Source organism: Manis pentadactyla, chromosome 17 (assembly GCF_030020395.1).
Source record: "Manis pentadactyla isolate mManPen7 chromosome 17, mManPen7.hap1, whole genome shotgun sequence".
Classification (NCBI taxonomy): domain Eukaryota; kingdom Metazoa; phylum Chordata; class Mammalia; order Pholidota; family Manidae; genus Manis; species Manis pentadactyla.
In genome coordinates this window covers 45,311,623-45,383,711 of record NC_080035.1, presented here as the reverse complement: position 1 = coordinate 45,383,711, position 72,089 = coordinate 45,311,623, and the positions used below count along the sequence as shown (strand labels likewise).

Genomic DNA, 72,089 nt, shown 5'->3' with positions numbered 1-72,089 from the left:
CTTTCTGCTCTATATTTAAGTATTTCTTCCTCCAAAAGGTCTTTCATGACATCCCTCCCCAATATACTTTTTTCTAAGTTAAACACCAAAACATGATCTCTTAAAACATGATTTTTATTTTGACAGTTAAGTCAATTAGATGCATATCATCTATTTTGATTATTTGTTCAAAGTTGGACTCAACTATTACAGTTTAAACTGTATATAGAGACCACTAGAAAACTAAATATTATTCTAGTATAATGCCTGATAAATAGTAGGCAAAAATAAAATATTTTTAAATGAATAAATTAGCTTCTTCCTGTATGCAAATGTTGACAACTTTGATCCCCTACTTCTGTCCCTATGATGTCCCTTAGAGTCCTTGGTTACCTAGTCTAATGTAGCCCTGTGCCTCTTTTATAAATGTTTTCTTCCTTTATTCATTTCCTTTACTTGGCTATGGAAGCGAAGGGCTATGTATTAATGTAATCTTCAGATCCTTGCCAAGAGTCTGGCACATAGCAGGTTCTTATTAAACCTTCACTGAATGATTAAATCTATTTTAACTTCCCTGCCTACTCTCTTCAACTCTAAGAAGTGCATTTTATACATCCTGTCCTCCTTTGAGCCAACACAATGCTACAATTTTAAGTAGATGCTCAGTAAGTCCTTGTCAGCTGTGAACAGATTGTTGTTACTTGTTTTTCTTTTATCTAAAATTAAGTAATTTCCATGGTTTCTCATTAGCAAAGGTCTTGTCCTTCCATAGTATAATGATTTAGTATTGAAAACTTCAACTCTTTTAGCTGTCCATGCAATACTCTCCTCTTTTTAATTGACTCACTCAATTCAAGACTACCAAATCTTATAAAATCTTTATGTCTCCATAATGATTTTGGAACTCAATATGTCATGGTTGCGTTATAAACAACTCCTCCTAACCAGTTTTGCTGTTTTCAATAATTTTTGCACAAATCAATCAATGTAAAAGGAAAATACAGAAATAGTCCAACCAAAATTATACTAAATTTCTATTGTCAAAAAATTACTTAAGGAATTCAAAATTACCCACAAGTTGACCTTAGATGTTGATCTATAGCTTGATATAATTATACTTCAACCTCCTGACATAATAAACCCATTACTTAACCCACAAATATCACTATGGTCTTATTACACTCATATTTTCTCAATCTCTACTCTTTTGGTCATTTCCAAATACAAAATTAAAATATTTCATTCTTTTTAACAAGCTTTCTAGATCCTTCAGATATAGCACATTTATTTGCAGGCATTTTAATAAAATTTTAGCCCAGAAATGACGTTACCTCTCCTAATGCACTTTATTTATTTATTTATTTATTTATGTGCTTACTTATAAATAAGATATCATTGATGTACAATCTTATGAAAGTTTCACATGAGCAACATGTTGTTTCAACATTCATCCGTATCATCAAGTCCCTCCCCAACCCATATTATGAGTACTGAGTATAATGCCCCTAGTCCCCTTGTCCCACCCACCACTACCCTTCAAAGCCCTTTCCCTTTGGTAACCGCTAGTCCCTTCTTAGAGTCGGAATCTGCAGCTGCTTTGTTCCTTCAGTTTTGCTTTGCTGATATACTCCACAAATGAGTGAAACTATTTGGTACTTGTCTTTTTCCACCTGGCTTATTTCACTGAGCATAATACCCTCTTGCTCCATTCATGTTGCTGCAAATGGTAGGATTTGTTTTCCTCTTATGGCTGAGTAGTATTTCACTGTATATATGTAGTGCCTCTTCTTTATCCATTCATCTGCTGATGGACATTTAGGTTGCTTCCATATCTTGGCTATTGTAAATAATGCTATAATAAACATAAGGGTGCTATATCTTTTTGAATCTGTGGTCATGTTTTCTTTGGGTAAATTCCTAGAATTCCCAAGTCAAATGGTATTTCTATTTTTGGTTTTTTGAGGAACCTCCATATTGCTTTCCACAATGGTTGAACTAATTTATATTCCTATCAACAGTGTAGGAGGATTCCCCTTTCTCTGCATGCTTGCCAGCATTTGTTGTTCCTAGTCTTTTCAATGTTGGTGATCCTAACTGATGTGAGATGATATCTCATTGTGGTTTTAATTTGCATTTCCCTGATAATTAGTGATATGAAGCATCTTTTCATGTACCTGTTGGCCATCTGAATTTCTTCTTTGGAAAAGTGTCTGTTCATATCCTCCACCCATTTTTTAATTGGGTTATTTGCTTTTTGGATGTTGAGGCATATGAGTTCTCAATATATTTTGGATGTTAACCCCTTGTTGGGTATGTTGTTTCTGAATATATTCTCCCATACTGTAGGATGCCTTTTTGTTCTAGTTTGCTGTACAGAAGCTTTTTAGTTTGATGTAGTCCCATTAGTTCATTTTTCCTTTAGTTTACTTTGCCTGAGATGTGTTCAGTAAAAAGTTGCTCATGTTTATATTCAGGAGATATTTACCTATGTTTTATGGTTTCATGACTTACACTCAGGTCTTTGATCCATTTCAAATTTACTTTTGTATATGGAGTTAGACAATAATCCAGTTCCATTCTGTTACATGCAGCTGCCCAGTTTTGCCAACACCACTTGTTGAAGAGGTTGTCATTTCTGCTTTGTACATCTATGGCTCCTTTATCTTATATTAATTGACCATATGTGCTTCAGTTTATTTCCTGGGCTCTCTATTCTATTCCATTGGTCTATGGGTCTGTTCTTGTGCTAGTATCAAACTGTCTTAGTTACTGTGGCTTTGTAATAGAGCTTGAAGTTAGGGAGTGTAATCCACCCAGCTTTATTCTTCCTTCTCGGGATTGCTTTGGCTATTTGGGGTCTTTTGTGGTTCCTTATGAATTTTAGAACTACTTGTCCTAATTTGTTGAAGAATGCTGTTGGTATTTTGATGGGGATTGCATTGAATCTGTAGATTGCTTTAGGCAAGATGGCCATTTTTACAATATTAATTCTTCCTATTCATGAGCACTGGGTGTATTTCCATTTATTGCTGTCTTCTTTAATTTCTCTCATGAGTGTCTTGTTGTTTTCAGGGTATAGGTCTTTCACCTTCTTGGATAGATTTATTCCTAGGTATTTTATTCATTTTGATACAATTTTAAATGGAATTGATTTCCTGATTTTTCTTTCTGTTAGTTAATCTTTAGTGCATAGGAATGCAACAGATTTCTGTGTATTAATTTTGTATCCTGCAACTTTGCTGAATTCATATATTAGATCTAGTAGTTTTGGAGTGGATTCTTTTGGGTTTTTTATGTACAATATCATGTCATCTGCAAATAGTGACAGTTTAACTTCTTCCTTGCCAGTCTGGATTCCTTTTATTTTTTTGTGTTGTTTGATTGCTGTGGCTTGGACCTCCAGAATTATGTTGAGTAAAAGTGGGGAGAGTGGGCAACCTTGTCTTGTTTGTGATCTTAGTGGAAAAGCTTTCAGCTTTTCACTGTTAAATATGATGTTGGCTGTGGGTTTGTCATATATGGCCTTTATTATGTTGAAGTGCTTGCCCTCTATGCCCATTTTGTTGAGAGTTTTTATCATGAATGGATGTTGAATTTTGTCAAATGCTTTTAGCATCTATTGAGATGATCTTCTGATTTTTGTCTTTCTTTTCGTTGATGTGGTGGATGATGTTGATAGATTTTTTAATATTGTGCCATCCTTGCATCTCTGGAATAAATCCCACTTGGTCAAGATTGATGATCTTGATGATGATCTTTTGAATTAAGTTTGCTAATATTTTTTGGGAATTTTTGCACCTATGTTCATCCGGGATATTGGTCTATAATTTTCTTTCTTTTTTTGCAGTGTCTATGCCTGGTTTTGGTATCAGAGTGATGCTGGCCTCATAGCATGAGTTTGGAAGTATTCCTTTCTGTTCTACTGTCTGGAAAACTTTAAGGAGGATGGGTATTAGGTCTTCTCTAAATCTTTGATAAAATGCAACAGTGAAGCCATCTGGACCGGGAGCTTTGTTCTTAGGTAGTTTTTGATTACCAGTTCAATTTCATTGCTGGTAATTATTCTGTTCATGTTTTCTGTTTCTACCTGGGTCAGTTTTGTAGGTTCTATTTTTCTAGAAAGTTGTACATTTCTTCTAAGTTATCCAATTTGTTAGCATATAATTTTTCATACTGTTCTCTAATAATTCTTTGGATTTCTGTGGTATCCATAGTGATTTTTCCTTCCTCATTTCTGATTCTTTTTATGTGTGTAGGTTCTCTTTTTTTCTTGATAAGTCTGTCTGGGGTGTTATCTATTCTGTTTATTTTCTCGAAGAAACATCTCCTTCTTTCATTAATTCTTTCTATTGTTTTATTCTTCTCAATTTTATTCATTTCTGCTCTGATCTTTATTATGTCCCTCCTTCTACTGATTTTGATCCTCACTTATTCTTCTTTTTTCTAGCTTCATTAATTGTGAGTTTAGACTGTTCATTTGGGATTGTTCTTCTTTCTCAAGGTAAGCCTGTATTGCAATATACTTTCTTCTTAAACTGGTTTTGCTACACCTCACAGGTTTAGAGATGTTGAGTTATTTTTTTCATTTGTCTCCATATATTTCTTGATCTCTGTTTTTATTTAGTCATTGATCCAATGATTATTTTGGAACATGTTGTTAAGCCTCCATGTGTTTGTGGGCCTTTTTATTTTCTTTGCATTATTTATTTCTAGTTTCATATCTTTGTGATCTGAGAAGCTGGTTGGCACAATTTCAATCTTTTTGACCTAACTGAGTCTCTTTTTGTGGCCTAGAATGTGATCTATTCTGGAAAACGTTCCATGTGCCCTTGGGAAGAATGTGTATCCTGTTGCTTTTGGGTAGAATGTTCTGTAGATATCTGTTAGGTCTATGTGTGTTCTAATGTGTTGTTCAGTGCTTCTGTCTCCTTACTTATTTTCTGTCTGGTTGATCTTTGGAGTGAGTGGTATGTTGAAGTGTCCTAAACTGAATGCTGCATTGTTTTTCCCCCATTAATTCTGTTAGTATTTGTTTCACATATTTGGGTGCTCTTATATTGGGTGCATAGGCATTTATAATGGTTATATCCTCTCGTTAGACTGACCCTTTTATCATTATTTTTTGCCATTTTTTGTCTCTTCTTCCTTTCTTTTTTTTTCAAACCTATTTTTTCTGCTATAAGTACTGCTGTTCCTGCTTTTATCTCTCTATTATTTGCATGGAGTATCTTTTTCCATCCTTTCCCTTTTAGTCTGTCTGTGTCTTTGGGTTTGAATTGTGTCTCTTGTAGGCAGCATATAGATGCGTCTTGTTTCTTTTTTTTCCCATTCTGTAACTCTGTATCTTTTGATTGGTGTATTCAGTCCATTTACATTTAGGATGATTATTCACAGATATGTGCTTATTGCCATTGTAGGCTTTAGATTTGTGTTTACCATATATTCATGGGCAGCTTCTTTACTATCTAACATTTCACCTTAACTCACTTATTATGCTGTTTCAAACACAATCTAGGAATTCTCTTTTTTCCCTCTCTTCTTCTTCTTCCTCTTCCACTCTTTATATATCAGTTGTCATATTCTGTACTCTTTGTTTATAGTCTTTGTGGGTAGTTGATTTAATTTTGTATGTATTTAGTAAATAATTGGTCTACTTCCTGTACTGTAGTTTAATTTTCTCTGGTGATGGCTATTTAGCCTTAGGAGCACTTTCTTCTAAAACAGTTCCTTTAAAATACATTGTAGAGATGGTTTGTGGGAGGTTAATTCCCTCGATGTTTGCTTATCTGGAAATTGTTTAATTCCTGCCTCAAATTTCAATGATAATCTTGCCAGATAAAGTAATCTTGGTTCCAGGCCCTTCTGCTTCATGGCATTAAGTATATCATGCCACTCCCTTCTGTCCTGTAAGTTTTCTGCTGAGAAGTCTGATGATAGCCTGATGGTGTTTCCTTTGTAGCTGATCTTTTTTCTCTCTCTGACTGCTTTTAATACTCTGTCCTTGTCCTTGATCTTTGCCATTTTAATTATTATACATCTTTACGTTGTCTTCCTATGGTCCCTTGTGTTGGGACATCTCTACACTACTATGACCTGAGAGACTATTTTCTTCCCCACATTTGGGAAATTTTCAGCAGTTATTTCCTCAATGAGACTTTCTATCCCTTTTTGCCTCTCTTCTTTTTCTGATACCCCTATAATGCAAATATTGTTCCATTTGGATTGGTTGCACAGTTCTCTTATTATTCTTTCATTCCTAGAGATCCTTTTTTCTCTTTTTGCCTCAGCTTCTTTGTTTTCCTGTTCTCTAATTTCTATTTAATTTACCATCTCCTCTACCTCATCTAGTCTACCTTTACATCCCTCTATTACACATATCATTTCAGATACTGTATTTTTTAGTTTGTATCTCTTTCTTGAAGTCCTCCCTGAGATATTGAATATTTTTCTATAGCTCCATGAGCATGTTTATGATTTTTATTTTGAAATCTTTATCAAAATATTTGTGATTTAAGTTTCACTTAGGCTTTCTGGCATCTGCTGTATTTTGTTTAGACAAAGTTTTTTTGCCACTTCATTTTTATAGTGATTCCTATGGAATAATAAATTCATATAGTCAGCACCCTCTAGTGCTCAGGAGCTCTACTCTGGAGCTGCTGAGCACCTGGAGCAATGGCAGGGATCACAGGTGAGTGGCACTGACACCTGCCAAAAGGAAAGAGTCGTCTTCTGTTTCCTGGCTATGGGGCCTGCCTCCTCTGCCAGGCCCAGTGTGCCAAGCGCTCATTGAGGAGCCTCTGTTATAAGGCCCTGTAGCTGCCATAGGTTGCCCCCCCATCTCCATGTGGCCTGGTATAATGGGGCAGCAGGTGTGTGAGACTGGTGCCTGTGGGGAGGAAGGATCAGCAGGCTGTGTATTGCAGTGGAAGGCCTGGGGCTGCATTTCAGTGAGAGTGATGGAGCTTCTGAAGCTCTTAAAGTTCCCAGCCTGCTGGGCTAAGTGTTCCTGGTTTGTTTTGTCCATCTGTTCTTTCTCCTGAGCATCAAGCTCTGTGTAATATTTTCCCCTTTAGTATCCCTCTTGCTGTTGGGACATCTTTCAAAGCACCCACCTTTTGTCCCAGTGGGGCTGGTTGTGCATACCTCTTCTCCACACATGGCTGAAATTTCAGTCCCTCTGAGTATTCTGCTTGTCTTTGCTTTCCAACCTCACTAATTTCCAGAGCACCATGTAATGTGCGTTCATTCTCCCAGCGCAGATCTCCAGAGCTGGGTGTTCAGCAGTCCTGGGCTTCTGCCACCTCCCTGCTCTGTTCTCTTCCACCTGCCTTTGTGTTGGGTGGGCTAAGGACTTGGGCTGGATTCCCACTTTGCTACCTTACCCTTTTCTATGAGGTCTTCTCTGTTCCCCAGATGTAGGCAGTCTGTTCTTCATTCTTCCGGTCACTCTTTCAGGATTAGTTGTATTTGCTGTATTTTCATGTTACATGTGGTTTTTGGGAGGAGGTTTCTGCCTCACTTCTCACACCACCATCTGTGTGGGCTCCCCTCCTAAATGCACCCTCCTTTACTCAAACTTTTCCTATCTGAATCCATCTGAAGTCCGTGTGATTAGAGCTTATGACAGGAAAGGCAAAGCTTCACCAATTACCAAACAGTCAATGTAGATGATGAGTGATGAGTAGTAAGATTTTAGGATTTAAAAAGTCAGTGCTAACATTTGCTGAAATGTATGTTTCAGCCTTTGGCATTCACAGAGATTACATTTATTTTAGAGTTTCAATGACATGCTACAAGTTAAACAATTATGTGACCCAATATAAAGCTGTTATTTTTTTCATTATCATATTAATTAAAAAATAAAATATTTATTTTATCTATTTATCATGTATAAATTTCTTTTTACAGTGGAGAGTAACTGGCAAAATTTATCTCCAAAATACTTATAGAAGCTTACTCAGCAGCAAATATCAATAATACAAATATTAGAAAAAAAATATTTTAAACAGAATTGAGCTGTGACAGAAACCAATGTAGCAAAGTCCTTTCCTTAGACAGCTACCTAGTTTCCTATCACATTTTAATTTTATGAGATAAATTGAGCAATCATTAGTTAAGTTTAGTAAATCCAAAATGATTCATATAACAGAAAAATAAATAAGATATATTTTATCATGAATCAAGAACTTTGATATATTCGGAGAACCAAATAGAAAAGACATATTTGACTTTTAAAACAAAATTATTATTCAGAAGAATACTCAAGAAATACATCTTTTTATTTTGAGTGAACAAAATGAATGTTATATAAAATTTCAAACTTACATAAAAATGAATCTCATATTTTTATACTGTTGTCTGTATCAGTGTTAGCCATTTCTAAAATATTGTGTCAGATCTTTTGAAAGCCTGAAACCTCAGAGGAATCTGTCTGACAGAAGAGACAAAAGTCGACAAGAAAATGTCCACATGTTTTCTGGGTGGCGAACATCTGTCTTTTTCTTGACCTCGCCTTTGTCTGCAGCACATCCTTTCATCACACTTGCTCTTGGGAACGGAAATAAAGCCAATTTAATAAAAGATATTGGATATAGCTTGTTAAAATATATATCCATTTCAGCATTATATTCATGTAAGTGGATGAAAATATTTTAAAGAAAGCCTTCATTCTTTAATTACTCACACAGACTTGAATATACTCTTTACAAACAAATGATATATATTGAAATGTAATCTAAAACATTATTAACCAATCTAGTTCATTAGTCTTAAATTTATGTTCATACTTCTTAGTAATTTATGAATATATTTCTTATAGTATTAGTTATTATATATACACTACAAACAACATATTTGCTAATCCTTCTCACACTACACTTTAGTCTTTGCCTATAATATTCCCTTCTTTTAAAATGTCAAATACTGTCACTTCTGATAAAGTATGTGCTTCCTATCGTTTAGTATTCAGTTCCATCAAAAAGTCCTCATAAATCAAATTACAATATATCATGATGTGAACATTCAAAGTGACAACTCTAATTTAAACATATCAAGGTTAACAGTGGTAATGAAAAGACCAAACAAAATCATCCCTCCATCCAAGTTTCCTTTTAGTAATTTCTATGTCATCTCTCTCCCAGCAAGAGTAATGTCTACATATATTAAATCTAATGTTTTACACTCTAATAATTTATAAAGTCAAGTTGGCCTCAATTTTGTCCCAAATAATTTATAAAAGGCTATCTTTTCCATAATGACAAATGGCCATCGTATTATAATTCATCTAATTCATTCCGTGTCTACTGTAGGTTGTAGCAGCATTTAATGCAGTTGATTATTCCTTCACTTTTGGGAAACCTCCTTTCTATTGCTTCTGAAGCACAACAGCCTCCAGACTACCTTCTTGCTTTGGTGGCTGTTCTGTCCTCCTTTACCAGATGTAAATATCAGCTTGTGTCAAAGCTAAATGCTTACCCTGTGCTCTCTGAATGACTACTCATGTGATCTCATCTGTTCCTAAAACTTTAACTATCACCTCTAACTAATAATTCTAAATGTGTGACTTTTGCCAAGAATTTGTCACTGTAATTCAGACCCATGTAATCAAGAGCCTCTTGAATACCCTCAAATGAATAGCTCACAGGCACCTCAACTTAAATGTCTGGAACTATCCTCACAATCTTTTCCCTTCATTTAAAATGTCAAAACCTATGACTTCTGACAACTATGTACTAACAACCCATTAAGTTCAGTTCCTTCAAGAAACCCTTTTAAATCAAATTATAGATAACTTTATATGAACATTCAAAATGACAATTTTAATTTAAACACATCTTAAGGTTACCAGTGTAAATAATGAAAAGAGAAAACAAAATATTCCTTATTTCTAATGTTCTCCAGTGTTCTTTTGTGGTCAGAATCTACCTAGTCCAACAAAGTTTAAATGTGGTATTTGTCTTTCATACTTGTCTTTTCTTTTCCCATCCTGACCTTTTGCCAAATAAATGCAAAATCATTTTGCAGTTCCTTTTCAACTATATCTTGAATCCATTTTTTCTTTTAACATTGCCATCACTCGATCCAAGTCTATACATCTCATACCTATGCTAACATAGTAACTTCCCTTACAGTCTGCTTATTTCATAGCTAAAGTGAAATTTTAAATCAGTATCTGTTTTTTCCATCCTCCTAGCAATCAGTTTCTTTTGTCTCTAGAAACAAGTACAAGAACAAAAATGAAACTAAAACAAAATTGAACATACAAAACAAACTAATACTAACAAAAACAAATATTTTGGATATGCCATCACCCTGTGTATAACACAAACCTCTTCTCATGCAGTTTTCCCCTGCAATAGTAATACTGTTCTTCTTTAAATACAATATGCTTTTAATGTACTGTTCTTTTTGAACTCCTCCTTTTTCCCATCTTACTCCTGTATTGTCCATATGTCAGCACAAATTAGCCTCAGAAACTCTTAGTATCAATATAGAAAAACGTCTTAATATTTGTACAACTGTATACTGTAAGAAAAGGAGTTCAAAGTGGGAAAAATTAATTGTGGTACATTGCCTTAAAAGATGTACTTTCTTGTTCTGTCAGTGTTAAGGTAAACAAATAGCAACTGGAAAAACATTTTGCCTCCATCAAACTGAGAAACACCATTAGTTTTCAGATTTTGATCCCTAAAATTATTAGTTATTAAGGAAACCAGGAATCCTCGAACAGTAGTTTATCTTATGACTTGGGGCAAGAAAAAAATCAAGATGGGTCTGAAGCATACTGTTGTCACCCGAACCAGAATGCTTTGAAGGAAAGCACAAGGAAATGACAAGATCAAGTGGGCTGCTAAAGGGATTACTTTCAGTAAGCTGTAATGCTTAGAACATCAAATAATAATAAGGATAATGAAGTCAATCAGTATAAGGAAAGTAACTTGGCAAAACCTCATGAATTCATGATACTTTATAGACATCTGTTGATGTACAGTATAGACATAAGGAAGATAAAATGAAGAAAGTTGATTATAATTATATATATTTATTCATTGATGTTATTAAGTAGTGAGATGTTAGAATAGACGTTTGTCTGCCTTTGTCACATGTATGGCAATTTATAAGTTTCAATATTTTTTTATTGTTTAAGTAGAAAATAGTTAAATAAAACTTGTGAGGAAGCCAATTAATTTTAAGGTCACATACTATAAATATGCAGAAAGTGATATGGCCAGAAACAAAATGAAATTAAAAGGATTATGCCAATAGTATGTTCACTAAAGATGAATTAACAAAATATCCTGAAAGAAAAGCAACTACACCAACTGAACCCTTTATTGCATAAGAGATGAAAATTCCTGGTGGCTCTACTAATTACTAAAATATTAATGGGGAATATGTACATTTTAAAATGAAGTTTTTTTATGATTGGTATGATAGTAATGATAGGATGAAAGTGTCTCCTTATGTAACAAGTAATTCTGTGACAAAAGAGATACAGCCCTCAATGTCCGTGAACTGAGGAGCAAGATCTCAAGGAATCAGTGAGATTCTGAATAGATCAGATTCTGAATTGTTGACTATTTTTGTTTTGTTCTGTTTCACTTTGTTTACTTTTGATTTGTAGGAATCGTAAACTAAGTATATAAAATAAGTATGTAACGGAGTACACTTAACTCCATATAAAAACAAGACAAAAATTAGTATATTTACTGAATTAAAATTCATAATAGTTACATTCCATAAGTGATATTATTACAATTTTGTAAAAATCTTGTATTTGTTTAACATTGTATGTATGTTTTCTGTTTAATGGGAGCAAAACATTTAATGAATCAAAAATCAGACATGATTTAATGAACATTTTAGAATTTTTTAAGTTTTCAAACATTTAAATATTGGAGAAATATGTTTCTTTGCTGTGTATGTAGTATACAAATATTTAGAGAAGAAGATACTCAAAGGAGCTTATTCTTTCATTTGACAAATTAATATTTTTCTTTCCACCTTAATCTGTTCCCCCTCTTTTCCTCTGTGCTAAGTACTTCTCATCCTTTAGAACCTAGTTCAACAATATCAAATCCTCCTGGAATCCTCCAAGAAGCAGAATTAACCCCACTTTCCTCAATGATTTGATGGCACATTATTTATGCCACTGGTTTATATCACAATTATTACATACAGCTCTTGTCAACTTTCAACCTTCTAATAGTCAGGCAACATTTTGAAAGCAAGAGAAAACATTATATTCTTATTATAATTACAGAGCATTAGAAAATGCTTAACTCATAATAGGTGTTCCATAAATATTTATCAAAAGCATGTTTAAAAATTCTAATATATTAATAATTTTACTGAATTCTTCCCAGTTACATTGCCCAACAGAAAACCATTTCAGTTTAAAAATTCAGGAATTCAATATATTTATTAATGAACATTGTTAGATCAAACAAATAAAACAGGCTTAATTATGTCAAATAGTTGTATTGTGACATTTAAGTCATTTATTAAATTTCTTTGTTATAAAATTATCACCTAGGTAATCTAGAGTCAGGGTAATTTCAACTTTTCTTCCTTCAGATCTTTTTAATATATTGTATTTGATAGATGACCTACATTCTATATTAATCAGAACTACAAAATGGGGTTTAAACTATCATATCATGACTATTCATAGATGATAATTTCTCCACAATAATATAAACACTGGATATAATATAATGTCACGCATGGCCTTTTTGTGTAAAAAGGTTACCACTGGTATTTGCACTAACAACATGTATTCTCAGAAAATTATTTGAGAGCTGCTTTGTAAATATACATTTGATGTTGACAGTAAATTTTATGTTCTGTACCTTTATCCATCAATGAATCCTAACCATTACCATACCATGCATGTTAAATAGAGCACAGAGGGGTTCATATTTCTGTTACTATAACAGTTTAATGGCAAATTCACCCAAGTGAATATTTCAGTATACAGCCAATTAATTTAATCTTATGAAAAAATTATTTTAATCATAAAGTATGATATAAAGACTTTCAATTAAAATAATCATAAATTCTGAATCACAATGTGTATTGTTCAGATATTATATTATCACTTAAGGAAATATTTCAAATTTTGTATTATGCCTTTTGCTTTCTAAATATTTCTTTCTAGTGGCTTTATTATACATAATGTGTGTATGTATGTATATATACTTGTGAAATGCAGATTTGATATATATATTTTACTAAGAAGATAAAAATTTGAGTAGTGAAATGAAAATCTGTTTACCATAGTTGGTGAATTTTGCTATCATTTTTGTAACTACATTGCAAATCTCTCTTTACAAAAGTAAATATCTGTAGTATCTGTTACTATAGTGCAGATAGAATTTTTTCTTATTCAAGATAAACTTTTCATGATATATGCAATGACACCACAGATACTTCTTCTCTAAATATCAGTCAGAAATACAACCTGTGTTTTTTTATGTCAGAAAAGAGTCAATTTAGTTTAATGTAATATTATTTTAAAGATCATTAGAAGGTTCATAACGTGGAAATTACTAGCAGTGTGAGAATACATCTGAAGTATTTCCGAGATCCTCTTGAAGGCAAATGATAGTTTAATACTGGAAAACAAGTAACAGCTTCTCAATCGAGTGTGTGATAAGAAAATTAAATGCCTTGTCAAATGTAGTGGACAAATGGAAAACACTCTCTGGAGACATAATGGGTATTAACATTTTAATATGTAAGACCATTGAAAGATAAGTAGAAGTGCTTGTAAGCCTGTCATACAGAGAAAAATTCCCAAACAATGTTATACAGACAAGCATACATTATGGGAAAATGGAAGGATATTTGATATAGAAAACACATTTAATTATTCAAAAATTAATACAAATCTAGAAAAATTCATCTTGAAATATGTAACTAAATCATATTGACCTGCATGTATGCATGCATATGCATAAATGGTCACTCATGATACAAGAATATGATACGTTTTCTAAATAGCACTGCTTATTTACTAGATCTCTCTCTTTTTTCTTTAATAAAATGTACAGTTTCAACAGAAAATTTTCAAGGAACGATGTCCTGTCTTAAGGATTCAAAGACGAATCAGCCCAAGTTGTTACACAGAGATGATTACTATGATGTGGGGGCCTTCTGTAATATATTTTTTAATTATTACAGTTCAATATAAAAAAAGAAGATACAACTGAGATGTGACAAAAATGTTGTAGGTATAGTCTCATTATGTAGAAAATTGGGAGAAATTTCATGAACAAGTGATATTTGAGATATATTTTCACAGCTAAATAGGTTGCTTATTTGGCAGCTGATGAGAAACAAGGGGGTAGAAAGTGGGAATGACGTTTATAAATGGGACCTTAAAGAATCAGTCAATTGAAATGTTTGGATGACGTAGAGCACATGAAGCAATGGCAGAGTTGAAGTTGAAATTCAGAGACCAGATCAAGAAAGGTTTCATGCTTCATATGCCACACCAGGTAATATTATCATGTAGTCAAAGAGATGTCTTAGAATATTTTAAATAGAAGAATCATATGAGCAGATTTGCATATTGGATATTTTAGCACAGTAGAAGAATAATTTATAGAGACTTGTCAGAAGATACTAGAATTATTTGGCAAAATCATGAGACCCTTAATTAATGTGTGGAGCAGAGCATGGAAGGAAAGAATTGATGTGAAAGATAATAAAGAAGGATGGTCAGCTTGGTACCCCAACTGAACATGGTAAATGAAAGAGAAGAAGAATTTAAGGATAACAGTGATTACAGATTAAATCTTTCAAGACAACCTAGAGAAATAGATCATCAAACATGTTTTTGTCTAAGACTTAACCCAATGAATGGGCACCCCAGGAAGATAATTTGAGTATATTATTGTATTTTCCATATTACCCATTGATTTAAAATATTTTAAAGCAGCAGAAAAACTTGTTCAAAATAAGTTGTACATCACTTGAGGATATGTATAATTGTGGAACTCCATTATTTGAAGTAGAATATGTGTAAACTGGCTTTGTACCATCTATGTCCTTCTTGTCCACAATGTAAGTCCCTTCAGACACTTCAAATAATGTTGTATCAAAGTTTAGAATAAGTGGAAAACTGTTCATTGCATCACACTTATATCCCTTGTACACAGCATCACATATATAACTATCATATAAGCATATACATATATATATACACACATATATACATATGTGTGTATGCTTCTCTTATACACATACACACTACTGTGAATCAATCTTCTATAAAATAAGGCATGTATATGCATTTACATATGTGCATATATGTGTATGTATGTGATGGATATAGATATATAGATCCCTGAAGATTTAAAGTAAGTTAATAGTCTATTGAGTTAAACTACTTCTAAGTACGCAAAATACCAAATGTAGATCATATTTTTACAGTTATACTAAAATCATATCTCAGTTCAGACCTTATTAGTATGGTTCAGTTACTCTAGTATACACTAATGCCTGGCATCATCCCATTTCAATGTTTAATATCTGGAGTTAGGTATATTTACTCAGCTCTGTTAAGACATATTCATATTCCATCATTATTTATATCCCATCCATACTTTGATATTGACTATGCAAAATTTCTAGTAAAGACAATACTGTTTCATTGTTATCTATTCTATCTATTGCTAACTATGATATAAATATTATAACAAACTAATTCAGTTTGGCAGGATTTTATAGGGTCAGAAGAGTGAAAGTTGTATTCTACTATCAGATCAATCAGCCATCAAGTGATCTAGATTCTACACAGAATTAATCAGAGCAAGAATCTTTTTACTGGACTTTATACCCATATACCAGCCAAATCAGTTACAATAGATTATTTCTTATCTTTATACCTATGCCAACACTTTTTAATTATGCTCACAAATTCATTTTTCTGAAATTAAGTTCAACTTGAATTTTCAAAGAGTATTTGAAAAAATTCTAAAAAATAGTTGGAAGCCATTAACCAGAAAAACTTTTAAGAAGCAAACATCTTAGTCATTATTACCAGCCATTAAATGAGAAATGTGACTGAAAATTTCAAAGAATTTATTTTGTATTAAGTGATTACTCATATTAAATTCACAGGATATATCATACTTGTCTATTCTAAATATAAGCACAGTAATCCTAGGTAAATTTAGTGAGTAAAATGTGTTGTCTATTTTGAAAGGAGAAACCACTTGATTAATTTGATGAGCACCATCATTATACCTATTTGATTTTTATGTTGTAATCATGCTTTAAAAATCATTATTACACAATGTGGTTCATTTATGTTAAATAGGGTGATGCAGCAATTGAGAGCAGAAAAATCATGAAAGTAAAAGAAATCTGTTCAAATGTCAGAAGGAAGCTACTGCTTTTTATTGATGACAAAAAGTTATAATTTAGCAAAGGTGTAAAAGAAAAGGTTAAATGTCTTTCATATCTTATAATGACACCTTTATGAGATATATTCATTTTATAATTCAATTACCTTTTATATAAAATATTTTAGCTATCCACTAATAATTGGTAGTTGCTATTTTGTAAATGGGTTTAAATTACAGATTATTTCTACTTACTGTCCTATCTGAATTGCTCATAGTTTTGCTGCTTATTGAAAGTTTAATAACCAATTTCATGTTTAGTTTTCAAATAGACATCACTACTTTATTTTATTAAGTAATTACAAGTTTAAATTTGCATGAAATTCACCTTTTAATAATTAGGTATGATTTGCATAGTGTTTAAAGTGAAAACTGCTGTTAAAATAATATTTAGGAAACTTGTAGGTTTATTCCATTAGTCAACTACATATCTGATAAACATAAAAAATGTTGACTTTATATTCCAAATTTTAAGATGACATTAACACCAGAGACAAATAATAGAAGACAAAGATTAGCCAGTATCATTGCCTGGAGGCACATTCATCCTCAAAATAGTATCATCCTCAATAATAGTACCACATTTTAGGAACGTATAATTCTATGGTGAAAATTTATATAAATGTTATAATTAAAGTAAGAATCAAATTAAAATTAGTCATAGAATTATCTAAATCTTTTTGTTGTAGCTAAATGTAAAGATTATATTTTTGACTTTATGTACTACTTTAATGACTTAGTGATTTGCTATGAGTACCCCAAACTGTCAAATTTAATCTAAGATAAAATAAATGTGTACTTTACATAGAGACAATTGATACAGAAATGTGAAATACTTTTGACGTGTATCATTGCCATTCCTTAAAAAAACATTATTTTTACGACTTTTTAAGTGTTGTAGGACATTTAACAAAGACAGTCATTTTTGCTTAAAATACCCATAACTATTCAGTTCTCAGCAGGCATAGAAACTACATTCAATACTATTTAGTTCAGCATATAAAACATATTTATGCATGTGTGATTTAGATAAAATATGGAAGATTTCAGAAGAAAATTAATCAATAACATATTCCAATATGCCACAGTGTGAGAAACATGCTTTGAAATTTTTTAGTCAAAAATTATCCACTTATTCATTCTCAATATGTGTGTGTGTTTGTGTTTATATGAGCTAAACTAATTTCAGATTTTTTTGTTGTAAACTTTAAATGCTAAATAAAAGAATGTGCTTATACACCCATGATTTGGATCTGAAAATATAATATATGGTATATATTAGCCATTATCTATTTAAATAAATATTTTAATATGAGAGAAAATGGTGGCATACACTAGCTGCATCTAAGATTATCTGAATATTTAGGCCTATAAACAACTACTTAGGCTTGTTTAACAATTGCAGCATTAAATAACTAAAAACAATTTCCTGGCATTTTCTCTTGTTCTAGTACTTTACTTGTAGAAACCCTTTTTCATCAGCTATTTTGATTGAGGAGCCAGTAGTACTTCAGAGTCTCTGGCAGACATTGCTGTTTCTCCCAGAATCTAGAATACTCTTCCTCCCCTGTAATGTAATGACCAGCATTTAGCTGAATGCAGCCCAACCTAGAATTAGGACAACATTTTGCAGTCTCTTACTCCAAGTCATTGTTACATAAATAAATGATGTTAGCTGTGATGTAGTTCAAATTTCAGGATGTGTATTTAAGAAAAGTAACACTTTCTTCTAGAAGCATGGAAGGCTTTTGTGGCTAAGTGAATTTGGTTCATGCGATGAGCTTCTCAGTCTCCTGTTGATGGAGCATAAAGTTAGATCCAGGGTTTCTGGATTCCTGCGATGTGGTGTACCATAAGTGTACAGATCTGTCTCGACCTACAATGGCCTTACATCCTGATAAACTCATTGTAAGTTGAAAACAACCTAATCCAAAAATGCATTTAGTACACCTAACCTATCAAACATCATAGCTTAGCCAAACCTACCTTAAACATTCTCAGAACACTTAAGGTAGCCTAAAGTTGGGCAAACTCACTTAATATAAAGCCTATTTTATAATAAAGAGCTGACTATCTCATGTAGTTTATTGAATACTGTACTGAAAGTAAAAAGCAGAGTGGTTCTATGGGTACAGAATGGTTTTAAGTGTATCGGTTTTAACCCTTGAGACCATGTGGCTGACTAGGAGCTGTGGCTCCAAACTCAAAACCTCAGTAAGGTGCGCCCCCGCCTGGCTTTGGTACCTAAGGAGCTCCGTGGGCAACTCCAGTGCTGAGGACAATCCCATCTCTTGAGAAAGGGGCACTGCTCCAGAGGTGTTGGTGTGCACGAGCACGGCACCATGAGACTGGTTCTGTGAGTGCCGGAAGGTTCTGTAGGATGGGAAGAGTTGCTGCTGCCAGTTTGAGGGACATTGCAGAGGCAAAACTTTCAGAGAAAGAAATAAACCATGAAAAAATGGTTTATTATGCTCACAATTTCATTTTGATTGTGACAAAAATGTTGTCCTCTCTCCCAGGCCTTTAGTGCCCCCAACTGGTAACATAATATGTCAGAGAAGGCCACCTCACAAAGTCAACTAGTTTGTCACCTCATTATCAAAAAAACCCATTAAAGGAGAATTTGTTTCTGAACTTAATAAACATCAAAAAGCCATGTTGTGATGATGGTGATGTAACCTGGCTGTACAAATCCAAAGTTTCAAACATTTCTTATAAATTAGCTATATTTTCTATATTTTAAATGTTTCCTATAAATTAGCTATATTCTTGGCAAATTTAGAGGAAAAGTTGCAACATCATCATATTACAATATATGATTTATATGTTTTTGACCCAGAGTTACTAGGTCTCAAATCTGTCCTTTAAAAAAACCAAGCCTTTGCCAGATTACAAGGCTTTAAATCAATTGGGTTTGTGCTTGGTAAGTATAAACTAAGATTTGCTGTTATTTTAAAGTTGTAATAAATTATTTTTACTAGAAAGCAAAAAAATTATATAGATAAAAATGACACATGAACACCATATACTTTTCTTATTTACTTACTATTATGTATATCCATTGTATTCTATTACAATAAGCAGATTTTTTTACAGATAAGATTTTAGATATTTTACTTTTTGAACTATTAAAAACCTCTATTTTTATCTAATTTCATTTTATTGATTTTTAATTTTTTTCTCTAATTTACTTCTATACCAGCTACATTATTCATTGGATAATCATCCCTCCCTACTTTGTGAAAGCATATTTCCTCAAAGTATCTTTCTCTCCCTCTCTCTAATTCTTTCTCCAAATATATACATAATATATACATATATATATGATCTATATGTTTTTTATGTATATACACACACACATATATATGATATGTATTATATGTAGATGATATATGTAAATATATGATAAATGATTATTATGTATGATTTAAATATGTATACATCTAGGTATATCTATGATCTGATATCTTTTGTGTCCCCCAAAAGTCATATATTGAAAAACTAATTATCAAGATGATATTAGTGGGTGGGGCCTCCAGGAGGCAATTAGACTATGAGGGGAGAGCCCTAATGACTGGAAGTAATGTCCTTATAGAAGAGGCCCCAGAGAGCTCCATGCCCCCTTCCACCATGTGAGCACATAGCAAGAAGTTGTCCACCTACAAGCCAGGAAAAGAGCCCTCACCACACTGGAGATGCTGGCACCCTTATCTTGGAATTCCAGCCTCTAGGCTGTGAAAAAAGTTCCTCCTGTTTTTGTCACCCAGTTCGTGTTATTTTGTTACAGTAGCCTGAACTAACTAATGTGTATATGCAGATGAGATGTGATATGAGTTATATCCTCTTTCTCCTTCAAAATTAATTTTTAAATTCAATATAAACTTTATTCCACTTATAAGTTATAGTGGCCATACATCTCAGATTTCCAAGTACAATCCTGCTTTATTCTCATTGGTACAGAATAATTCTTAAAGGCATACACATCTACTTCAAAAAGAGGGAAAGCTTTTAGGAGCTGTGATGGAGGCACCGAAGTCTATATGTGTTTGCTAATTGGTGCTACCCAAAGAAAAATTAAACTGTCTCATATCTTCATGGCAGGAAGTAATTTCAAAACTTGGAGCAAGCCACTCCTTGAAGTTATGCTCCTCCTGTCTCATAGAGATGAGGTTGGAAGTGGGGGGCATAGAGGAATCTTCCTTGTTAATTACACTTCAGGGGGATAGCTCCCAGTTCCTTGAGAAAGATAGTCCTGGATATATAAAATATATATTGGTATATTATTTAGCCTTAGGTAAAGAAGGAGACCTGCCTCTTCTGCAACGGATGAACCTGTAAGGCATGATGCTAAGCGAAACAAACCAGACAGAGAAAAACAAAGAATTGCATGAGCTCACTTATATATGGAATCTAAAAATGTTGCCTACACAGAAGCAGAGAGTTGAGTATTGGCTACTAAGGGCAAGAAGTGGGGGAAATGGGAAGATGTTCGGCAAAGGGTACAATGTTGCAGTTATGCAGATAAATAAGTCTAGAGATCTAATATATAACACCTTGCATATGGTTAATAACATCACACTGAATACTGGATGTCTGCTAAGAGCATGGATTCAGGTTCTCTCATTTCACCCACACACCCACACACACACACACACAAACAAGTTAAGGAGATGACATGTTAATTAGCTTGACTGTGTGACTGCAATAATCATTTCACTATGTGCCTTCACATCATATTACCATGTTTTAAATTTTAAACATATATATATATATATTTTAAAAAGAAACAGGCAGGGCAAAAAGGACTCATGAGACATGATCCTTGCCCTTAAGTTTACTGTCTATTTAGAATGAAAGGAAGCGCCCACACTCAGTGATCGTCAAAGGACACACGGACCATAGAATTAAGTGACAATTATGAAGTAGAAAATTAGGGTAATTCCTTTTTCTTTTTCTTTTCAAAAGTAGAATGAATATCAAAAAAAATTAATGAACAAATTTACATCTGTTTCTCTGTTAAATATGCACAGAGAAAATGTGCATATTTAGCTTTTCTATAATAAATGCTCTAAGAAAAGGGCGGGGAAGAACCTCTGTGCTCAGACCATCTGGGTTTTGTAAAGGCAGAGAGGAGAGGGAAGTCAAGAGGACAGAAAGGTAAGTCTGTCTGAAATTTAGTTAACGATGAGAGAAACATTAAGGCAATCTTAGTGTATATATGTTCTGTCTCAGTAAACGTTTTACAGAGTAAGAATGTAATAATAACACACAAAGGCTAGTATGTTTTGGACATCATGATTAATTGCCTTGCAGTGGTCTTTGGTTCCATGAATAAAATCCCCATCATGTTCTTCCTCATCCCTCCCTCCCTCCCTCCCTCCCTTCCTCCCTTCCTTCCCTTTTTATAGTCAACTATCACAAATACTAACTAAATTAAATACATTATAGTGAGTGTGTTTGGGCCTGTAAAGTAGTAGAAATTATATGTCATTTATTTAGAACAGCTTTCAAGGGAAGGTAATATGGATAATTATTACCAATAACATAAATTTGAATAAAAATTTAGATGTTTTAGACACTTTAAAAACTACTATAAGGGGCAATTAACTAGTTGGATAAAATGATAAAAACTCCTTGAAATCAAATACACTCTTTAGAAATGATTATTTCAGTGATTTGAAACCTCATTGGATTTCAAGAATGATTAATTTTTCCAATACACACTACACTCAAGTCTTACAAACATACAGAAGACTTCCAAGTTACAAATACTTAAGCAGCTTTTGCTTCTCCCATGCCATTTTATAAGTGAAAAGTAAATTGTTAACATTTCAGTTTAATTCCCAGTACATACAAAATGCACTTTTATCATCGAATGAATGAATGGGCATAATAATATAGAAATACCAGGTCACAAGCACATCACACAAATGGTAGTACGTAATTATGTGCTTTCCTCAGACTAAAATATGAACATCTGCTCATGGCTGCTCCCAGCAGGGTTAAAATCTCTTCTTAGCCTTATCTCACCCCAGCTCCTTTTTACCTCAGGAGGGCAAACATACTTCCACAAAATGTCAGCTTTCAGAGCAGGCTAGGCTTTGAGGTTGCATTGCATGGGTCTCCTTTGTCAATTAATTGTAAGTTTGTCTGTAGAACTGTGTGGGTCCCCTGAAGTTCAGAAAGAAGGTGGTAAAGAAAAACTGTCCTTATGTCGGCATGGCCATGTGTATAGAAAACCCTTAAGGAGTGCACACAAAAAAACCTACAAAGTGAATCAATTAATTTATCATGATAGCAGGACATAATAAGGTCAATATAAATTCATCACTTGTACAAGTATATACCAGAAATGAATGGTTAGAAAATATTTTTGAAAATTCCATCCACTGTATCATTAAAAGAGAAACAAGAATAAATTTAAGGGAATATATGTAAACCCTATACAATGGAAACTATTACTTGCAGATCATATTTAAAGAAGTCCTAAATAAAATACAGAAATGCACTGTGACTATGGATTGGAGAACTAAATATTGCAGTCTTCTTAAAATTCTACTATAAATGTAATGCAATACCTAATCAATATCCTAATATACTTTTTTGAGTAAATTAAAAAGCTTCCTTTAAGATTTATGTGGAAAGGTAGATGATCTAAAAAAGCTAAAACAGTTTTGAAAATGAAGATCAAGTTTAAAAGATTTTGACATATTGATTTGAAGAATTATTATAAAGCTACAGTAATCAAGGCAGCGTGGTTTGCATACGGATAAACACACAGATCGATGGGAAGCACTACAGAATCCGAAAGGAGGACCTGACTTATAGGGTCTATTGATTTTCAAAAAAGTCTGAAGTAATTCCATGAAGCAAGAAGCACTGAAAATGCTTTGTATAAATATATTAACTCCTTCAGTCTAGCCCCCACAAAATTTTGGATAGGAAAGTCCAAGTTTTGGCCCCCAAATCTGGACTTTTTACTTCCCAGGAAATACTGATAAACAAACCATCTCTTGAGGAGCAAGAGGAGACAATAAATTGAGGATTAGTCAAAACAATGACCTTAGTGAATGACGCTAGGCGAGGAGAGCAGGAAGGTGGCCTATTTTAGAGAGAGGGCTCTCTTACCCAGTGTCCTGAGGGCAGTTGCTACTATCTTCTATCTCCCGTTCAAACCCCAAACACAACAAAAACCTCCACAATATATACTTTCCCTAGATATGTCCTGGGCAGGTCTAGAGTTATCCATAGCATGATGGCAGAAACTGAGCTTCACCTTGTTCCCTATTTCACATTCTTATTTTCCTACACAGCTGCAGTTGGTCTCCTATCTTCCTGTTTCCACATTTATCCCAAATGCAGTTCATTCTACATATCAACTCTCATCTAGACGAGTGAAACAGCATCTTTACACATCTAAACCAATCCTTCTCAAATGTCTTTCAGATCATGACACTCTTCTCAAAATCCTTCAAAGGCTTTTATTTCACTTCCCTAGAACACAAAATCCTCCTACTAAACCAGAAGGCCATGATGATCTGCTTCTAAGACTTTACCAGGTTGTTCTCTTTCCTTTGTCTGTACTAACTTTTCTGTAACTCTAAGGTTTATGGGATGTTTCATTTGTTTTTCTCTCTAGCATGTTCTTTCTGTTGGTATTGGAGAAGGTACTGCTGCATGAAATATTGAAATATTTCTTAAGTTTCTACTCAGTATGCTTTCCTTGGGTCACACTATCTAAAATTATCTCATTCAGCACTGGCTAAAAATTCATGGGGCCCCATGCAAAATGAAAATATGAGGCCCATTGTTCTGCTGGTGGGAAGGTAAATTAGTTCAACCATTGTGGAAAGCAGTATGGATTTTCCTCAAAAAGCTAAAAGTAGAAATACCATTTGACTCAGGAACTCCACTCCTAGGAATTTACCGTAAGAATGCAGGAGCCCAGTTTCAAAAAGACATATGCACCCCTATGTTTATCGCAGCACTATTTACAATGGCCAAGAAATGGAAGCAACCTAAGTGTCCATCAGTAGATGAATGGATAAAGAAGATGTGGTACATATACACAATGGAATATTATTCAGCCATAAGAAGAAAAAAAATCCTACCATTTGCAGCAACATGGATGGAGCTAGAGGGGATTATGCTCAGTGAAATAAGCCAGGCAGAGAAAGACAAGCACCAAATGATTTCACTCATCTGTGGAGTATAAGAACAAAGAAAAAACTGAAGGAACAAAACAGCAGCAGACTCACAGAACCCAAGAATGAACTAACAGTTACCAAAGGGAAAGGGACTGGGGAGGATGGGTGGGAAGGGAGAGATAAGGGGGAAAAGGGGTATTACATTTAGCACACATAACGTAGGAGGGTGGAGACATGGGGAATCCAGTATAACACAGAGAAGACAAGTAGTGATTCTATAGCATCTTACTACACTGATGGAAAGTGACTATAATGGGGTATGTGGTGGGGACTTGAAAATGCGGGGAGTCTAATAACCATAATGTTGCTCATGTAATTGTATATTAATGATACCAAAATTTAAAAAAAGAATTAAGAATTTCAAAATGGTGAAAGTGGAACATTAAGGCAAACACTGGGTCCTTCTGAATGTGGACTCTGTGTGACTGCACAGGTTAAAAGGCCATGAAATTGGCCCTGGTTTTATCCTCATCCCGTCCCTTTTATTTTCTAGCCTCTGAATTTGCCTTAGTCATATTCATATAACTAACTGGCACATTACATGCCATTTATATATTTATTATGAATTTCTCCCCAGTTGCTACCAACAGAATGTGATTTTTTTTTCACTGCTATATTCACAGCACTTCAAGTGCTGTCTCAAGTAGTGGACAAACAGAAAATACTTACAGACTGGACGATTGAGCAAACAGAAAACTTCTAACTTAGACATTTGCATTACTGTGGATCCTTATGTTATCTTATTGGGAAAATTCATGATGGAGAGATTTTTTTTTAAAGGTATAATGATAATTTAATGTAAAATATAGTAGCTTATCTTTCTTGACAACTCTGGTTAAAACAATATTTTAATGAATTAGCTGAAAATTATTTTATTGAAAAGCTTTGTTTCATTTCAGATAGAAATGGTAATAAAAGATTTTTAATGTCTTTACCGACATTCAAATGTAACGTTTTATTTTATTCTAAGTGTTGTTTTAACTTTAAAAATTCAATAAATGTGACTACTGCAATAGAGTGTAAAGTGGCATATTCAATTCCCATCAGACCCCAATCTTACAGATCATAGCTGCAGGGCATTTTTATTAACTTAGGCTTGAATAAATCTCTTCTGTTGGCTTTAGTCTTTGTGAAAGTTTCTAATTTCATAAGTAAGTAAACCTTTTAGTATTAAAGTGAATAGACTATATGATCTCTGTCAATCCCTTAGGTAGTACTTTTCTCAGGTTTCTGAATATTTTGACCTTGGAAACGATAAGAAAACTGACAGAATTTATGGGGACTTAAAGCCTTGAGAGTCTTATACCCTTGGTCTGGTTGGATGTCCCCATGGCAAATCTGCTTGCGGTGTGAATGAAGATTAGACACGTCCTACGTTAGGGAGTGATGTCTCTGCTATTCACATCCAGATAATAATGAATAATAGAATATGACCAATATATGTGTGACAATTTTATCATGTAAATATTAATATCACAAAACCATATTTAATATGAACATTGAGTTCATTAAATTTTACAAATCATAAATTATATGTATTAAATCAATCAGAATTTCTGTTGTATATATCCCAGTATCTGTAGCAAACATTTAAGGAGCAGACAAGTAGGAAAAGGATAAACTTAAATATACACACACATATTTATATATATGCGTATGTGTGTGTGTGTATATATATATATATATATAAGGTAAAATAAATTTGTTGTAAAATCTCAACTTTTTGAAGTATAAATATGATTTGGCTTTATTTTTCCAATGATACCTATCAACTACTGTCTATTGAACCTTTTTTTTCCTGATAAATAATAAGTCTCCTTTATTCATATCTCAGTTTGCTTTTGATAGAAAATTCACATAGTTTTGATTATAAGATTTTAGTTTATGGTAGTAAGACTTAGTGCCTTTTTAAAACATCTGCATGGCCTCTTAATCTCTCCCATTCTTCCCACAAAGGCTAGACGTACGGCCCCAGTAGCTCTGAGTGCGATAGACTTGCTGTATCACCACTTCTTGGTCATCTTGCTCTTCAGTTGTTCTGAAAGCAAAATGTGTTTGTTTACTGTGTGTTTGTTTTCCTAACACAGCTATCTTTAAGCATCTGTTTACTGTCTGCTTGTCTGCAGTATTGGTTGGGAATTTTTCTCTCTGTGACAGGCTTACAAATGACACTGCTGATCTGCAGCAAGCTAAAGGAGGTGCTCCATGCCCAGAACTCTTGTAGGAGATTTGCCTTGAGCTCAGCTACTTACCGATGTGCATGGCCACTTTCATTGCTCTTGGGATCCAGGCTCTCCTTCCCCGGACTGCAACCCTACAAGTGATGGGAGGCGTGATTATGGGAGCCTCAGGCAAGAGCCATTGAAAACCAAGAAACCTACGCTAGTATCCATATAACTTTCAGAAAAATGGTGTCTCTCTCATCCACCAAACATTTGCAGTGCAGGCAGCTCCCCTAGAATTCTCCCTTAGCTCAGTTCCTCTGTCCTTTTCATTTTCCCATAAGTCAGGATATTTTCAGACCAATGATCATTACCAGCACTTTGTTTCCTGTTAGGAGCTGTTTGATACATTTTGCTTTATGCAACTGAGAAAGAAAGAAACCAGACAATGAACCCCTTCTTAATAGAGAGGATAAAGATGAAGGATCATTTCTACTGAACAATTTCTACAAAATCCATATCACTCTAATAGAAGATTTCTTTCAGAATTGATCCTATATTTTTGGATATCCTACTAATAGTATTTCTTTAAATCTTGTCATGGAGAATTTAATCATTTGGTCTCAGTTCATCACTGTCACCACAACAATCCCTTTACTTTAAAAATACCTCAGGGAAATGATTTAAAATGCTAACTAAATCCTGTTTCACTAGTACAAGTAAAAATATCTGTCTGAAAAATAAATGAATATATCATGTATTTGTCAAGATTCTCCCAAAAGTAGAATGCTTTCACCAGCAGGTAAATCACTGGTGTCATTTAATTAGAAGCTAGAAGAGCCCTTTTACCATTTTGCGGTATTTTTGACACTAACTTAACATGCAAAATGAAGTGTTGTGATTACTGGCATAATTATCCACATTCTCAAGAGAATAAATAGGTGTTGCTATGTGAGCTGGACACTGAAGAGTAAGTCTAGAACTCACAGGTTATTTTAAAATACTTCCTCATATTAGAATATTCCACAGACAGAATTAGAAATAATTTGATGACCAACAGTGGCTGAGCTATCAAGGTTTCATGTCCTTTAGGAATAAAATTTTCTATTTTTTCTCCATGAAAGGAAAGAAAAAAGAAAGGTAGAAAGCCCCAAATGAGGCTTGGCACTGGGCCAGGGGGATATGCAATGGATAGCACAGTATTCTTGCCGAAAGGAATAATTATAGTCTCATGACTAGTTACAGAAGAATTTTAAAATTTTACCTTAATTCTTCTATATATTTAGTTAGTTTCATTACTCCTTTATTATAGCATGTTCTTGGTGGTTAATATTATAATTGAAGGTGAGATAATGTCATAATTCTATTTTGACCTCAAGAAAAAATGTATTACATCAAGCAGACATACATTTATGGACAGGCATGATCACTAAAGATATTTTGGATTTTCTCCTTCTGAGGATGAACTAAGAGTAGATTTGCTCCTGTGAAAAATTATCATCTGTATTTCAGGGAGTAGAATATTGCTGAGTCAGATGACTAGATTAAAACAAAACAAAACATGGTATATGTTGATGTAATCTGTGATGTGGGCCCAAGTGGAAATCTGTCACATATATGACTATCTGAAATAGATTGAGAAACATGGCTACCTTTGGGAAAATTTACACAAAATCTTAACCCAAAGATGAGACCTCAAAAATCTGGTCACTTCCAGTCTCAGTACAACTCCAAATTTTGATCTAAAAACTGAAATACTAACTGAAGACTCAGCCTGTAGGTGCCATTTCATTGCTTTGGGAGGTACTAGTTTTCAGTTGTTATAAAGGAATAGGAGCAGTTCCCAGTAGATGAAATATTAATATTCTGATGAGGAAATCACATGGATGTTGACAGTGGTTATTTCAAATCTCTGCATTTGACATTCCCAATACTGTAATTCTGTGAAACAGTAACAGGCTTAAATAAATGCCTTTAATTAAATCTGTAGTTTGTTTTAAGAACCCTCACAATTAATTATATTTTCATGTTTTTAAACTGATAATGAAAAATAATGCAGACAATTTATTCTACACACTCGTTATACTATCAACGGGTAGAAATGGGAGACCACCGCTCACTATTACCCCTAGTGAGACACTAGCAAAATGTTTGCTTCTTGTCATAATGACTGTAAGCTTTGCTGACCTAGAGGTCTCAGTGCCAAATGAAGGACTCTCCTCCAAGAGAGGCAACAATAACTTTACTGAACTGGAAATTAAGACTATCACTTGGCCACTTTGGCCTCCTCATGCTTCTGACTCAACAGGGGAAAAAAAGGAGTTATTGTAGTAGGTGAGAATGATTGATCTTAGCTACCAAGGAGAAACTGGCTATTCCAGATGGAGATGGAAATGAGTATGCCTAGAATACAGCAGATCTCTTAGAGTGTTCTTTAGTATTACCATGCTCTGTGATTAGAGTTGATGGAAAACTACAATAACTCAATTCAGGACTTGATGAAGGACCTACTAATGGCCCAGATCCTTTGAGATCTCCCTATTGTTTGTTTCTCTTTGGAGAACCCTAGGGTAAATGTTCATATTAATATTTACATTCTGTTTCTCCCCCTTTTACGGTTAAGAATCCATTGTAAACCCCTCAATTGATATTTTTGAATCATATCTTTATTTTTTTTCTTTATGTAACTACTAAAACTAGATGCATTTAATACAAGCTTTTCTTCTCAAAGCATCTGAAGTACAATGAAACATCAGTTAAGTCCAGGTTTATATATTTTCAGGAATTGATAGGGAGAAACATTTCTTGAACTGTCTATATTTGTAACTTACTAGACTTGATTAAAATTTTTTGCTATTTAACTTTTTTCTGTAGTAATTAACTGCTAACTACAGTTGATTAAGTAAAGAGGGCTGATGCATAATCCTCTCTCTGAAAATCAGCCAGCATAGGAATACTGTGTGCCTAACAAAAACTTAAATTTTATTGACTATATTTTCCTATTTATCTAAACTTTTTTTTATTATACTATTTCCTTGTGTATTTTGTTCCTGTTTTGATTTACTTTCTCAAGGAAGAAATTTGAAGATTCATTTTATTTAAAAATTATTTTTATCATTACATCTTAATTTTACTCTTCTTTTGTCTTAATACCATAGGAAAAAAAATACTATTTCCCTAAAAATCAAAACAAAACATAATTCTTTCATTTCTACAATGTACAATGTATGGCACTAGAACTTGTAGTGATTACCAAAATTTTATATTTGCAATTAATTCCATATTGTTTCCTTTTGGAACATAGAATAAATTACATGATTAGTTATATATGCATGCATGTGTATCTTTTATGGTTATATCAGAGAAATAGAAGTAGGAAATTATAATTGGAGAGACAATAGAAGTAAGAGATTATATATGGAGAGAGCAAGACAGAGATAAAGAGAGCAAGAGAGCTCGGAGAGAAAGAGATTTATTGCAAGAAATTGGCTTGTATGATTGTGACCGACTAGGCAATTCTGAATAGCATATGGTAGGTCACTAAGAAGGGCAGGCTGGAAACAGAAGCTGAAACTACAGTCCAAAGTGAAATTTATTCCTCGGGGAAATCTCAATTTTTCTCTTAGGGCATTTAAACTGATTGGATCGCACCCACTTAGATGTTCTGGCATGATCTCCTTTCCTTTGAAGTCACTGCTATTAGATGTCAGTACCATGTACAGCATACCTTTACAAGATATCTGTGTTAGTGCTTGATTGAATAATTAGGTACTCCAACCTGGATGAGATGTATATTTGATGCCAATTACTTTTATCAATATTTAGAGCACTCTTATGACTTGTCAGGAATGATTTTAAGCACTGAAAAAAAGTAAAGTAGTCAGACAAGGAAATAACAATCACAAAGCTTCTCTTTTACTGGGAGATATACAATAACTATTAAGGTTATTTCAGGTAATATAATCATTATAAATAAAATAAACCAGGTGACTGGATAGAGATAGAAAGGCAGAATAGTGGTACTTTCATGTTTTTATGACAGAAAAAGATGTCTCTGAGGAGATAACATTTGTGCTGACATCTTTTTAAAAAGAAGAAAGATGATCCCATAAAACAATAGAAAAAAATGATATTAAGATGGATATGAGTTTGAAAGTTTGGGAGAACAGAAAAAGGCAGTGTGGAAATTGAAATGTGACCACCCAGTTGGTCAAATATCAGACAGCGTGAACTTAATATAAACTATGTATATTATTTTAATTGAATTTAAAAGTAATTTTAACCCATTGGAAGAATTCTAGCCAGATGCATAGAATATTCTAATTTATATTTAAAAATAGTACACTATTGCTATTCAGAAAATAGTAAGAGCAACAATTTAAATGCTAACAATGTTAGAGAATGGTGACTGGGAATAATAAGAAAATAGTTCAAATGGAAAACGGAGAGGGCAGATAGATTGAACTCCTTTAATTCTGACTGAGTAATGGGTCACAGTTACTGAGGTGAGAAACATGGGAAAAGAGACAGATTTGGGAGCATGAGGACAACCAGTGAGCCAGTTTTTATGATGCTGAGTTCGAAATTTTTATTAGATGCACATTTAATTGAAGATGTTACATACTTAATTGGTTTCTGAGTAGAAGTCAGTGTTCATGAAATTTTATTGCAATAATTGTCCTATGAATCAAGTTTCCTTGATTCACTGTTGTTCCCTCCCACACTGACTCTGACATCTCTATGTGGGCATTGATAAGCATAGTTCAGAAAGAGGCTTGAAAGGCCTTGAACACTGCGCCTTATTACCTCTTGCCACTACAGGTCTACCATGTGAATAAGTGCAGACTAGACTACTGAGGGGGAAAATGTGGAGAGGTGAAATTTCCCAGCTGAACGCTCCTTGATTCTCATGTCCAATTAGAAAACACCAATAAACTGTAACTGCATCAGTTATCTTAGGGTGAGAGCTTCAGCAGAACCACACAACTTAGGCAAGCCCAAAATATTGTCTCATAGAATCAAGAGCATATTAAATGGTTGTTGTTATTACAAAACATACAAGCAAAGAAAAAAAACTATGGTTTGTGATTTTTTTGCTATAAAGAAATACATTACTAATACTGTGCTAGATGTGACTTTGAAACAAGATTACATACTGTATGAAATGCCAAATAACTGGATGAGATCTCTCTGTGATTAAGTAACATGCATATTAAAAACAAGATGAATGTGACACCACTAAATGCTGCTGAAGATGTGGAGCAGCTAGAACTGTCATTCACTGCTGCTGGGAATGAAAATGGAACAGCCACTTTGGAGAACAATCTGGTAGTTTCTAATAAAACTAAACATACACTTACCACATGATCCAGAAATCTCATTCCTTGGAATTTATTCAATTGAGTTGAAAATTTATGTGTACACAACCTGCACATCCATGTCTATAGCAATTTTATTAATAATTTTCCAAACTGGTAAACATCCAAGGTGAATTTATTTAGCAATTCAGTAGGTAAATGGCTCAATAAAGTGATACATCCAGATGATGGAATATTACTAAGCACTAAAAATGAATGTACTATAAACAGACATGGGGGAAAATGTATAAATATGTACAGAATACAAGTTACTAAGTGAAAGAAGGCAGTATGGATTATTATGGTTACATATTGTACAAGTCCATCTACATGACATTATAGAAAAGGAAGACCTATAGAGTTAGTCAAATGATCAATAGTTGTCAGAGATTAAGAGGAAGTAGGGATGAATAAATGGAGCACAGAGGATTTTTAGGCACAAAGAGGCACATTTTTCTGCCACTGTTATTTGTAAATTTTGATTTAATTTCTTTTTATATTCTCTCTGATTATAAATCCATAGGCTATCATTTTAATACTACTTAGTTGAAAAATGAATAGATTTCAGCACATGAAATAATGTCATTTTAGAGATTATGGTTATTATCACTGAGAATTGCATTTTGGTAAGCAAATATGGTGTTAACCAACTGAAATTACTCAGATAAACTAAAAACAATTATTTAAATGGCTTTTTTCTGTGGCAAATGTTTACACAAACTCAGTGCATTAAAAAAAACTTGACAATTTAATACTATGTGATGAGGTAACATTTATGTAGATGTAAGGAAGCAGCTGAAACAAATAATTACTTAGTCTAAATATTTATGACATGGTTCATGATTTTCTGTAAATAGAATCAGAGTACTTTATCTTTCACTATGTTTATAATAAATAAAATTATTTTCTTATGTATAGATTCTACAGCTTGACCCATCTACTTTTAACCTCAGATCCACACTGACTGAAGTAACAACTTGCTGCAAATTTATGGGGTGGTTAAGACAGAGTTGTTTAGGTATCATTTATATAGGGTTAATACAACCTTCCTAGTGTAGAATTCTGTCTTGAAAAATGCATATAATCATATAAACCTCATCGCTGTCAAAGATATAATACAATTCTATCCTTCAAATTTCCCTCTTACCCCTTTGTAGATACCCACTTCTCTCTCCATCCACAGTGCCTTCAGGCTTTTATTTTTGTAGGGAGGAAAAGTCTGGGAATGAAGGTGGGGAGACCTCCCATGTTCTTCTGAGTACCTGGTAGCAATTCTGCATGAAGAGACTGTCAGAGGGTTCAGATTTCCCTTGTGTCTGTGGTCCAGGGTTTCTGTTACCTCACACTTCACCTATAATGATTTGTGAAAAGTTTAGCTGAATTCTCCTTACCTACCTCTCAGGTGTCTTGCACCCTTTCCTCTCCTGCTGTGGCACAGATGTTCCAGTGTTCCAGTTGCAACTTGCCTTAGTGGCCCTAGGTTTTCCACAGAGTTTAAGCTTGTTTTCCATCTGATCCCAGTTCTCTGAGAGGTTCAGAGAGTTTTATCTAGATTTCTTGCTGTAGTTATAGGACCAGAGTTGTTCTCAGCTTCCTGTGTTCTAGGTGGAAACAAAACTTCCTTCGTAGTTTGGATTTGATATAACAATTCAAATTTTCTGGGATTTTCAAAGATCTTTAAGTGAGTTATAGAATTACCTTGCTCTTTTATTTGTCTTTTAAGCAAATGCTTGAACATTTTATTTGAATGAAAGTTATGTATTATAATAGAAAACTTATCTATGCTGCCTTTTTCCTCAAATATGTAATTATCCAAGCATATACAATATATAAAATACACAATAATCATAAATATACTGTAGCCCAAAAGTCAATTTTAACCCATAAACTTCTTGAGTAGGCAATATAGCAAGTGGTTAAGAACATAATCTTTGGTGGAAAGTAGTGTTCTTCCCAAAAGGCTGGCCTATTTTTCTAGGTATGTGTCCTTAGAGTAGTTCATTAATCTTTTCAAATTAAAAAAATAGTATTGTAATAATAAACATAAGTCACAGAGTGGTATACAGATTGGATTAGATAAATTGTGCAAATATTTGTGTGTAACGTGGGCATGTTGTTTTCACTACATATGGGTTATTTTCAATATTTTATCATCATCATGAGAGCAATGATCTGATACCATATAATTTTTCAAAAATTGGCATAATTTTAAAGACTACCCAAAGAAAAATTAAAATGCTATTAGTTTTGTTATTGGAAGACAGTATGGACCTTTTCTTTTTTTTTTGACATTTTTCAAGGCAGAGATAACAGATCAAGTCTACTGAATTATAAGATAAATGATAGACTTATGTGAAATACATATTATGTTCTTATCTCTGTATTGTATATACTTATTATACATATATAATGTATATATTATGCTCATTTTATGAAATTATTGTATACAATTTTTAAAAACAATCAGGTGGATTGGATTATCTTGATTGTACTCAAGAGATCCTAAAAAGAAAAATAAACAGGAAAATAAAATCAAAAAAATTTAATTAGCTAGATAATAATGAATAACCAAGGCTAATTCAGTCTTATCTAGAGACTAAATCACTTTCGATATATGCTATGGATTGAATTTTGTCCTCTCCACTCCTGCATATTCTTACGTTGAAGCCCTGCTCCCCATATGATTGTATTGGAGATAGGACCTGTAAAGAGGTCATAGGTTAAATGAAATCCTAAGGAGGAGCCTTAATCAGGTAGAGCTGGTGCCTCTATAACAAGAGGAAGCAACACCAGAGCTCACTCTTCACCATGTGACACAGAAACGAACATGTACAAGCCCGGAAGAGACCTTGCCTAAGCAACTGACCCTGTTGCAGCCAGAGCAGATAAATGCAGCACACATAACAGAGAAATGGAAATCAAATCAATGGATTAACATATGATATATGCAATTATGGATTTTGTACCTGGAAGGAAAGTTACCTGTTGAAGAAACAGTTTTTTAAATGTAAAATCTTTGTGATAGCTGAGTGTTAGATATTTTGGAGAAAAATCAGTTTATGATTTAACTTTCCTTTACAGAAGATGTCCTATTATTATTTGAATAAATTTCACACATAAATGACAATGGATAGGATTGTTTTGACATTTTCTCATACCTCCATTTAAAATGTTAAGTCATTGGAGGTATAGCTCCATTAAAATTAAAATCAGTAGGCTCATTTTTCATTGAGTGCCTGAAATTATATGACTGATGTTATAATAGCCATTAAAGCATTATATTTAAAGGTGAAAACCCTAATTAAATATTTATTTGTGTGAACATATTCATTAACTGGACTGTTTATTCAAAAATTGGTTGTAAAAAATGTTATTACAATCAAACAGCACTTGTAATAAATATATATGCATTCATATGTGTATGTTTTAAATTCCCTCATTCTATAAAAGTAATATTAAGAATAATCAGAAAGTATACTTAATCAATTATCATAAATAATTTGTAAAGCATAATGTTCTTAGTCTTTAAAATGTTCTCTGTTTTACTTTTAGACTATTTTTTCCCCAGACTATGGAAACAAAAAGGACTTTCTTATTACTCTTAAATAATCAGAATTTAAATGAAATGTTTACATTAGTCCCTGAAGATTCTAATTAATTATGTTCTGCCATCTATGGGATTATTCCTATAATACATGGAGAAAAGAGGCAAATAAAAATAAAATTATAAAGGTTTATTAATGTAGGATAATAAAAGGGAGTTCAATCACCCATTTAAAAATTATATTGAATCAAGGATTAAACAACACACTAGAGTCTATAATTACTGTTAAACTTCTTTAGTTTTTCTCTAGAGACATTTCTGGAAGGTCTTCTCATAATATGCAAACGAAATTCATGTAAAATTAAAATCAGAAGTTTTTTTATTTTGAAACTTAGAAGGTATGTAGAATAAGATTTTTAAAGTTCAGTGAACTTTATCACTTAATTACTTTGGTCAGTTAACAGGAGCAAAATAAAAGAATAATGCAATTTTAATTAGATATTTTTGCATGATCAGAAAAATCCAGACTGAAAGATTATGTAACTTGTTATTATAAGATGTTTTTCCTATAGCTTTTTAATTTGATTATAATACTTATATTAATTTTAATAAAACAAAAAAAATTATACCAGTTGAAGTCAGGACCTATTAAACATGAAGGAAGCAATGAATCAATGGAATGGAATGCTGTCTTAAAATTAAATGTAATGAGACTTTTCTATTACTGCTACAATGGAGGTCAAATATGCAAATCAACTAAACTTTGTGAATAAGGAATGATGAAGGAAATTAGCAAAATATTTATGATGAATGTAACAACAAAACAACAAAAATACACCAAGATTATTGGGTGCAGCAAACCCAGTGCCCAGAGGGAAATTTATAGCTGTTAATGCCTCTGTTAAAGAAAGACAGAGACCTCAAATCAAAGACCAAGCTTTCTTCTTTTGGGAACTGGAAAAAGAAGAGAAAACTATACCTAAGAAAGATAGGATTTAATCAAGATTAAAATAATTTGAATAGATGAATAGCTGGATTACTAAGATTCTTAGAAATTAAATAAAATGCGGAATGGATTTTTCTAACAAAAGTCTGAGTACAAATCTTACACTCATAATTATTCCTTCTGTGACTGTAGCTTCTCAGATGTAGGTAAAATTATATTCATACACCCTGTTCAGTAACTGAATTGCCAGAGCTTTTTCGGAGCCTCTAACGGATAGTGTCGTCCTTTAGTTGCTGAATGTTGTCACCAAGACAGACCAGACCCTGAGAGCTGGCACATTCTAAGTATTTTAAAATGTCATTGATCAGCAAGCTATAGACTTCCGAATAAGGACATTAATTATTGCATAGTCAATATCCCAGGCAAAATCTGAGCTTCACTGATGTCAATACTTTATCCTATATATTTTGCCAGCAAGTTGAGAAGGCAATCCCAAATTACTAGAGATACTATAATTACTATCTTCCTGGTGTTGAGAAGAGTGTCTCTGGATATGTAAAGCTCCATGTATCATCAAAATTTTGATACAAAATAACAGGATTTGAGAGGTTTTACAGATATGGAAGTTTTTAATGTAGCAAAAATTACTACTTTGGGTTGAAAAGTATTTGTGCATATTTTGTATTTAATGTAATTTTAATGTGTACATGAAGTTGGCTTATTTACAGTAAAAGCATTATGAACTTTGGAGTTTATAATAGGTTAATTGATGAAGAATCATTCTACAGTGAAATCTTACACTGCTATCCTCAGCATATTGGAATATGTGAAGAGAATGTTCCCCTTACTTGTCAGATTATTTTATTAAATTTACTAGTGATAATTAGCACTCAAGAGGTTTTGTTTATTAAGTCAAAAAACTGAAATACTTAAAATGGAATTGAATTCATGAATGTATTTTTAAGTGCTTTGTGATATTTGATTTACTTAATTTTTAAATGGAACTAAATACTCTTTAAAGATCTTTTAAACTTAATGATTAAATAATTTTAGGTTTCTAAAAATAGAAATAACTTTGCAAGCTTAATTTTGCAAGAAAGCTTTAGTTTTCCTCCATCCTGTGGTATCATTAGTGAAGAAAGGAATATTTCATACCCTTCCTTTAAAAATATGGTTTCCTTTCTCCTTATTAAAGCACTGAAAGTCACAGGATAGCTCCAGCCCAACTCTTCACAATTAAATTCTAAAATTATTCTGAATAATGAAGTCAAATATTAGTAAAAAGTCTTGTTCTAAGTTCTATGGTTTCAATTGTTGTGTTACTCTCCAACTGTAAGAATATTTTTTAAGTTTTGCTTTATCTAGGATGTAGAAATCATGATTAAGCCTAAAAAATAACTAATTGCTGTGAAAATGACATATCAAGATGACAAAAGAAAGAGAATAAGAGTTAATGACCTTTCAATTTCAGAATTCCATCTAAAATAATTAACAAGAGCATGCACCTAAGGATGAGAGACTTTATCCAACAAAGTGGTAAGACAAATCAAACTGGTAGAAGGACAAAACAATTTTCAGATCATTCCAAAATACAGCATTACTTTTAACAGGAAGAACTCTGGGAAATTAAGCATTTCAAAATTCTAGTAAAGTATCCTTTACAAAATCCACCAATAATCTTGTTGGATATGTACTAGAGGACAGATTGGATGAGAGTAATCTAATGCTGCTTCTGATCACAAATTTATACACATTCTATGATGTTTTGTTTACTTATTTGTTTATTTCTGTTCAAGGTCATTACAGAATCAAGAGAATAAAGGGAATTTTTTAAAGCCACTTAAGAGTTTGCCTTAACACACATTTTGGTCAAGTTGTTTTTAGAATCGATTTCTTATTTCTATTATTCCAGGGGTCTGGTAAAGATGGAAAGAATGTAAGTGATTTTGATCTGTAAGACCAATAATATCTTTGTAGATTCTTAGTGAAATACATCAGACCATAATTTGATAGAAGGTAAAATAATTACATTTTGAAACTCATGAGGTACTCTTTCAAAGGAGAGAGATGTTATGTGGATTGAATTGGGTGTCAAAAGGTGACTAAGTCCAAAAACACAAACTGTTATAACTGAGAATATTTACTGAGAAAATGACTTAATTTTTTTTTTTTTTGAGAGGGCATCTCTCATATTTATTGATCAAATGGTTGTTAACAACAATAAAATTCTGTATAGGGGACTCAATGCACAGTCATTAATCAACCCCAAGCCTATATCTCAACAGTCTCCAATCTTCTGAAGCATAACAAACAAGTTCTTACATGGTGAACAAGGTCTTACATAGTGAATAAGTTCTTACATGGTGAACAGTGCAAAGGCAGTCATCACAGAAACTTTCGTTTTGATCACGCATCATGAACTATAAACAATCAAGTCAGATATGATTAGTCGTTTGATTTTTATACTTGATTTATATGTGAATCCCACATTTCTCCCTTATTATTATTATTATTATTAATAAAATGCTGAAGTGGTAGGTAGATGCAAGATAAAGGTAGAAAACATAATTTAGTGCTGTAAAAGGGCAAATGTAGATGATCAGGTCTGTGCCTATAGACTTAAATTTTTTTAAATCAGAAATAGAATGTAGGAAAAAAGAGTTTTTAAAAGCTGGATAATGTATCATTGTATCTTTGTTTAGAAAAGAGGATCCCTGACAAATTCAGAAGAGAAAGGAAATATAAGCAAAGGAAATCTATTTGGTATAGATTTGCTTGCCTCAGTAACTATCAAAAGCTCATTTTGTGACCTGTGCTGGATACAAAGGAATCATTTAGATTAAGAGATACAAACACAACTAAAGGTTAATTTAGAAAGGAATTTTCTCCTCTGAAATGATGGTTTAACACCACTTAATTATTACAAAGATTCAATTAATTTACTCTTTGAATTTTGTTTTAGAATAAACAACTTGTACCTAAAGGGTACAATGTCATCAGTGGTAACTAGTAATTTCAGGGGAGAAATATTTTCTCAGTCTGGGACAAAATACCTTTGAAACCAAAATCTGTCAAAGGAAGAAATAAAGTGGGAGAAATCCTCTTATTGCTTACAAGCAGTCATCCACTTCTGTTTGCCCACCGGGCTGCAAAAAAGGGACCCCACCCAACCACTCTGGTCCAGATATGCTCTCACTCCCCCTTGTAATTACCTATTGATATGGAGCTGGACTACTCTCCACCCCTTAGAAATACTTACTAATATGGAGATGCACTAAGGCCTGTTGAGAGATTCTGGAAATATTGCAATTTTGCCAACAACCAGAAAGATCTGGCTAGAATTTCCAGTACTAAGTTAAATAAAACTGATGTGAGTGGCCATCTTTTTTTGTTTGTTTCTGATCTTAGAGAAAAGCTTTCAGGTTTTCATCATTGAGTATGATGTTGTCTGTGGGTTCTTCTGTATCTACTTTATTGAGATGATAAGTCACAAGATTAATCACATGAAGACTATTGTAATATAATGAGTCATAAGAAATACATATGTGGTCATTCACAGGACCAAATATATGTTTCCCAGGTATATTGGTCTTTATTCGCAGTTCCTGAAAACACTGCAGAGTCTTAAAGGTGAAATGGGTGTTTTGTCATGTTAATGAGAGACTTTTGGACCCCCACTCAAGGGCAGGGTCAAGTATTATTTCAAAAGTCCTTAGGTAATTTTGGAAATGAATGTATATATATATGTAGGGAAAATGGAAGTTCCATGGCCAGGATCCTCACTTGATCCTAGTCTACTCATTGCATATGTGTGCTGATATAATACTTAGTAATACTACTGTGCAGGCTTATGCTTGCATATCCACTGGCAAAAAGCTGTTATTGCTGGTGTTGCTGTATAAAGAAGGGAAAGCAGGAGAGCCTGCAAAGGAGAGCAAGAGGGCAGGAGTAAAGACAGAGACTGGAGCAGAGGCAGCACCTAAAGCAGAGAAAGAGAGTTGAGGCTTGCAGACTGCCAGGTACAGACATGATTCTAACATTTGACCTACCACTGTGAGAATAAAACTTGGTATGAGCCCCTTTTTAGCCCCCAATGTTAGATTGTTGTTATTCGGTCTCCCTGAATCAAAAGTGAACTTGCCCTGTTCTGAAACGCCCTTTGGCCCAAACTATAATACATATATGTTTAGTTAAGTCCATCCAAACAGAGGACTTTTTTAGCAATAGCTGTCATATTCCAAGAAATAAACTGAATAAAATAAACTTTAGGTCAAATTGATAAATGTATCCATTTGTTGTAAACAAGTATGTTGTAGACAAAATTTTATAACCAACCTTTTCTTATGCTTTGCTCACTAAGAAAACGTATAATCATAATATAGTTTACCCAGTTGTTTTTCTCCAGAGGAAGCATGCATGGGTGGTAAGAGTCCATATTTAATTCCCTTAGAAACTGAATTCCATATTTTAAGATATTGAGAAGTATGGTGGTTGCATATCACTGTTGCCTTTTTAAAATGAAGAAATTGAGCCTCTGAGCAAATAACTAACTAATTTAAGCTTATAAAACTACAAAATGCCAGCTGCTAGAGCAAATAAATAACTAATTTAAGCTTATAAAGCTACTAAATTTCAGCTCTAGAGTCTTTTTCACATGGGGTTTAGGCTTACCTCTCGTACCGAGGTAACTCTTTAAAACTCATTTTAATTCCATGCAGAAAAAATATATATCACTTTAATACCAGAAATGTCCACACTAATTTCAGTTAATTTAGGATTTTAGTACTTTTTCTTGTTTAAACTACTTAAGTAACTTTGGGCAAATGTGTTATTGTCGTACTACCTCAATTTCTTAAGACTTGATTATGATTAATTATTACTTTCCTAATCTACATGGAATTACAGGCATCCAAATAAAGCAGTAACTGAAAATTTTCTTAAGTACAAATTGAAGAAATAATTATTTTCTACATGGTAAGGAAGATCATGATCTGATATAAAATAAGCAGCATTCATGTAAAAGACAAGATTAAGATAAATTTGAGAAGAGCTGGAAAGCTATGGAAGATATGGATAATTGCAAAATCTAAGCTCCTATATAATGATGGAGAAGCCTTCCATTTTTCACCTCCTATAATGTATTAATTAGTGAAAATCTCCAATAATTCAGTTGACATCAAGACATAATCACTGTACATAATATCATCTCCCACACTAGAAACACATTCGTTGTAGCCTTCCTGCCATATAGCACTCAGGAGTTATTTTCTCTGTGACATTTTTGTGACTAAAATAGTAACTCTTCCTTGGACATCCTTTAGTCTTTATTGTGCTAACAAATCGTTTGCCATTTACTTTCTACACAATGATTGATGAAAACTCCTTAATTCTGTCTGCTGGGATTTACCACCTATCCTTACTGACCGCCATGACTTCTCTCCTTTTTCCAATAAATGAAACGTTTTTCTCCTTGTCGGCATTCCTGGTATATTTCTTAAAAGCTAAGAGACACTGATGTTATTTTGTACCATTTCTCTTTATCCACGTACTATTTATGTCTTCATTTTTCTAATGATAAAGAAGCATGAAAGTTCATGGCTAAAGACTAGAGAAGAGCAGCAGAAACCTGCAGGAGGCCAAATTGTGTCTCAGACCTCTTATTAAAAGTTCAGCAACCCCCTTGAATATCCATTAATAAAGATATTTTAAAGTAGCTGCTAGGGGGAAAGAGGAGTCTAAACAATACAAAAGGCATTTTTTTAAATCTCATAAAGGTAAATGCAAACATTTTAAATTATTGAATAGAATTTCCAGTGGGGGCAGAGAAAGACCTTGAATAAGCATTCAGTATTAGAATGAAGGAGGAGACTCAAGAAAAAAGTAATAAAAAAATAGCTTTTATTATTGTATTATGTTCTAGAACCACTGAGATTTAAATGGCAACATATTTCTCTGCCAGACATTGACTTTAATCATCCAACTTCTCAGTTTAGTGTCTTTTTTTATCTCTAGACTCTTTTCTATCTCATTCTTTGACCTCATAATGGAATATTTAACTTGACAGTTTTATACCTTTCACAAGATTAGTTGAAGACTTGTCTTCTGTAAGGACAACCCCCTATTGACTCAAATTACTGGGTGATTATTCCCAATGAAACTGTCATGAGTTTCACTGGAACTAGAGCTCTTCCTTCTATTTCTTTTGGCTCAACACTCCTCAGTTTTTTACTTGTTATATTCAGCTAGGTTCCCAAATCTATTTACTTCAACCACTTTTATGTATACATTTTAAATTCTCTTGCAAGATTATTTCTTAACATATTTACTTGGCAATACCTGACCCTGTGGTTAAACACAGGCTGATAGGTACTACTGAAGAAAGCTTTGTAACAAGTGTCACTATAAGGTCATGCTTATCAACCATCATCTGGCCCTTAATAATACCTGTCCATACTCCTATAATATTTGTGTTACTTTGTTTTCTTACTCTTCAAAATGGGTATTTCATACTGCTTTCACTTCGAACAGTTATTGAATATTCTTTTTATCATCTAACCAATAAGAAGCTTGTGTATAATAAACACAAAACTGTAATATTATTAGACTCATTTCAAAATAGAAATGTATCATGTTTACTGTAACTATTACAGAAAACTCAAATTATAAACAGTCTTGAGCCATGTGTCATGAAAATCTGTCACAATTGCTAAAATTTAAGCATTTGAGCCTTAAAAGCAAACATCAGTCATAAAAGGAGAAAAATAAATTAATTAATACAAATATTCAATTAATAATTTGGAATTAATAAAAATACAAATAATTGTAAATAGGAACTAATTTGAATTATAAATTAGTGACTAGGTTGGAAAGAGAATGTTAGCATACTTTAATTTGCCCTGAACAAATATTTTCTAAAATAAGACATCACAATTTTGTCTATACATTCTGTGACATGGGAAATACTTATTTTCATTTTGACTTAATTTTTTTTAACTAATTTATACATGTTGCAACAAAGAAAACTCCTCAGTTGCTAGAAACTCACTACCAGTATGGATTTCAAATCATTAAAACTTATAAATAATTTTAAGTTTTGATAATAGAAGGATTATCTGTATTTTGAATGAATTTTGAATTCTTCCCAAGAATATCTTTCAGTTCTTTCCTACTTAACATAAGTTTTCAAAGGGGAGGGATAGCATGATGTATTTTCACTTCATTAGTCATATGCCTATCTTAAGAATACTTATGTTCAATCTGTTTCTGAATCTATTTAGGACATATTTCTGCAAGAACTACCACCTAGCATATGCCACTGCAGTTCAAATCTTGGAGTTAAACTATGTATATGCTTTCTGGTTCCTATTGGTACAGACAAGATATTGATTATGTCAAAAGGGAGACAAAAAAGAGTAAGACTACATGGTTTTGCATGTCTAAACTACAGGCAGTACTTCTGCAATAATGAATGGTACCTATGTCTTCTCTTACCATGGGCAGAAAGTAGTGAGAATGATGGGCTCCACAATCATTCCAATATAGTAACATGCTCAGGAGAGCATATGAATTAGGCACATCAATATGCACTGTGTCCATATGAAGTCCGTTATTTACAGGGATTATAAAAATGAAATTGTAAATATGCAATGATGCTAACCAGAGTTATACATAGCAATCTCATGTCTAGATTCACACAAACTATTACAGTTTACTGGTGATAAACACAAAGAATAATACATGCTCCAAAATTGTAAAAGTTGTCCTAATCTAAGTTTGAAAATGCATTATGTGATTATTTATGACAGTGTTTGAGAGTAATAGCAGGTTTTAAGGAATGTTGTAAAGAATGTTGCATTTAAAGGATATTGTTAAGAATGTTGCATTTCAAGATCCTTGCTTTTATCTTTTGATATAAATGAAAATGACAAATTATATGGGAAGAGCAAACTAACATTCTTAAATGTTACATTCTCTGTTGTAAACTTAGTGTGTTTAGACCTAGGATCTCAAAAAAGAGGAGTGAAATCAAAACACTTCATTCAAATGTTGATTGTTATTTCAGAGACCACATTTTTTAGCCTCCATAATTTCTCATTTTAAAATCTGGCTAAAATTCCTCTTCTAAATCTCTCTGAACTCTATACCTCCGAAAGTACTAAAAAAGATTAAGGAAGATACAGCTTATGATTAATTTGGCTCTCATAGTTTTATCAAAGAATTTTTAAAGAATAAATAAATTATCATGGAAGAAACCATTTCTGTATTTTTTAAGTTATAAAAATTGTTATTCGTGGAGAATAGATGGCAAAGATTATAATTACCTATTCACTGATTATTATGGCAATAAATATAGAAAGAAAATAGAAATGGCTATCTTAAAGCTCCCTATTTAAATCCAAGAAGGTTAAAATGGAATAATGAATCTTGCTAAGATCCTAAAAATTTTCTGAATCATTCAATTACAGGGGAAGTACACAAACATTTGGCAGATGATTTAACATGAAAATCTAGTTACTGTGAATTTGAAAAGGTCAAAATATTGGATGAAAAGTAAATGCTCTCACCCCAGCCATATCATCTCTATTTAAGAATAAGTGTAGAAATTAATGAGATTTACTAGTGGGTATTATTTGTCTGAATAAATAGGGGATTTAAAAATAAAAAATAAAACTTTGTGTTTGCCATGAAAATAATGTTGCAGAAATTAGTGGTTATGTTCTATTTAACTCTGCAGGCTAAAATTAAAAATCAAACCTACTCGCTTCTAAACTGGTTAGCATGCATAGAAGAGTACACCTAAAACTCTTATTGATACACATATTTTTATTGTGATATCTCAACTTTGATAGTATTAACAAGAAAAGACTTCTACTTATTTTTCAAGTTTTCCCATAACAGCCATGTTATGATGTGCATGTTCACTTCACCACTGGGTAGAGATTCTGTTAAACACCTCTTACCCAGATTACATCATTTTTCAGTTACTTTGTGGCATTTAATCGCATTTATTTGACTTTTAATATTGTTTATTTTATATCTAATTCACCACAAATGTTTTCCCTGGCTTCATAAAGGCTAGAGTTGTGACTAAAAGACACAAAAAGGTGGAACTATGGCCTGGCTCTCAGAAAATTGACCTTTATGAAAATGGGAAAAAATTATAAAATGTCCTTACATGATTGAAGATGTTGCTAATGATCTATTAAATAGTCTATTAGCTGTGCCTATCTCTCTGATTAATTACTGCAATAACCTGTATCATGGGAAACCCAAATAGTGCCTCATGATGGGAGACATAGAGCACAATTTTTAGAACCCTTGTGACCATCACATTGCTCATTTCTATAACATGCTTCTGCTCCACCTTTTCCAGGTTCATAAATCATGCTAAGATCCCTGGAAATTTTCTGAATCTTTCAATTACAGGGAAGGTACAGACACATTTGGCAGATGATTTAACATGGAAATTTGTGAGATGCAATTACTGTGAATTTGAAAAGGCCTGAAACACCGGATGAAAAGTAAATGCCCTGCCACAGGCAATCTCCTCGCTCTCTCTTGCTGCGCAGGAGGACTTCCTGGGAAGCAGCGTTAATAACTTAGGTTCTTAAGCCTTAGTACATCCCAAGACATCCATTTTGAATACATGGCATGAGAAGAAGTGAAAAGGCAGGCGACAATCTCTTGTCTGTTTCTCCACATCCCAGCAGCATTGTGTTTTCTGAGCGCTCAGTGACTTCATTTCTCTAATGAAGTGTCACCAGTATTTAGGCAGAAGACAGAACATGTATGGATCTAAAAACCCTCTTTCCTTCATAAATCTAATATTACAAATTGTCTGATGTGGCCACTCAACACCTTACTGCATGAAGTCAAATAGCTATCTCTTCATCTCTCTTTTATTGGCTGGTGGGAGACAAATGCAGTTGCAGAAGAGCTGTTAGGAAATGACCACGTCTTAAGGAAACAACAAGAGTTAGGCTGATGAAGGCAGTATATTTAATTAGAGATATGGGTCCTCTGATTTGATTTTTAAGAACAGTTTTAACTCAGAAGGAATAGTGCCACTTGATACCTTATTATTTTAAAAAAGAATAGCTATCAGATTAACAATATAGATTGACTGAGGCATTGCTTAAATTTGTAAGGTAAAACATCTTTACTATAGCCCTGGATGTTAATATGACACCTAGAGTTGTATTTTTGGAGAGCATGAGTGATGCCTGATAAAAGGAAATTTCTTCTTTCTCTACCAACTTTACACATTATCTTTATTCTAAAAGGCTTAAATATGTAAGTTCTGTCTTATTTTGAATTTTGGTTCTAGGTTATTGGATCTGCTATTTGGAATTTTGAAATATTTAATAATATAAACACTTTGATATTTCCAATTGTTTTAGTTTATAGATAACTAGATTCTTCCTCTTCCTCTTATAGTGTAATTCCAGGATATTTTTCTGGAAATTTTTACTTAGAGCACTTGGTCTTTTTCTGCATTTAAAAAAAAACCCAGTAAGTAAATTTAGTAACTACTTGAATTCCCATTTGAAACCAGCTGTATTCTTGGTTGTTTGAGAGTAGCTGCAGCCCACACCCACCTGTTGGACCAGAATGTAATTAAGGGCCTTTCTTCCTTCAAGTTTTCAAGTTCTGCTCCACTTGTTAACATTTCAGCTTCAGGTGTTAAAAAAGAAAAAAATTGAAAAACAAAACACTAGTGGGGTGATTCACCATTATTAATTTATATTATAACCCTATCATTGTAAAACTCCCCTTTTTGCTATAGGCTATTTGTCAATTTCACAGCAAAGAGATAAATTTGTCTAAGAAGTAAAGGCAATAAAATCTGTAGTTGATCTCAGAAGATTAATAAATCTGTTAGAGCATATTTCAAATTCAACTGTATATGGATGCAATTAAAAGCAATAATTTGTGTATGACCAGATTTGAGAGAGATGAATTAAAAAATGGCAAATTTAGAGTATCTTTCATTATTGCTCCATCCATTATTTCATTTGGGGACTTAATATTATAAGTATTTTTTATGGAAACTTTCAGAATTTTCTCTCAAAGTACTGATCATTTACTAGTTTCACACAAATGCAGCCCAGTATTTGCTTTCAAATAATATATTTTGGACAGATAATAGGCACTAAATTGATGCCACTTTTTTGTTGAACATTTTCATAATATACAAGATACATTTTGTTTAGATTTTTTTTATTATCATGAATAAGAGTACAACCTATCCTTGCAGATTATGCAACATTAATTTCTGAGGGAAGAATTAACAAGAAATCACTTCCTTAAATTCACTCAATTCCTGTCAGTAATTTTCAGCGTTCCTTTTTTTCCTTTTTAATGTATCGTCAGTTTCTATTTTTCACTTACTGTTGTATTTAGTTTATTTCTCTTCCCTTCTCATTCAGTACATTTTATAGTCCTTCTATAAGCCCTCCTCTCAACCAAAGGATTAATTTATCCCTCCACTTAAGTTCACTGTCCATACACCCTTATATAATTTCACTGTGTTAACTGAGGTTTCTGTGTGATTTGTCACCTGGGCCACAGAAAAGAGATTAGGTTCTGTTTAGTGGGTCACTGTTCTAAATTTCAATTGATATAATTTGGTACAGATTTTGAATGCATATAGTAATCAGACATTACATTTTAACCAGTGAAAGTTCAAGGGCACAAGCTTTGAAAATGTTTTTTTTTTAGATGAGGCATTTCTTGTAAAAATTTTACAATATTTGATGTATTTTATAAAGTTAGTCTATGTTAGGATTATCTAGAGGAACAAAATTCATAGGATATTTATCCTATTGTATATATAAATATAGATATATCCTATTAAAATATATTTGCATATATCTTTAGAGAGAGAGAGAATGAGAGATTGATTTTTTTAAATTGGCTCACATAATTATGGAGGTTGGCAAATCCATCAACCTCTGATTGTATATTTAGCTTATCTGAGAATTCTCATTGTAGATTTTTAAATTATCTGTGAGAAGCTATAGTACTACTAAATATATACTACTTAAAAATATAAAGACATTTATAGTGAACATTATTAAATATGAAAAAATACAAAGTTTCAGAGCATGCTTTCAGACAAAGTGCATATGCACACTTTGTTCTCTTTTCTCTTGCTCTTGCTCTTAATTCACAGGAATGCTTAACTCTACAGACTCCTCTGAAGCACAATACTGATGCAGAAATATAAACACGGAAAACTGCAAAAAAAAAATTAAAAAGCAAATAATTCCTTTGTATGAGACATTCTCTGAAATATATATTTTAATGGCAATATCCATACTTTTGCATGCAGTTTAGCAAGTCTGACTTGTGACATGAATTAACTTCTTGGTTACATTCACAAATGAAAGAACAATATTCAATCATATATTTTATCTTCTAAAAATTGTTTACTGCCCATAAGTTTTCATTATGATTTATATACAATGACTGCATTTATGAATTAAATATATTCAACATTTATAAAGTATCAAAATTGACATCTTAGTTATGCCCTGCCTTCAAATTTGTCTCCATACCATTTCATATTTATTTTGCTACATTATTAGTCTAGTTTAAAAATGTTTTAAAGAATAAACAGCCAAAAATTGATATATAATGTAGGTATTTACATGTTATTTATTAACATAGCAATTTTAAAAATTATATTAATTTTATATATACACATATAAAAAACTAGACCATGTATATATTTCACTTAATCATTACAAAGTTGGAAATTACCTTAACTAAGATAGAAAAGTTTGATGACATCATCAATAGCAGATATGTAGAAGGCTAAATTTCTTCTTTATGTATTCATTCAATTTATCTTTACTTAGGATTCATATATATCATGTGTTAGATATACATTCATGTAATGATATACTTGCATCTCCTTGACAGCAAAAGATATGATTTTATCTTTGCTCCTGCAACATTATCCTTATAGCTTAATTAAAAGAGACCCCAAAGAAAGAAGGAATTATAAGTGAATACATAAATAGGTAGAAATGAAATAAAATGAATTATTTAGCAGGATAGAAATGATAACACATAACTGCAAATACGGTGCATGGCGAACATGCTGAGAATTGTATACCTAACCCTAAATTGCCCTTGAGTAGGAGGAGGATTTAATTCAGACAAGTGTTTAAACCAAAGGTGGTAGGTGATGCATTTAAGGATAAATAGATGTTTGCCGATGGTAAATGACCATTCCAGCAGACTGAGCAGCCTATGCAGATTCAAGGACTACTAAAACAGTAAGATACGATAACTCAAGTAGATAAGAGTAGGTCAAAAGTGAGTTATGAATGGGAGAGGGATGCACAATGAAACTGGAAAATTATTCAGGAGTCTAAAGGTAGATGGTACTGTGGAATTTGGATGGAGGTTTCAGGTTCTGGAGCATGAATCTATTGATGAAGAGTTTAAACTAGAATCGTTACATGCTTGGATTTGCTGTTTTAGAGCCATCACTCTGTTGACAGGAATATCTAAAATGCAGTGAAGCTATAGGCAGGGGAACAAGTAAGAAACTTGTTATAAATACCCAAGTTAAAGGTGACCGTGCACCTGGACTAGTGAGATGGAGAGAAGGTTATAGATTCATAATGGTCAGAACATCAAGAAGAGATGAAATGGTTTTGAACTTGATTAATTAAATCACTTCAAATGCTGTAGCTGTTGCGCAACAATGTGAATGTACTTCATGCCACAGAACGGGTTACTTAAAAATGGTTAAGATGGTAAATTTTTATGTTACATATTATAATACAATTTCAAAGCTAGGCAAAAAGAAACTTAATTCTTTTGATGAATGTATAAGTCAGAATATGAAAAAAGCACAAAGTTAAACCTAGCAAAGTGCCTATATTTATTATTTATTTGCCTACCAAAATAGTTAGAAAAATGATGCCCTTGAGGGAGTGTTTAGAAGCATCGAAGAGCTCTTTTTCATGGCACCTTAAAGGCGGTCGGCTGCTTGAGGAAGAAGCCGAACACTGGCTGCCAGAAGCTCAAAGTGGACGGTGAACGCAAACTTCGTACCTTTTACGAGAAGCGAGTGGCCACAGAATTTGCTGCCGACGCTCTCAGTGAAGAGTGCAAGGGTTATGCGGTCCAGATCAGTGGTGGGAACGACAAACAAGGTTTCCCCATGAAGCCAGGTGTCTTGGCCCATGGCCGCGCCCGCCTTCTACTAAGGGGCATTCCTGTCACAGACCAAGGAGGACTGGGGACAGAAAGCGGAAATCTGTTCAGGGCTGCATGTGGATGCCAATTTACGTGTTCTCAACTTGGTGATTGTAAAAAAAGGGGAGAAGGATATTCCTGGACTCACTGACTCTATGGTGCCTCATCGCCTGGGCCCCAAAAGAGCTAGTAGAATCCGCAAACTTTGCAATCAGCGTCTTGTTACTCCACGTGTCCTGCATCACAAACGGCAGCGTTTTGCTCTGAAGAAGCAGCGTACTAAGGAAAAAAAAGGAAAAGGCTGCAGAATATGCTAACTTCTGGCCAAGAGAATGAAGGAGGCCAAAGGAAAATGCCAGAAACAAATTGCCAAGAGACGGAGGGTATCTTCTCTGAGAGCTTCTGCATCTAAGTCTGAATCCAGTCAAAAGTGAGATTTTTTTTAAGAAATAAATAAGATCACACATATAAAAAAAACTCTCAAGAGTTTCTGAAATTAGTATACATAATTCAGAATCATATCACTATTTTAATTCTTTTTTAGTCAAATAAAATTAGGAGAAACATTTTATAACTTTGAATTGCTTTCACTTAGTAGGAGGGGCTCAGTGTGAAGCAGGAAACATAACTCTAGGGATCAGGACTTCCGTTTTGAATATGTTGGGTACACTTGCATCAAATGTTTAAAATCTCCCAAGAAGCAGTAAAATTATGAAGGAGTGTATGGGTCCAGAGTGTTTCATCCCAGAAGGAGAAACATGGTTTTGGGAGAACCGGGAGGATCAGTGATCAGCTGATGATGTATTTACCTTACAAAAGCTTATTTTATTTTGAAATGAATTGGCAGACTTTTAATCCTCTTCAATATATTCTTGTGGATGGTGCTTTGTTTATCTGACCTTTTTTTTGAATAAGTCAATGGTATGCTGAAATTTCTGACAGAAAGACTGTTCTCACTGAAAACAGCATTATAGAGAGCAACCAGCCAGGTTGTGTTATTATGAGTTACAGCCACACATCTATACTACTGCTGTTTCCCTACAATCGCTGCAATGAATTACAGTAATACATTCAATCCTGATAAATGATCTACTCAGCTTCCGCTTAAATTAAACTGACTGCAATCCAGATGAGTGCAGCCACATATTAACGCCGGGTCCACCAATTCTTGTCTCTATCCTGGTGAATTATGGAATGGTAGTCCTACCTTTATGCGTTGATTAACATTGCTGCTACGGCTTTTTCACCGATCAATGTTCAAGTGGAATGAAAAGTAGGCTCAAGTATTCTCCTGCCACATTTAATGCTGTCATCATAAAATAAATGTGTAGAGTTTAAAATCAAATCTTATAAATAACTCTAGACATAGTCATGCTGCAAAATATTAATCACAAATTTATTTTACCATTACTATCTTTTTTTCCTATGACTATGAATATTCACAAATGTCAGTACAAATGCCTAAGGAGTGATGACTATTTTCATAACATGCCTTTGCCTTTTGCTCAAAAGTCTGAGAGTGTTTCTACATATTCTATGCTATTCTTTTTGAAATCTCAGTCCATTGTATTTAATTTATTTTTTTTGGAATCTGTGAAATGCACACACACACACACACACACACACACACACACACACACATATATTTCTCAGTTGTACAGTCTTATGTCTTGACAAACTAATGTTATATTTTTTAGAAAATGAGAGGCATGCACTCTATATATTTTCATTTTGTCCTTTGCTTGCAGCAAGCTTAACACTGATTGAGGTGCTTAAACATTTAACAGCAAAAGCCAAGATTAGTTGTGTGATCATTGTCCACTGCTCTGTATTTTGATGGTGCAGCTTTAAATATTCATCTCAAAGTCTCCTTAGATTATTTATAGGACATGGAACATGAAGTACTGTTCAATATAGTGCTGGAAGTCCTACCACAAAGATAAAAAACAAAAGTATTCAAATTATTAAGGAAGAGGTGAAACTGTCACTATTTGCAAATGACATGATACTGTGTACAGAAAACACTAAAGCTTCCACCAAAAACTTGTTAGAGCTAATAAATGAATTCATTATTTGTAATTATATAAGTTCTAAAGATAAATAGCTTTTCTGAGAAATTAATGACTTCCACACTGTAAAAAAGGAAACCATAAGTAAAACAAAAAGGCAACCTACTGAATTGGAGAAGATATTTTCAAATGATATATCTGTAAATGGGTTAATATCCAAATAGATAAAGAATTCATGCAACTCAACACCCCCAAGAAAGAAATAATTTTGCAGAAAAGCTGATTAGACATTTTTTTCCAAAGACATAAAAATGGCCAACAGACACATGAAAAGATGCTCCACATCACTAATCATCAAATGCAAATCAAAACAACAATGAAATTATCACCTCACATCCATCAGAATGGCTAGTATCAGAAAGATAAATAACTGTTGGCAAGGATCTGGAGAAAAGGCAATCCTTGTGCACTCTTGATCAGGGGATGTAAATTAGTGCAGCTACTATGTGGAAAACATTTTGGAGTTTCCTCAAAAAATTAAACATGGAATGCCATATGAACCAGTAATTCCACTTCCGGGTATTTACTTGAGGAAAATGAAAACACTAATTCAAAAAGATATATGCACCCTGTGTTTATTTCAGCATTATTTATAACAGCCAAGATATAGAAATAATCTATTTACAACTGCCAAGATATGAAAATAATCTAAGTCTCCATCAATGGATGAATGGATAAAGACGAAGTGGTATATAGAGACAATGGAATATTACTCAGCTATGAAAAAGAATGAAATCTTACCATTGCAACAATAGGTATGGACCTAGAGAATATTACACTAAGTGAAATCAATCAGGGCAAAAAAGGTAAATACTATACGATTTTATTTCTATCTGGAATCTAAAACACAAAACAAATGAACAAACAAAAAGACATAAACATACTCATCAGAACAGAGAACAAAACAAACTGGCAGTTGCTAGAGGGGAGGGAAATGGGAGAATAGGTAAAACCAGGTAAAGGAGATTGAGAGGTACTAACTTCCAATTATAAAATAAATAATTCATGAGATGAAAAGTAAAATTTTGTGTAGTGACACATGGTAACTACACTTATTTTGGTGAGCATTTCCTAATATGTATAATTGTTTAATCACTATATTGTACCCCTGAAACTAATATGATACTGTATGTCAACTGTAATTCAAATAAAAATTTAAATTAAAAAAAGAAATCTTACTTTACCCTGTAGATTTATTATTGACCAATAATCTAAAATGACCGAGACTAAGTCAGCTTGAATGTTCAAGCTCACTAACAGAACTAATTTTATTTAAAATTATGTTTGAGTTTCTAGATGGGATTTTACCCTTTGTTTACTCATTTTTTTTTCTTTAAATTGATATTCCTTTTGTACATTCCACATATGCCAGGTTAGGAAGCAGAAAGCATCAATAATTCTGCAAGGTGGTTGATTGCTGTGCTTTGGTTGGTTAGGATAAGGTTTTAATAAAGCATTCAAAAATGGCGGTGTGCCCTTCACTTAACATTTAACTCTGTAGAAGTATTCCTTCTCATTACTAAAACAGCAGACTATAACGTTGCTTTATGCAAGTAGATTTATTTCTTTATTTGTACTAAAACTCAACCATAAAGGTTTATCTTCTGATCAAAGAAAGAAAATAAGCAAAGCATCAAAGACCTTCACAAATGAGTGAATATCAGCCAATATAATAGGTTTTTTGTTTTTCCAGGTTAGTTGGGAAGTAGGGAGAACAAAGTAGGATTAGGAAAAAAAGACACAAGTTTCTAATATAAGTTGGGTTCAGACCATTCTCACTAGCTACTTTCCACTTCCGTTAAGGCAAAATAAGCCGTGCCTAATACTCACTGTGGCCCGGTCACTGGCATTTGATTAACTAAATATCTCTCTTACTGGGGATTTAACACTACCAAGAGGGAGTCAGAGTTGGACCACTTGTGCAGAAAGAAGATTAAAGTTCCCATCCCTTTGTACACATTCTTGAAATGTTTATATATGTTTATATAATTATATATACAATTGATAATCAGGTCATGTTTGCATGATATATTAAAGCCTTAAATATTTTCCTTTACATGACTTGATGAAAAAATTGGAGGAGGGGTAATTATAATTGATATTTTTCAAGTGCTCATGTGCATGGATATGCTTTAGCCTAATCTCTAAAAGTTGGCATAGTGTTGCGATGATGCATGTGTCCATTACATTTCATTAGTGCAACAGTAAAAATTTATAGATATGAGAACTTCATAAACTTCCAAATGTGTTATTCACTGGCATTTCTTTTTGCCTTTTTATATTTATATTTTTCCATTAATGTTGTTGTAGTGGTGCTTCTTATGCTTTTATCAGATAGCTAGGCTGGTATATGGGATTTTAACATATTTTCTGTAATAATTTTGAAGGGCTCTGAAGTTTTACTTTCCTTACTCTATCTTTTGACACAAGCATATTTATTAAGGCATAATTTTAGTGTTTCCCATTTTTTCTTTTGGTAAACTTCTATTTTTAATGCAAGTTGGAAGACAGTTGGCTTTTATGCAACTTGAAAGTCATTCTAAATTGTGGAAATTAGGAGAGAGAAATCCAATATAATATAAGGCAACTTAATAATGTATGATTTAGTTACTTTCACTGTGAACAATGCTTATTATTTGTAATAATATTCCTATGTATTAAGTGGCACCAACAAAAATAACTTGTATGCAATTTCATTTGCCACCATAAAATACATTTTCTATTTTATAATTTTTTTTCTGGTTTTATGGAAATTTCTATATCACCACTTACTCTCAGGTCATTTGATGGCCATTTCTTCTCTTCTGTGGTTGAGACATCTTCTAAAACAGAACAAATATGACAGAAAATAAAAGAAAATACTATTAACTGCTTAAATATTACAGTAATTTTGGAGCTAGGCAGCTGCCTTATTGGTCAGGTAGTCTGAAAATGTGTCTTGAAATTTTACTCAAGCATCTTACATCACTTTCATAAAATGTTCAAGCTGGTAGCAGCCATCTGACAGTGTTCCACCTGGAAAATAGGAAAGAGCCACACTTTGTCTGGTGAAGTTTTCCCACTTATGTGTGAAGAGAAGCTCTCCATGAGAATTTCACTAACATGTCACCAGCTGTAGTGATATCAAAACACTCTTTTTTTCTTGAGTATCTTTATTGACATTATTTTTTAAGCAGTTATAGGCTCACAGCAAAACTGAGCAGAAAGCACAGAGGTTTCCTATGTACTCTCTGCCCCCACACATGCAAAGATTCCTCAATAATTAACACCCCCTACTGCCCCACCAGAATAATGCATTTATTACAATCAGTGAACCTATATTAACACATCAATATCACCCAAATTCCATAATTTATGTAGAGTTCACTGTTAGTTTTGAAAAATGTTTAAGAGCATTTCCATCATTAGGTATTATACAAAATATTTTCATTGCCCTAGAAATTCCTCCGTGTTTCACCTATGCATTCCTCCCTCTTCTCTAACTCCTGGGAACCTCTAATCATTTTCTGTCTACATTGTCTTGCCTTTTCCACATGCTCTATAGTTGTAATCATACGTTATCTGTTTGCTTACTGAAGAACATCTTGGTTGCTTCCAAGTTTTGGCACTTATGAATAAACCGTTATAAACTTCTATGTGCAGATTTTTGTCTGGACCTAAGTCTTTTACTCTTTTGTATATACCCAAGTGCAATCACAAGATCATATAGTAAGGTTATTTTAGTTTTGTGAGGAACTGTTAAACTGTATTCCAAGTGGCTGTATTTTTTTTTTTTTTTTGCATTCCCAGGATTGAATGAGAGTTACTGTTGTTTCATATCCTCAATAGCATTTGACATGGATAGTGATCTGGATTTTGGTTATTTAAATAGGGGTCTAGTGCTATCTCGTTGTTGTAACTTGCTTTTCTCTGATGATATATGATGTGGAACATCTTTTAATGGGCTTATCTGACATCTATTTGTCTTAAATGAGGTGTCTGTTAAGATCTTTTGCCCATATTTTAATCAGTTTATTTTCTTATTATTGAATATTAAGTGATTTATATTTTGGACAAGAGTGCTTTATCAGATATATCTTCTGCAAATATTTACTACTGATCTATGGTGTGACTTTTCAGTCCCTTAACATTGTCCTTCTCAGATCAGAAATGTCTCATTTTAATGAAGTCCAACTTAACCAATTTTTATTTTCATAAAAAACCAATTTTATTTTCTTTTGTCAGTTCTTTTAGCTTCTCAGCACTGACCGTCCTGTCATTTGCAAAATCTGAGAGACAATATTTTCTTTTCCATGTTCATCATCTGAACATATAATTACTAAACTTTGGCTTGACTCAACTTACTTGATAGTTTCAAGTAGATTTTCCCCTCTCCATTTCAATTATCATTGTTGGTCAGATCCACACATCTATCTTATATTTCAATAGTCTTGTATATTTTTCTTAGTCTTTACAATCCAAATAACAATTCTAATCATTGATCATATGCCATGGGGTTAGTCTTGGTTTGCCTCATCATAATACACAAAGTCATTGGTTCAGCAATGCACCTGAAAAGTCATCACCAAATTCAAGGTCATCTAGATTATATTCTACATTTTCTACTAGGAGTTTTGTAATTTTGCATCTCAAATTTAGGTCTGTCATAGATTTTGAGTTGATTTTTTTTGAGAGGTATAAGATCAAGGTCTAGATTAATATTATTGAATGTGGATGTCCAGTTGGTTATGACACCACTTGTATTTTCATTTATCTTTGTATTATCTGTCATTGTGTTATCTTTGCTTCTTCATCAGTGATTGGTTTTCTAAATATTTATGTGTGTCTATTGCTGGGCTTTTTATTCTGTTGCATTTATCTATGTTTCTATTATTTTCCAGCCCTACACTGGGTTGATTACTTAGATTTGTAATAAGTCTTGTAGTCAGGTAGTGTGTGTCCTCCAGCTTTGTTCTTCTCCTTCAATATTCTGTATGTTTTGCCTCTTAAAACAATCTTTAGAATCAGTTTGTCTATGTCCACAAAAATGACTTGCTAGTATTTTGATTGAGATTGTATTAAATCTACAGATTATTTGGGAAGAACTGACATCTTAACAATATTGAGCCTTCCTATCCATAAATATGGAAAGCTCTCCATTTATTTATTTACTTATTATTTATATGGAATACTCACCATTATTTATAAATCCATCATTGGTTTCCTCAACAGTTTTGTTGTTTTACTCATATAAATCATGTACATATTTTGTTGAATTTATACCTGTGTCATTTTCTTGAGTGCTATTTTAAGTGATACTGTCTTTTCAATTCCAAATTTCATTTGTTCATTGTTAATACACAGAAAAATGATTGACTTTGTATTATAACTATGTATCCTGCATTCCTTATATAATAGCTTATCACTTCCTTTTTTTCCTTTTTTCTTTTGTCAGTTCTTTTAGCTTCTCAGCACTGACCGTCCTGTCATTTGCAAAATCTGAGAGACAATATTTACTTTTCCATGTTCATCATCTGAACATATAATTACTAAACTTTGGCTTGACTCAACTTACTTGATAGTTTCAAATAGATTTTCCCCTCTCCATTTCAATTATCATTGTTGGTCAGATCCACACATCTATCTTATATTTCAATAGTCTTGTATATTTTTCTTAGTCTTTACAATCCAAATAACAATTCTAATCATTGATCATATGCCATGGGGTTAGTCTTGATTTGCCTCATCATAATACACAAAGTCATTGGTTCAGCAATGAGGTACTTTATCTAATTTCCCTATATTTAATTTTCCATATATCCTTCAACCTTAATGTTAAATTATTGTTGGTCTTACTGTGTTTTTGCAGTTTGTAAAAAATGATGCTCTTCCTATTTGTAACTCATTTATATTAGAGATTAGTACTTAATATGAGAAAGTATTTTCACACCATTAAAACCATTTCTAAGTATGATTTCTTAAAAAAGAATAAAACAAAAAACATTTCTCACTCACTCACACTCTATTCCTGTCCCAAATAAAATGTTCTTCCTGTTATGTACTCCTATTCTCAACCCACCTTTCAACTTTTCTTTCTATAAGTATAGGCATTCAAACTTTTTCTAAAGCTATAATTTTTAACTTCTATATTTTGTGCATATATTGTGTTGGCAGAAACATTCATATGGTCACTTGCAACTGCAATGTAGGTTAGAATTGGTCTAGTTCTGTGAAAGGAGGAAAAGTAAGCTTGGGGAACAGCTGACTAATACCTAGCATATTTTAGTAAAGACGTAAGTGCTTAGAGAGAATACACTCCATACCCACTCACAGGACAATAATTCCAGGTAGAGGGAACAGAAGCAGCTTTATCAGAAGCTTTCCTAGAAGTTCTTCAGCCCTTGTAATAAATAAATATCTTGGTTATCTCATTTTTTTGAAATGATAGTGTTGGGCAGTCTTCCTGTTACTCTCTAAGGATGAAATCAATGAAGGAACACAAGATGATAAAAAGTGTTGCACAGAGAGATGAATTGTAAGAAAGCATTTCATGAATAAGAAAAATATGTTGCTTGGAAACATTTCCTGTTTACTGAAGAGACACAAATCACAAATTTTGGACTAACAAACTTGCCTAATTAATGTTTTACATGCTCCAAATTTCTTCCTTTCCCTTTAAAATACACATGTACTCCACTTAAATACTTTTTGACAAGTGACGCTTTTGCTTGCTTTTACATATAGCTGTATAATAAAAGTATTGAAGACTGATGTCAATTATGACATTTCTCAGAAAATCAGCATGTGGGGGCACCCTTTGTGTGTGATGATGTACAGACTCATCCTGTCGTACAGAAAAAAGACCTACCAAAATTATTTCAGTTGTGAGTTCTGACATAATGTATATTTGCTTCTGCCTTCTCACTTTTGGTATCAGAAGGGCATTTCAAGGTTAGCCATCTACTACAGAGTAGTTCAGGGAGATTTTCATTAATGGGACCAGGCAGTAGAATTGTCAAAGATCACACACAGCATTCCTTTCTACATTCATGGAAAAATATTGCAAATTATATTCACCTCTTTAGCCTAATTTCAATTATTAGAAAGCATAAATGAATACTGATGTGCAGCAAAGGACAAGAACTATCACCTTTAAATCCTTAAAAGCAGTAGGTAAAGTAGTAGGTCCTTTGGGCATATATAATCTCACTTATTTTTTTAAATTTTTTTATTAAGTTATGATTGATATACATTCTTATGAAGGTTTCACATGAAAAAAATAATGTAGTTACTACATTTACCCATATTATCAAGTCCCCACCCATACCCCAATGCAGTCACCGTCCATCAGTGCAGCAAGTTGCCAGAGATCCACCATGTCCCTTCTCTGTAATACACTGTTCTCCCCGTGATCCCCCACACCATGTGTACTAAACATAATACCCCTCAGTCTCCTGCTCCCTCCCTCCCCACCCGCGCTCCCACACCCCTCCCCTTTGGTAACCAGTAGTTCATTCTTGGAGTCTCTGAGTCTGCTGCCATTTTGTTCCTTCAGTTTTGCCTCATTGTTAAACTCCACAAATGAGGGAAATCATTTGGCATTTGTCTTTCTCCGCCTGGCTTATTTCACTGAGCTTAATGTCCTCCAGCTCCATCCATGTTGTTGCAAATGGTAGGGTTTGTTTCTTTCTTATGGCTGAATAGTATTCCATTGTATATATGTACCACCTCTTCTTTATCCATTCATCTACAGATGAACACTTAGGTTGCTTCCATTTCTTGACTATTGTAAATAGTGCTGCGATAAACATAGGGGTGCATATGTATTTTTGAATCTGAGAAGTTGTATTCTTTGGGTAAATTCCTAGGAGTGGGATTCCGGGGTCAAATGCTATTTCTATTTTTAGTTTTTTGAAGAACCTCCATATTGCTTTCCACAATGGTTGAACTAGCTTACATTCCCACCAGCAGTGTAGAAGGGTTCCCCTTTCTCCGCATCCTCACCAACATTTGTTGTTCTTAGTCTTTTCGATGCTGACCATCCTTATGAGGGTGAGGTGATATCTCATTGCTACATTTCCCTGATGGTTAGTGATGTAGAGCATCTTTTCATGTGTCTGTTGGCCATCTGAATTTCTTCTTTGGAGAACCATCTCTTCATAACCTCTGCCCATTTGTTAATCGGGTTATTTGCTTTTTGGGTGCTGAGGTGTATAAGTTCTTTATATATTTTGGATGTTAACCCCTTGTGGATATGTCATTTACAAATATATTCTCCCATACTGTAGGATGCCTTTTTGATTTGTTGATGATGTCTTTTGCCATACAAAATCTTTTTAGTTTGATGTAGTCCCATGAGTTCATTTTTGCTTTTGTTTCCCTTTCTTGAGGAGATGGGTTCAGGAAGAAGTTGCTCATGCTTATATTCAGGAGATGTTTGCCTATATTGTCTTCTAAGAGTTTTATGGTTTCATAACTACATTCAAGTCTTTAATCCATTTTGAGTTTACTTTTGTGTATGGGGTTAAACAATAATCCAGTTTCATTCTCTTGAATGTAGCTGTCCAGTTTTGCCAACACCAGCTGTTGAAGAGGTTGTCATTTTCCCATTTTATGTCCATGGCTCCTTTATCATATATTAATTGACCATATATGGTTGGGTTTATATTAGGGCTCTCTAGTCTGTTCCATTGGTCTATGGTTCTGTTCTTGTGCCAGTACCAAATTGTCTTGATTACTGTGGCTTTGTAGTAGACCTTGAAGTTGGGGAGCGTAATTCCCCCCACTTTATCCTTCCTTCTCAGTATTGCTTTGGCTATTCGAGGTCTTTTGTGGTTCCATATGAATTTTAGGACGATTTTCTCTAGATCATTGAAGAATGCTGTTGGTATTTTGATAGGAATTGCATTGAATCTATAGATTGCTTTAGTCAGGATGGCCATTTTGACAACATTAATTCTTCCTATCCATGAGCACGGGATGTGTTTCCATTTATTGGTATCTTCTTTAATTTCTCTCATGAGTGTCTTGTAGTTTTCAGAGTATAGGTCTTTCACTTCCTTGGTTAGGTTTATTCCTAGGTATTTTATTCTTTTTGATGCAATTGAGAATGGAATTGTTTTCCTGATTTCTCTCTATGCTATTCATTGTTAGTGTATAGGAATGCCACAGATTTCTGTGTATTAATTTTGTACCCTGCAACTTTGCTGAATTCAGATATTAGATCTAGTAGTTTTGGAGTCGAGTCTTTAGGGTTTTTTATGTACAATATCATGTCATCTGCAAAGAGGGGCAGTTTAACTTCTTCCTTGCCAATCTGGTTGCCTTTTATTTCTTTGTGTTGTCTGATTGCTGTGGCTAGGACCTCCAGTACTATGTTGAATAGAAGTGGGGAGAGTGGGCATCCTTGTCTTGTTTCTGATCTTAAAGGAAAAGCTTTCAGCTTCTCACTGTTAAGTATAATTTTGGCTGTGGATTTGTCATATATGGCCTTCATTATGTTGAGGTACTTTCCCTCTATACCCATTCTGTTAAGAGTTTTTATCATGAATGGATGTTGAATTTTGTCAAATGCTTTTTCAGCATCTATGGAGATGATTATGTGGTTTTTGGCCTTTTTGTTGATGTGGTGGATGATGCTGATGGATTTTTGAATGTTGTACCATCCATGCATCCCTGGAATAAATCCAACTTGATTATGATGGATGATCTTTTTGATGTATTTTTAATTCAGTTTGCTAATATTTTGTTGAGTATTTTTGCATCTATGTTCATCAGGAATATTGGCTGGTAATTTTCTTTTTTTGTGTTGTCTTTGCCTTGTTTTGGTATTAGAGTGATGCTGGCCTCTTAGAATGAGTTTGAAAGTTTATTCTCCTCTTCTATATTTTGGAAAACTTATGGAGAATGGGTATTAGCTCTTCATTAAATGTTTGATAAAATTCAGTGGTGAAGCCATCTGGTTCAGGAGTTTTGTTCTTAGGTAGGTTTTTGATTACCAGTTCAATTTTGTTGCTGATAATTGGTCTGTTCAGATTTTCTGTTTCTTCCTTGGTCAGCCTTGGAAGGTTGTATTTTTGTAGAAAGTTGTCTATTTCTTCTAGGTTATCCAGTTTCTTAGCATATACTTTATCATGGTATTTTCTAATAATTCTTTGTATTTCTGTGGTGTCCATAGTGGTTTTTCCTTTTTCATTTCTGATTCTATTTATGTGTGTAGACGCTCTTTTTTTCTTGATAAGTCTGGCTAGGGGTTTATCTATTTTGTTTATTTTCTTGAAGAACCAGCTCTGCTTTTATTGATTCTTTCTATTGTTTTATTCTTCTCAATTTTATTTATTTTTGCTCTAATCTTTATTATGTCCCACCTTCTACTGACTTTGGGCCTCATTTTTTGTTCTTTTTCTAGTTTCATTAATTGTGAGTTTAGACTGCTTGTATGGGATTGTTCTTCTTTCTTGAGGTAAGCCTGTATTACAATATAGTGTCCTCTCAGCACAGCCTTGGCTGCTTCCCACAGATTTTGTGTTGTTGAATTGTTGTTGTCATTTGTCTCCATATATTGCTTGATCTCTGTTTTTATTTGGTCATTGATCCATCAGTTATTTAGGAGCATGTTGTGAAGCCTCCATGTGTTTGTGGGATTTTTCATTTTCTTTGTGTAATTTATTCTAGTTTCATAGCTTTGTGATCTGAGAAACTGGATGGTACAATTTCAATATTTTTTAATTTACTGAGGCACTTTTTGTGGCCTAGTGTAAGATCTGCTCTTGAAAATGTTCCATGTGCACTTGAGAAGAATGTGTATTCGATTGCTTTTGGGTGTAGAGTTCTGTAGATATCTGTTAGGTCCATCTGTTCTATTGTGTTGTTCAGTGCTTCTGTCTCCTTACTTATCTTCTGTCTGGTTGATCTGTCCTTCAGAGTGAGTGGACTGTTGAAGTCTCCTAGAATGAATGCATTGCATTCTATTTCCCCTTTTAGTTCTTTTAGTATTTGTTTCACATATGTGGGTGCTCCTGTGTTGGGAGCATAGATATTTATTATGGTTATATCTTCTTGTTGGATTGACCCCTTTCTCATTATGTAATGTTTTTTTTTGTCTCTTGTTACTTTCTTTGTTTTGAAGTCTATTTTGTCTGATACAAGTACTGCAACTCCTGCTTTTTTCTCTCTGTTAGTTGCACGAAATATCTTTTTCCATCCCTTCACTTTTAGTCTGTGTATGTCTTTAGGTTTAAAGTGAGTCTCTTGCAGGCAGCATATAGATAGGTCTTGTTTTTTTATCCATTCAGTCACTCTGTGTCTTTTAATTGGTGCATTCAGTCCATTTACATTTAGGGTGATTATTGATAGGTATGTACTTATTGCCATTGCAGGCTTTAGATTCGTTGTTACTAAAGGTTCAAGGTTAATTTCCTTACTATCTAAGAGTCTAACGTAACTCACTAAAGATGCTGTTACAAACACAATCTAAAGGTTCTTTTTTTTTCTCCTCCTTTTCCTTCCTCCTCCATTCTTTATATATTAGATATCCTATTCTGTATTCTTTGTCTATCCCTTGATTGATTTTGGGGATAGTTATTTTAATTTAGCATTTGCTTAGAAATTAGCTGTTCTACTCTCTTTACTGTGGTTTTATTTCCTCTGGTGACAGCTATTACACCGTAGGAACACTTCCATCTATAGAAGTCCCTCCAAAATAGAATGTAGAGATGATTTGTGGGAGGTAAATTCTCTCAGCTTTTGCTTATTTGGAAATTGTTTAATCCCTCCTTCAAATTTAAATGATAATCTTGCTGTATAAAGTATTCTTGGTGCCAGGCCCTTCTGTTTCATTGCATTGAACACATCATGCCACTCCCTTCTGGCATATAAGGTTTCTGTTGAGAAGTGTGATGTTAGCCTGGTGGGCTTCCCTTTGTATGTGATCTTACTTCTCTCTCTGGCTGCTTTTGATAGTCTGTCCTTATCCTTGATCTTTGCCAATTTTATTACTATATGTCTTGGTGTAGTCTTCCTTGGGTCCCTTGTGTTGGAAGATCTGTGGATCTCCATGGCCTGAGAGACTGTCACCTTCCCCAGACTGGGGAAGTTTTCTGCAACTACCTCCTCAAAGACACTTTCTATCCCTTTCTCTCTCTCTTCTTCTTCTGGTATCCCTATAATGTGAATATTGTTCCGTTTGGATTGGTACACAGTTCTCTCAATATTCTTTCATTCTTAGAGATCCTTTTTTCCCTCTGCTTCTTTGTATTCCTCTTCTCTAGTTTCTGTTTCATTTATCATCTCCTCCACCATATTCAAACTGCTTTTAATACCCTCCATCATGCTCTTCAGCGATTGGATCTCCGACCTGAATTCATTCCTGAGTTCTTGGATATCTTTCCTTACCTCCATTAGCATGTTGATGATCTTTACTTTGAACTCCCTCTCAGGAAGAGTCATAAGGTCCATGTCATTTAAATATTTCTCCAGAGTTATATTAATTTTACTCTGGACCAGGTTCCTTTGGCATTTCATATTTGTATATGGGCCCTCTATTTTTCAGTAGCTCTATTTTGGAGCTGCTCATCCCCTGAAGCAATGTCAGGGGTCACAGGGGAGTGGGTATTGGTGCCTGGGGGGAGGAAAGATCTGTTCCCCACTTTCCTGCTGTTATATCTGTCTCCACTGCCTTAACCAGTGGGCTGAGCACCCAGGTATAAGTTTTTGTCCCAGAGCAGCCAGATATGGATCACTGCTTTCCACAGTGGCTGGAATCTCAGTCTCTCCATGAATTCTGCCTGTATTAGCTTTCCAACCTGGTAATCATGCGAATATCATGAAAGCACCATAAAATGTAGGTTTGAGTTCCCAGAGCAGATTTCTGGAGCTAGGTATTCAGCAGTCCCAGGCCTTCCACTCCCTCCCTGCTCAGTTTCTCTTCCTCCCACTGGTGAGCTGGTGTGGGGAAAGGGCTTGGGTCCTGCCAGGCCACAGCTTTGGTATGTTACCCTGTTCTGTGAGGTCTGCTCTTTTCTCCAGGTGTGTGCAGTCTAGCACCATCCTCTTTCCTGTTGCTTTTTCAGGATTAGTTGCACCAACTATATTTTCTAATTGTATACGGTTTTAGGAGGAAGCCTCTATCTCTCCTCTCTTGCCACTATCTTTAATCTATAATCTCACTTATTCATACAGATTTTATAACAGATACCATGATTTCTGAATATAAAGACTGCTTTCCCAAGGTGATTTGCAGAACCCTAATAATGGAAAGATAAAGGTTATTTGAAATTTGGGTTATTGTGTACATACTGATTATAAAGTATGTAAATCCAGATTATAATTTTTTTATTTTCAGGGAATTCACTTTTGGAGAAAAACAGAATCAATCCATCTCTCTCACTTTATCTCTGTGTGTTTGTGGATTTCTGTTTGGTTTCTACCAACTCATATTTGTAAAAGTTAGAATCCTGATGATTAAAAGTTTGTTATATATTTGATGTTAGAACCATATTTGGATATTTATAATGGTTAGAACCATATATTTGGATATTTGGAGCTATTATAGAGTTTAATCGAATAGCATTTAGATGACTTATTAGGTCAAACAGTATTGAAAATTATCTTTTTAAATTAAAGCTGTATTTTTTATAAAAATGTTATAGCCAATAGGTATATTCTTTAATTGCCTTTAAAATAAAAGACTTGGTTTATATAGAATTTACTAATTATACATATGTGTATATTAATATTAATTTAGATAATATGTGAAGTCTTATTAAAAAAACTATCAAATTTGCAAGGGACCCAATTTAAGACAAAGAGGTCATTCAGATAAACTGTTAGCTTTGTATGTCATTTTGAACTAAGACCATCAAGATGAGCTTTGAAATGAACAGATATCTTTTACTGTTGATATATTAAACCTAATTGTTTCATAGCTAGAGGATGATTTCTGGAACTAATTGAATATGTCTTCACAAAGGGAAAAGCTTTCTAGTGCTGTCACACAAAGAAATATTCAGTCGAAATTGAGTGAATCACAAATGCTAGCAGAACAAATAAAAGGAAAATTGTGTAAAAAATTCCCCTAAATCCATACCTAAAGTGTAGCAGACAAAATCAATACTTTTCTTATTTTTTCCTAATTCAACTACCCATACCTTAAATCACTATGATTGCACTATAGTATTCTTATTGAGTATAGTAAATCCATTTTTTCAAGAAAAAAATTCTATCTAGCTAAAAGTGGTTTGTCTTTTTAGGAATTTAAAGGAATAAACTGTAAATTACACTATTCAATTAGTTTTATATTTTCACTGAAGTAAATTTTGCTCTCAATTCCCAGGACAGCAGATAATTTCAGTGTTGTGTTAAATATGTAGCAGCTGGAGGTTGCCAAATGAATGTGTTGAATGAGTGTATTTTAGTGAAGTGTGTACTATCTTTTTTGACATGCATGTAATGATAACACATTTTCTGGCAGCTGGGTTCCCTTGGGCAGATTGAAGCTGTAATAGAAGATAAAACAGCTTGCTTATATAATGGCCATAAAATGGTATGTATATATTTCATTAAAAATGTCTCAATTGGGTGACTGACTTCAGCTGAGGTCATATTTTACAATTCATATTAGTCAAACATTTTTCAATACCCTGAGTAAAAATGTAAGTCCTAAAATAGATGCTTTTAACTAACTGTAGCTTTTTAAAAAAACCTCAAATTTTACATAACACATCATCAAACTGTCTTAGCAAAGAATTTTTTAAATGAAAAGATAAAATGGTTTTAGTAGTTTTAACTATGCCAATTACAAGGATATAAACAGATTCATGTAGGGTTTGGTAGTTTTGTTTTTGTTTTTTTATGCTCCAGTCTTGAATACCTGTGGAATTTTGGTACAAAATACTAGTTAGAAATAATTGCTTCTACCTCCCCCTGCAAAGAAAGCCTGTAGTCATGCACTGATTTTGAACAGTGATTTTTATTCATAATGTAAGAATTAAGTTTGTTCTCCTCAGTTCTTGTCCCTGGTGCAACAATCAAGGTAGACAAGGCCCCATACTTTTACGGGAAGGTCTATTTATCTTGATCTAGCAGGGAGGTGCCTGTTTGATTGACAGGGTGAGGTCATTTGATTGACAGATCTAGCTATACACCCATTCCTCTTGGTGCCCATGTCTTTTCCCAAAATGCACACAGGAAAGCCCCTGGTGTGGGGAGCAAAACTACCATTTTATTTTAATGAGATTATGATGAGGTATGGTTTGGGTGATTCTTGGTTTTGTTCCATTGTGTCTGTATTAGGATCTGGTTGAGACCAGTGTGGCCTCATCCATAAAGGCATGAACTTATCTCCCTGTACAGCCTTTGTTGTCTTCATGTGGAACCCCCTGCTTGGGGAGAGTCTGGGAAGTTTTTCCTTAAACCTTATCTTCCCCTTTCCCCAGCTGTTCATGTCTGTGTTTCTACCTAACAATAGTTTTCAAGTCTATATTCTTTGTTGTACCTGTCATCTGAGTTTCTATTCTTACCCATCCTTACCCGCTTTAATCTGCATCAATGTAATGTAGTCTTTGGGTAATATTTGAGAATGTTTCATTACAATACAGAAGAAATAAATTATTGGATAGGTGTGACTCATAAGATGTGCTGGTATACATAATGAATATTTCATCAGATTTCAAAATAAAGTTAGAACTTATAAAATGCTTTAAGTATAGATACTAACATGTGAGGCATTATAAAAAAAGAAAAAAGGCAGTAAAGAGATAAAATACATAGGAAGAATATCCCTCATTCTTAAAGAAATGACAATAATAAAAAGGAGGAAGCTTAACATTTATATAAGTTATGACATTAAATCAGAGAAAAAAAGACTAACAAATTCATAGCAAGTAAAACTGGGGGAATATTAACTCTCAGAGAACTTGTTATTTGGTGGGGGAAGGAATCACAAAATGAGGATGTGTTTTGAGAAATGATTACTTGAATTTTTTTAATGTTTTTGGGACAAATTTAATTCTAGCATTCATATTTATTTTTTTCTAAAATATTGCCAGTTATATCAACTCAATGTGTTAATACATTCTTGCACATAGTATTTTATTAAATGTTTTAATATACTTTATATTTGTGACTATTAATTTTCCATTTGTAATACTGATAGTTTCATCATTTCTATAGTTTTCATGTTCAATCTTATTGAAATTATTTTTCCATTAAAAAGTATATTAGAAGATTTGTTTTACAACTTGCTTTGCTCTTTGCTCTTACTTATCCTTTTTACATGTGTTATTTTCTTCCTATGGAAACAATATTTGTATAGTTATGTTTTACTTTATAGTTCAGGGGAAAGCTAATTTCTATTAGGTCCTGGGAGGAAATCAGGAAGGGTTGGTTTGAGCAAAATTTTACTGAAAGAGAATGAGAGTTCCAAGTTGTGATGATTTTTCACTGGCCGCATATAATAGGCAATTTGCTGTCACTGAAGCAATCTTCCTGCTGATCGAGTAAGTTCAGAGGAGTGACTCAACTACAGGATAAGAAATGCCACCCGACAAGACCTGAAGCAGAATTTCTCTGTTTCTTATCTTTGCTTCTTTATTCATAGGATATGGGGATAAAGGAATGATATAATTGGTCTAGAGAAGAAAATAATCCTGTCTACTGTCATTAAAAGACACAAATATTGTCAAGTTTCTGCATGACCAGACCTTAATAAACAAAAACAACTGGGACCTGGCTCAGGAAACATCCTTCGAAATAAGAAAAATGACTGAATATTTAGAGAGGTAACTTCAATAGAGGTTTACCTCCTGGGAAGCACATGTTTACTAAGGGGAATAAAATCCTAAAGCATGTTTTTACATTCCAAAGGAATGTTTACATTAGGAAGATAATTCTCCTCTCTGTGTTTCAGGTGAGGAAAATGGCAGCTAGATATCTGTAGTATATACATATACTGTAGTATATATACAAATAAATCGAATTCCAGTTTCAAAATCTTGGTACTCCTCTCCTGTGGTGAATTTAATCCCCTTTTTGCATGTTCCGGATAATATCTAACCTCCACAGCATCTGTTAGGGAGGACATAGAACTTGAGTATCTGACATGGTTATCACTATAAATAATAATATGGCTGAAATCTCTTTCAGAAAATGTGTATTTCAGGATAAAAATAAATATGGATGTTTAAAACATGTCAGTTACTTCTATTTCTTACTCAAACTTTGTTTTGTGACTGTCATCTTTTTTTCCCATTTTTTTACTAAGTTTTCGTAAAAAAAAAAAAGTTAAAAAAAGTAAAACATAAAACCTGTTCTTTGCTCTTCTCCATACCTTATTTTCAGTCTCATGAAAAAAAATTCTAGAGGGGAGTCCCATCCGTTGACTGAGTGGTAGCCAACAATAGAAATAGCAATTTTAGTTTTCAAGTTTACTTCACTGTGACTTACTATGCATTTTATTTTATTATTTTATTTATTATTTTTATTTTGGTATCATTAATATACAATTACATGAGCAACATTGTGATTACTAGACTCCCCCCATCACCAAGTTCCCACCACATACCCCATTACAGTCACTGTCCATCAGCGTAGTAAGATGCTATATAATCACTACTTGTATTCTCTGTGCTATACTTATGCATTTTATTTTAAGTAATACTAAAACAAATCATTTTAAGAGAATATTAAGAACATTTTAAGGGAATATATTTTGAAGTAGTAAACAAAATGTGAGAAGAGTACAATACTGGAATAAACTTAAAAGGAACTACCAGTAATGAGCTTAACATTTATCTCACTAAGCTTGAAAAGTAATTTGAATATCTAAAAACAAGTTGATATCATACTGAGATTGGAAGCAGTTTGATGATTATCCAAGTGCTTCATTATATTTCTAATAGTTGTTATGTTTTTGTTATAACCACTAAATATTTTAATACTTGACTTTTAGAAACCCTGAATTAAAAAATATATCTTCTGAATACCTTATATGATAACATAAATTATATTTTGTGAATACTTTAAATGGAACAAGTTAATAATTAATCTTACTAATTAATATATATGCCTGTCTATGTTTCCCAAAGTGTTAGGACTTCTAATGTTAGTTGCCACTAATACCAAAAATACCAAAGGTAATATTAATTGTACCAACTTCCTTCAAAGCAGGTTTTTTTCAAATATGTAAGTAATATGTATTTAAGTTAAAATTCAGATAAATATAAAAAAATTAAAGTGACACTATTCAACTTTGAAAGTACAGATTCTTTGAAACACTAAACCTTGGAATTTACAGAAAATGAAGTTAGAGAAGAGTTATGCCTAATATTTTCTACTATTTCATTAGATTAGTGCATAGATTTTAAATAAATTTATGTTGTATCATTTTTAAGTTACAGAGTATTAATAGTAGTTTAAATTCATTTCTTAAAGTAAAATTACACTTAACACCATGATAATATACTATGGTAGCAAGAGCCCTGCCATATTTTGTTATTTATACACCAAAAACTACCAAAAAATGTACATGAAACTTAAGAAATTAGGAAAACATCTTGTTCTTCAAACAACAGCAACAACAATTATTTGGGAGCCTTAGTAAATTAACATGCACATTAGAATCCACAAAATCATATTATTATTTTTCAAATTTAAGGAATCCATAAAAATTACTCTATGTGACATTTATGATTGATTCCTACCAAGAGAAAAGTTTTATAAAATATTTTAAAATAATTAAATGTATTTTTTTTTTTAGTTTAAAACTTATTAGACTAGTAAAGGAAAAGTACAATCATGTCTATAATGTAGGTCCCATAATTATTAGTGACACAAAAACAGCTTTGGGGAAATGAAAATCAGCTATAAGGTAGAATTCATAAAGACTGAATGGAAAAAAATACAGGGAATATGAGTAATTAAAATAACTTTCAGTAGATGGTACTAAAGGGGACAGTTTTCTAGACAGGGATGAAAAATCTAAGTCACATAATCTAGAAATCCTGTTGTTTGTGGTAGGAATTGTGAGCGACACAAAGCATGTATAGGATGGCCACGAGTAACAAATAGAACCACCTATGCTAGTTTCCGCAATGTTTCAAATTCCTAAGCACCTTTCATTTAAGAATCTGAAACTTTGAGGAAGCCAAAGTAAATAAAAACACAGCATGTGTGTTGCTTTTGAGAAAAAAGACTGAACATAAGGAGAAGATGTAGAATCT

General features: G+C 33.3%; 1 pseudogene; it reads left to right on the top strand.

The window, feature by feature from the left end:
• The first annotated feature begins 31,965 nt into the window (after positions 1–31,965).
• On the top strand, positions 31,966–51,295 carry LOC118916549 (40S ribosomal protein S6-like; annotated as a pseudogene).
• The last annotated feature ends 20,794 nt before the right edge of the window (positions 51,296–72,089 follow it).